Raw genomic sequence first — 72089 nt, 5'->3', positions numbered from 1 at the left:
GAAATTGACAAAATTGTAAAAGTGTAAACAATCATAATTGAGAAAGTCAAAATTATGTCATACTGAGATAGTCAAAATCAAAATAAAAAATGAAATTCACAAAAAAATGAGCTAAAAATCAAAATGTTGAGTTTAAACATATTATTGACATTGCGATAAAAAGTTCAAATAATGACAGTCATAAATATGAGAAAAAGTTGATATTATGAGATTTTTGATTTTATGTTTGTCAATTTAAAAGAAATTCCATTCAACTCAACTTCAATAATCATAATAAAACAATAATTTATAAATAAGGCATAATATACATAATTATTATGTATATACAGGTAGCATGGTACAGTAACGTTCATGTACCACAGCACAGTATTACCGTGGTACGTATCCAGACTGCCAGTGTTTATGTTGAGGTTGAGAGGAGCTCACCTCTGCTGATGCACTGCTCTCTGCTTTATCCGTCACGTAGTTGAGGTCGTAAAACTCCTCGTGACCCTCGGCCACGCTCTCAGTCACTGGACTCACCGGCTCGGCCGAATCGCCTTCCTCCACCTCACACCTGAGAGAAACACACTCATTCAGTGAGCCCCAGCTGATGTGAGGATGAGGAACCAATGTGTGCTCAGATCCTACCGTCTCACTTGTCCAACCATTGACACTTTAGCAGATTCAAGATTCCTGATCTGCCCACTTTTTACACTGTAACCAGAAAAGAAACATATGTTGGACTTCTTTTTTTTTTTTTTTTTTTTTGACAAAAATTTCTACTTTTATTTAGTGAGGAGGCATTAAATTGATCAAAAGTGACAGTAAAGACATTTATAATGTTACAGAAGATTTCTATTTAAAATAAATGTTGTTCTTTTAAACTTAAAAAAATAAAATGTATCAGTTTCCACAAAAATATTCAGCAGCACAACATAATCAGAAATGTTTCTTGAGCAGCAAATCAGCATATTAGAATGATTTCTGAAGATCATGTGACACTGAAGATTGGAGTAATGATGCTGAAAATTCAGCTTTGATCACAGAAATAAATTACATTGTAACACATATTAACACAGAAAACAGTTATTTTTAATTTAAATAATATTTGAACAATATTACCGTTTTACTGTATTTTTTTTTTAATCAAATAAATGCAGCCTTGGTAAGCAGAAGAGACATAAAAACATTTTCCTACTCCAAACTTTTGAATGATAAACTTTTCTTTGTTGATTATGGCAAAAATTTTAAACTATGACATATTAATAGAGATAACATCTAAATGGGCATACTAAGAATTGTTATATAAAAAGGTGTAATTATTATTTAAAATATCATAACTGATGACATATAATTGAAACCTAATTTACTCCGTCATATCTAGTCATAGCCATAACTATGACATAAGTTGTAGTTGTGAGATAAAAAGTAATTATAAGATAAAATGTGACATTATAATCTAACACATGAAGTTGAGATAAATCAAAACTGACAGAAGTCATAATTGAAACCTAGCACACTAAACCATAATAATGTGATAAAAAGTAAAGTTGACATTATGATATAGTTGTAATTGATAGAAAATTAAAAAATTAGGAGAAAATTGCAAATAAAAAGTTGAGATTTTAACATGAAGTTGAAATCATGAGATAAAAAGTCAAAATTGACAGACTCATAATTTTGAGATAAAAAGCCATAATTATGATATAAAATATATTTACAACATAAAATTGAAGCCTAGTCATAATTATGATATAAAATGTCATAATTATGACATAAAATCAAAAACTAGCATACTAAGTTGAAATTATGACATACTAAGTTGTAATTGTGAGATAAAAGTAATAAGACAAGAAGTTGTGATTATAAAACATGTAGTTGGAATTATGAGATAAAAAGTGAAAGCTAACTAAGTCATAATTATGAGATAAGTCATAAGATAAAAGTGATTATAATGCATGAAGTTGGAATTATGAGATAAAAAGTGAAAGTTAACTGCTAAGTCATAATTATTAAAAAATAACTTCAAACTAAGACATAATAATTCAAAATAATTAAAAAAATAAAAAGATAAAAAAACACAATAAGTACAAATTAAGATATAAAAATTAAAAAAAAAGAAAAACTAAACTGCTAAGTCATAATTATGAGATAAAAAGTTAAAATTATGACATACCAAGTCGTAGTTATGAGATAAGTCAACAGATAAAAATATTATAAACAAAAAATTTATCACAATTATGAGATAAAAAGTGAGCGTTAACTAAGTCATAATTATGAGATAAAAAAATTGAAATTATCATTCTTATAAACATGTAATTTCTCTCAGTTTTAGGGTTAGTGAAAGAGTTAGTTAGGTTTATGATTTAGGTGTTTACCCTGCAGGAATGTGTTCCAGACCAACAAAAGATGTTGACCCAAGGGCAAGTCTTACTCGGCACTTTAAACGAAAGGGAATATATTTTGTGATTATTTGATTTAAAGAATCTGTTTGTTTCTGAAAGGTGCTTTATTCCTGGATTGAACCTGGACTAAATTTCACTGTAAACTGTGTTGTTGTAGTCATCTGTGTGCTGTGTCATTTTTAGTTGATGAGAGATGAGACTATCTCTAATAGTAAGCATCATCTGGACGTTGACCTCCATTCAATGGCGTGATCGATGGATTTGAAGGATTTGGGTCGTCCTTTCAGGAAGTTTTGCATGCTGTGCAAGACCTCCATCGCACTGCCTGCGTAAAACAAACAACGCAAACCACACAATCATCAGTATTTCCACACTGATCTCTGACCTGAGTCACAGTTAAATCATATTTTAGAGCTGGGCTGAAGCCAAGTGACTGTGTGTTTATATTTCACATCTAAAAAAAATAATATAAAATAATTTATTAAAATAAAAAAAAGATTTCTAAGAAAACTTATGTTTATATGTTAAATGATTTTTATTTTATTATTATTGTGGAAAGTGACTATGTTTATATTTCACATTAAAAAAATAGTATAAAATTAATAATTTATTTTTAAAAAACTTGTTAAAAAGATTTCTAAGAAATCTTATGTTTTTATATTCTTTTTTTATGATTTTTATTTTATTATTATTATTATTAGTAGTAGTAGTAATATTTTGCAGTACTAACAGTTTTTGTATAATATAATGTACCATATAATATGGCATGTGTATTTTGGCATAAACTATGATTTCCATGGTAAAATATTGTAAGGTAAAGCTTAAGCTTGTACAAATGTTTTTTTTTTTTTTTTAAATATAGTAAGACCAATATTATTATTATTAGTAGAAGTGGTATATATATATGTACCTTATAATAAGCATTTTGGCAGAACCTAAGAGTACCATGGTAAAATATTGAATGGAAAAGTTAAAGCTTGAATGTTTTGTTAAAAAATTCCTTATTCATGTTTTATTTACATTTTTATATACATGTTTTTTATTTTATTATTAGTTGTAGTAGTAGTAGAAGTAGTGGTAGTTTTCTTTAAATAAAAAAGACAGAATTCTGTGAAATCAGTGCAGGCATTTTGAGATGATGCAGTGTTTCTCACCCTCCACCACGTCGATGGCCACCAGCCCGAGCACAGAGGGCAGCAGCGCTCCACCCGCCGCGTGCACCGCGATAGCTCCGCCCACATTGTGACCCACCAGGATGATGGGAGGCGGGATCTCGCCGTACGTCGCCCGCACCACATTGGCTACGTCTCTGTGAGCAGAGGAGGTGATCGGTCAGATCTGAATACTGCAGCCTGTTCATGATATCTGTGTGTGGTTTACCTGGACATGGTTTGTGTGGAAAGGTCATCGGCGTGCCGGACCTGAGTAGCACCTGTTTGTGATTGTACTAGTCATATTAGTGCACACGGGTAACTACTGCAGGTTAAACCTTAAACTATAGCTAGAGGTTTGATCTCACCGTGACCCCTGAGATCCATGGCCAACACCCACAAAACAGACATAAACATAATATTTGAATCCCTCGGTTTCAGAGTTATTATAGTTAAATCTATAAAAAATATTTGGTATCACTTCACTTGAAGCCTTTATATATAATGCAATATAGTTTATCACTTTTGTGTTAGACTTGTTGTTTGTTTTTTTTAGCCTTTATATACCTGTGTCACAATATACAGTTATTTCTAAAAATATATTGTTTGTTTTTTTTATATGACATTTATATACATTTTATGAATACCTTTTAATTTTTTTTATAGCATTAAGATAAAGGCTTTCAAGTAAATGGTTACCAAATTTATTATTTTTGTTTGGTTTTTTTTTTTTTAAATAAATGTTAACTGAAAATTTATTATACCGATATTTTTATTTATTTACGTTTATTAATTTATATAATAACACCTTTGTTTGGTATACTAAAAATAGCTTTTATTTATACTGCAAAATAAAATTTATTTGTTTTAAAAAATTGTTATAATTTTGTTTTTAGTTTTAAAATTATCTATTTTTTATAACTAGAAATAAATACAGTAACTAATAAAAAGTTCAAAATAAAATGACTAAATCTTTAAACTAAATTAGTCAAAATAAATAAAAATGGCACGAAACAAAACAACAAAACGTATTAATAGTTAACTTTAAAATTAAAATGAAATTGGCCAAATAAGTTTTATATTAAAATTATGCAAAATATATATATATAAAAGTAACCAAATAAAAAATTAATAAGCAACCTAAATTACTAAAAATTTAACTACAAATTAATATTAAACATGAATGCAAAAATAAAACGGAATTTCCAATTCTTGAAAAACCAATGTTTAATAAAAATGTCAAAAAACAACAAACTTGACTAAAACTAATTTTAAATAAAAATTGTAATATTAAAAAAAGCTAATAAAAAAAATAAAATAAAAGTGATCAAAAAAACATTACTAAATTTTGTTTTTTACTAAAATTAAAATGGAATGGTAAATCATTTTTATTATAATCTTCATTCAAATCATAGAACTAATAAATATGTCAAAAACACAACAAAAACACAAAAAAATTAACAAAACCTAAACTGGAAATGGAAAATACAAAGTAAAAACTCATATATAAAACTCATGTCAAAAAAAAAAAATTTTAATGAACAATGATAAAAACAACAAAATTAAAATGTTAATTTAAAAATTAATAAATGTAGGAAAAAAAATGTCCTAGCATAAAGATAAAAACAAAAACTAATTCAAAATACGACACACTTACAGTTATGGATTTTTTATAGGTATAGGTTGTTTACATTCATTCAAAGTCACTGATGCATTTTACTTTCTGTGTGACGACACACTTACAGTTATGGATTTTTTATAGGTATAGGTTGTTTACATTCATAATTAACTTTAAATAACATAAATAATAGCAAGAATTATTGATTATTTTTACATAAGCTATTGTTTGCTAAACCAGATATGTGTTTGTACCGTAAAAACGGCCCAGGACAGAGCCGAATGCCCTCCTCCGTGAAGCAGAACCAGCAGTGGTCCGTCCTGACCGCTTTATATACACAGAAACACGTGCACCACACCACCTCAGATCCAAGGAAATAAATATCATACACCACATCTTATTATACAGTTACACAAACTGTGATCTTGGATTCCACACAAAGAGCGTGAGGTGTGACGTGTGTGAAGGATATTTCCTTAGTCTCTCCTGATACCCGATGACCACGTTTGGTCCATCATTTCAAAAGTTAAATCTCTCTTAACACACAAAACTAAATCTCAAATACAGATACACACCGTGACTGAAAGACAGAGACAGAGAGCTGGGAGTGAAGGAGTCAGCTCTCGCTCAAAGGATGCTTTAAACTGATCAAAAGTGACAGTAGATTACAAAAGATGCAAATAAATGCTGTTCTTTTGAACTTTCTATTCACCTGTGAATCCTGAAAAATAAAATGTATCACAGTTTCCAAAAAAATATTGTGCAGCACAACAGATTACAACATTGATAATAATCAGAAATGTTTCTTGAGCAGCAAAATCTATTCATTTTAGAATGATTTTCTGAAGATCATGTGACCCTGGAAGACTGGAGTAAGCAGATTTTGCTGAAAATACAGCTGTGCATCACAGAAAATAAATTACATCGTTAACACCACATTCACATAGAAAAACAGGTTATTTTACACTATAATATATTTTATGTTTTTATTGTATTTTTGAATAATAAATGCCAGTTCTTGGAAACCTCACCATTGCATCTATTAATATAAATGTTCATATTAAACTAAACTAAGATTAAAGTTATTATTTAACAAACTAATAATAAATATATTTATATACCAATTAAAAAATATAAAGGAACAATAACTTTTAATTATATTAAAAAACTTTTAAATGTATTAATATATTGGTAATTAATTAATTAAACTACTGTTTTAGATTTTTTATAATTATTTTTATTTTTATTTAATGTTAGCTAATGTAATTAACTAATGGATCCTTATTGTAAAGTGTTACTCTATTGTTAAGTGTTTTGCATTAAAAATAAATTTTACACTGATATTTTGTCATTTAGTTCTGGTTCTGGGGAGCTTCTTTCCTGCAAATTCTAACTAAACACACTTAAAGTGACTAATTAAGGGTTTATTTGTTAATTATAGACAGGTGTGTTGGATCTAAAGTGTGTTTTATTGTCCAAAAGCTGTTCAGAGTTGTTGTGCGTTAAAGGAAAGCAGGTGAAGCGGGTGAGTCTTACTTCTCTGTGTCAAAGCTTTCCTCCCACATGCTGTTGGCCGAAGCGTCGGTGGCGATGATGGACGGGTCCGAGCTCAGGTGCGAGGAGCGACTCTCAGCGGACGAGCGCTCGGAGGCCATGAGAGAGAGAGACAGACGGAGGGATGGAGAGACGGACAGTGAACACGCAGCCAGACTCACAGAGTTAAAGAGCACCGGCGCTCAGCACTCGAGCCGAGAGCAGACAGATGGAGCGGACAGCAGCCACACAGCCTCTCTGTGATTGGACCAGCACGCTCAGAGTCAGGTGTTTTTGTGAGGAGACACAGACTGATGGAGTTAGCTTAAATGATCAAATGCATAGCAGATAGAAAATCCTGCTTCTCGGATGAGAAAAACAATCTCAAGCTGTGCTCAAGATGCCAAAGTCGGCATCAGAAGTCAGAGATCTCAATATGAGCTCAAACATTTCTCATCAAAGTCTCCAGAGATCAATGATTCGAGGTGCTTTACAATCATTTTAGAACTTTATACACTTACTTTATGACTGCAGTGATTTAAAGTGTGAACTACTGACTCATTTGTGTCTATTTTTAGGATTAATTTTAGGATAAATATTCATATATATAAATGTGACCCTGGACCACAAAACCAGTCATAAGGGTCAATTTTTTTAAATTGAGATTTATACATCATCTGAGAGATGAATAAATAATCTTTTCATTGATGTATGGTTTGTTAGGAGGACAATATTTGGCTGAGATACAACTATTTGAAAATCTGGAATCTGAGGGTGCAAAAAAATCAAAATATTGAGAAAATCACCTTAAAAGTTGTTCAAATGAATTCTTAGCAATGCATATTACTAATCAAAAATTAAGTTTTGATATATTTACGGTAGGAAATTTTACAAAATATCTTCATGGAACATGATCTTTACTTAATATCCTAATGATTTTTTGGCATAAAAGAAAAATCTATAATTTTGACCCATACAATGTATTTTTGGCTATTGCTACAAATACACCCCAAAGACTTAAGACTGCTTTTGTGCTGCAGGGTCACACACACACACACACACACACATACAAGTCTCTGGGGTATATTTGTAGGAATAGCCAAAAATACACTGTATGTGTCAAAATTATAGATTTTTCTTATAGCCAGAAATACATTGTATATGTTTATGTGTGTGTTTATATATATGTGTATATATAAATTGTATATATACATATTTAAAAGTATATTAACATATATTATAATCATAACATTATACAATAGTTTTATATTTTATTATATAATGTGCATCGTATGACAATTGTAAGATAAAAAAAAACAATTATAAAATGTGTCTGTGATGCACATATATATATACTGTAAAATTTAATTCATAAAATAATAAAATTGTTTTTTAATTTTAATATATAACACATGCAGTGTAGGCTACAACAATTATAAAATTAAATTTAAAAAACTGTAAAAAAGTGTGTGTGTGTATATATATAAAAAAAAGAATTCAATAGAAAACACTCTCCAAAAAAATCATCAAACAACTCATAATATTATAAAAAAAATGTAATTTTATAAAATTACACTATGCATTATTTTACTATATAATTTTAATATACTAATAATATAGAATAGAATATGTAGAACAATATATTTCATTATTCTGATCTTTAAGTATTATTTACATATATATATATCTATCTATATATATATCTAGTATGATCATATTAATATAATGCATTGAGAGCACTATGTGGAGTCAATGCATGAAATGCATGTTCATTATTCTTCATGAGAAATATAGAAACTATATTTGCTGTGGGCTCCAGTGTTTTGAGAGTAATCCGTCTCACTTTACTAACCATCAGCTCAGGTGCTGCTGACAGTCATTACTGGTTACTAGGCAACCAAAGCCCTGCCATTGTACCATCAACAACTTTAATATGACAAATAAAGTCGATTTAATGAGATCCAAACACATTGTGAAGCTGCATACAAGCTAAATGCCATGTATATGGATTCGTAAGATGATATTTAATTACTAAATTCAACATTTACTTTAAGCCAGACTTTAGAACATGAAATAATAATAATAATAATAAAATAACAATTATTGATCTTAAGTTGTAATTGTGAATGTGAATGGAAAATGTACTCCGATCAGGCATAACATCATGAGCACTGACAGGTGAAGTAAAAAAACTGATTATCTCTTCATCATGACACCTTTTAGTGGCTGGGGTATATTAGGCAGCAAGTGAACGTTTTGTCCTCAACATTTATGTAAAAAAAAAAAAAAAAATGCATTTGAGTTAGTTTGATATGTCCAAATTGTGATGGCATGATTGTAGTGGAGTCCATGCTGTTTTGGTAGAGGGACAAACACACTATTAGGAAGGCAGTCATGCCTTATCGGTGTATTTAGTTTATAAAAACTTATTTCACAATTTTTTGTTCACAAAATTAAACCCTTTTTTTGCGCTAAGTAGCTAATAAAGTGAAGTTGCATTGACGTTTAACTAGAGATGTAATTACTTTCTGGAGATTTCCCAGCTGAAAGCAAAGAAAACAATGAACGCTTACATCTCTAGAATGCATCTGATGTTTTGGAAAAATGAGATGCACATCAAAGTAAATCAATGCGTGACCTGTATTCCGCGCGCGCGCGTCATCCTCTCCTCGCGTATCTGACGCAGAACAGAGCGTCGTCATTTATTCAAGCATGAGAGGGAAAACAGTTCAGTTTCAGCAGCATTCAGAAGAGCGCATCGTCCTGCCATTTTCTGGATCGATTTGGGAGGCATTAAACAGTGAGTATGATTGTGCGTAGTATTTAAGAACTGTGGTGCGTTTGTGTAGTTCTTTAATAACGCATCGTGTTTACTTATGTTACGGTGATAAATGTGTAAATGTGTTAGAATCATTGTCCCTCCGGTAACTTGTTAAAACAAATTAGAATCGAATTAAATGTTACATTGTTAATGCAAACGAAAAAATAAAACCGAAATACTGCAATAAAATGTAGCTTAAGAGAAGAAGAATATATTTTTATCAACAGCTGCAGCTTAACATAGTCCGACTGGACAGTTTTGGGATTTTGGACACTTCTTAAAATAATTTTTATCCCCCCCATTTGTACCATGATTACCATTTGTAAAACCACAGTTTTACTACAAATACCAATGGTTAAACTATGGTTAGTGTAGCAAAACCAAGGGTAATTTGTGGTAACCATGGTTTAGCTATAGTAACCACGTTTTATTTTTTGGTTTTTTTTTTTTGGTTTTAATCGTAGTAAAAGGGTTGGTTTAAACATGTGCTGAATGTACAGTCTTTAAACCAGGAGTGCATGTACAGTACCTAACTGAACTGACATACATTTACATTACAATTAGTCATTTAGCAGACGCTTTTATCCAAATCAGAAAATCTATAAAATCCATATTTCCCCTAATCCTGTCCATCCAATGTCAATTAAAATGTTTGATCAGTGAACATGACAATGAAAATTTAACACAAGCAGGAAAAATGATCAGAAAAAGTTAAAAATATTTTCCATGAAAAATCATGATTTATAGTTGTATCTTGACGTATATACAGTAGGTAGATAATTTTATCTAAACATTTTTAAAAAGGTTTAACTAAATCTGCTGTTTTTCTCTCCACAGATGTGTCACACCCACAACTAAGACATCACTAAATCAGAGCTCCCATTGTCATCTCCATCAACTATAATCAGTTTTATGGAATCCCAACCTGCTTTCCTTCATCCCCCTGGAAATAATGAGCCCAAGGCATGCTGGGAGACCAATCCCTCAAGCCAACACAGAAAGGGAAACCTCTCTCCTGGAACCAGGACAAGACTTGGAGACAATCATGGCATTGAGGTAAAAGCTAAAGAACAGGAGGAGAGATCCACCTCTAGGGAATCCGCCGGCCATATAAAAACACTAAAACACACTGCATTAGCCACCGCTGCCATTCCAGCTGCAGAACACCAACACCTTCAATAAAAAACCCAATATAAAATAAACAACAACCAATCAAATACAACCAAGCAGAACAAATAAGCAATAACTAACACACTTGCTACAACTAAAACAGGATCAAAACCACCAACCAAAACAACTGCACCTGAAGTGGAGGTCTTAAGTTTATCCAGCCAAACTGGACCCATTGGGCCAAAACTGAGATCCCCAAATTCAAGCCATGAGAAAAAGCTGCAAGTGAGTGCGAAAACATTTCTCAAAAACATGCAAAAAACTGCCTCAGCATCTCATATCGTGGGCTCCACAGACTCCCCACAAAAGACGCTTCAAAAAACATCGTCTGCTTCCCAGATTTCCTCTACCGACTCTTCCAAGAGTCTCAACCGGACTTCTCTCTCGCACATTCCTAGAGCCACTTCCAGCCCCAAACTTAAACCGCCCCATCCTGCATCTCTCAAAGCGGACAAAACCGAGCGGAATAGAAGAGTTACAGGCAAAGTAACTCTGAAAGATAAAATGATTGACACATTGGTGGAGAACAAACTGCTACTGGGGACGGAAGCAGCAATGGGGGAGAGTCCTCGGGGACGAGAGATAAAGAGTGGGAATAACAGAGAAGGAGAGATGCTAGGAGAGGAAAGAGAGGATGCTGTCCCTCAGGAACACAGTCTTAGAGGAAGTGACGTCATCACGATTAACTCCAAAGGGTATGAAGGAACGTCTTCTCCGTCGTCACATCGAGCAACAAACCCCTCTATCAAACAGCTTAGAGAGCAAGAAGACAAGACTGACGCATATGTCACGACCCAAGAGAGACAGGCAGGAAAGAGTCAGAGACTGTGGGAAAAGAAGGGAAGGGAGGAAGCAGACAGTGAGGAGAGAAGGAACACGGGAGAGAGAAAGAGGGAAGCTGAGATTAAGAATGATACAATGGCGACTGAGGTCAGGAAGGATGCTATAATGAATGAAGAGAATAACATTCTGACACCCAAGAACTTGAAGGACGCAGTGACAATGACAGCTGAAGGTTTCCCAGTCACCGAAATGAAGGATGCAGCACTGCAGGCGGATCTGCAACCGGTGCAAGGTGGATTCGAAGTCCATCTGCATCAGAACCACAGAAACAAATCCACAGACATGAGTCCAGTCCGCGATTCTCAACCCCACCAGTTGAGCCCTGAGACTGACCTCAGTCCTAAAGTTGGCCTGCATAAAGACCTTAACCCCGACAGTAACTCGGACTCTGATTGGTTGCCAACTGTAGCTTTACTGGACCCCAAACCAACAGGAGCCAAGCCTAGATTTCTAGGTCCACCTCCTTACAAGTCCTCCAATAGCCAGAAATCTCTTCAACACATCTGTCAAATAGAGATTGAGCTTCGTAGCCAGTCCCCGCAACCTCTTGCTTCGGATCCTCCTCAAGTAACCATCAGTGAATTTGACGCAACTTGTCAAGTGTCGCCCGGGGTGGCAGAGGACTCCTTGAGAACGGCAGGGGTGGAAGGAGAAAAGGAGGAGAGCGGTGCACCTCAGGAGATCGTCTGGGATGAGCAGGGAATGACGTGGGAAGTCTATGGAGCGTCGCTGGATATGGAGTCCCTGGGATTTGCCATCCAGAACCATCTGCAGTGCAAGATCCGTGAACACGAGCGGCGTATCGGCACGCTCCGGAAGTCCATATGCCTCTCCGAACAATCGTTTGGAAAGGACAGGACAGGAGAGAGAAAGAGGAACGTCTTCAGATCGTTGTTTGCTGGATCAAAGTGCTGCTCGAAACCCAAAGAGGAAGTGGAAAAGTGACTCAATGTTATGTAAATGTGTTTTGTAGATAGTGCTACACTGGAGAATGTATAGCAGACATAAAAATGTCAAAAAATATTTAGAGTACTGTTGCTTCACGTAAGATTTACACCATGTTCAGAAGCTTAAGGTCTTGAAATTATTTCTTGCCTATGCCCTTGTCCCATATGACAAGCTTGATGTGAACTTATGGTCTCATGGCCTATGCTTGTTCTTGACTATGAAGTGCATGAGACTGTAGAGTGTCCACGGTAGAGGTGCCACTTATTGCTATACTGGTGCAGACTACTACCCAACTGTCAACCTTTCAGGTTTTGGAAGTCTAGAATGTTCTTAAATGTCTCTTCAAAGGGATAGCTCACTCAAAAATGAACATTCTATCCCTTTAAGACTAATTTCCTGCCCCATCAAACACCAACTTTTAGATGTTGTTTTGGATTAGTGTGTTCACACTGTTGGTATTTGTTGGAGCGGAGTGGAAATTGCAGTTGTTTCCCAACATTTTAAACCCAACATTCAACTTTAGAATATATAAATGTTGGTATTCGTTGAGGCAATGTGAACTAGCTTAGTTAATGTGTTTATTTAAATATTAAAATCTACGTGAATTGTTCATTATTATGCAACATTATTGAAAGTTCCATGACATTTTTGACACATCATTTTTGTACAGACAAAAGTTGTCTAGTGTCTTCACTCTTAGTATTAACTTGTGGAAAAACTGAATGTCACTATATTTAGGGTAACATTTCAACTTTTTAAAATCACTTTTCTTTTTTAGAAAAAAGAAACTTTTGTCTGAGAACTGGTCTGACAGCAGTTTCTGTATTACACTGTTTTTAGGAACCTTGCAGGTTTTCTCAGAACAGTTAATGACTGTCCAACTGAGAGCATTCATCATGTTCAGTCACTGTGGTCACTCACTTGCACACCTGAGCAACTTCAAGCACTGGTAGTTGTTGTTAATGCTGGTAGACGTTAATCCTATAAAAAATGAATGACTTCCAGTTGGTTTATCACTGCGAAAATGCCCTCATTGTGTGAGCGTCCTTTAGAGACATATGATCCTCGGCTGATAATCACTTAAAGCAATAAAATAACGTTTGTGATGTTCTACATGATGTGATTTTATTTCAAGTCGAATTGTTAAAAAACCTTATGCATGATCCTGTTTTTTCTTTTTTTTCCTGATGTGAGAGCCCTTTTAACTATGATTGAGTCCTTGCACGGTGTATGATTTTATGTTATTTTTACCATAGTATCAGGACTTGACTGAATAAGGTCTTTGTGTGTTTGTGAGAGCTCTAACTCTAAGTGATGTCTGCTGAATATTTCATCTCTTCTATGTGAGGGAACAAGACGCTGATATTGACTTTACAGAAGCGAGTGTGGACTAAATTTAGGTATCTTTGTTCTAAATGGTGTCTGAATTTGAGTCCAGCTTTAAATATTTCACTCCGGAGCAGTGGTGCAGCATACACCTACCGTGTCCTATGTTCAATCTACATCATGGACTCTACAGAGCATCTGCCCTACATAATTCAGTGAAATTAACTGTACAGCAAATTATGGTGTGATGGCTCTCTTTCATAAACCTTGGTTTTGCTCTCTTTACAGTTTTTGTGTGGCAGCACCGTTAAAGGGATAGTTCACCCAAAAATGAAAGTTTGTTATAAAAATTGACTCAGGCTACGTTTCTTCATCAGACATTAACATCACTTGCTCACCAATGAATCCTCTGCAGTGAATGGGTGCCGTCAGAATGAGAGTCCAAACAGCAGATAAAAACATCACAATAATCCACAAGTAATCCACACCACTCCAGTCCAACAATTAACAGCTTGTGAACCAATGAATCCACTGCAGTGAATGGGTTGCCGTCAGAATGAGAGTCCAAACAGCGGATAAAAATATCACAATAATCCACAGCACTCCAGTCCAACAATTAACAGCTTGTGAACCAATGAATCCACTGCTGTGAATGGGTGCCGTCAGGAATGAAGAGTCCAAACAGCAGATAAAAAAACATCACAATAATCCACAAGTACTCCACACCACTCCAGTCCAACAATTAAACAGCTTGTGAACCAATGACTCCACTGGCAGTGAATGGGTGCCGTCAGAATGAGAGTCCAAACAGCGGATAAAACATCACAATAATCCAACAAGTACATCCACACCACTCAAGTCCAACAATTAACAGCTTGTGAACCAATGAATCCACTGCAGTGAATGGGTGCCGTCAGAATGAAATTCCAAACAGCGGATAGAAACATCACAATAATCCAGAAGTAATCCACAGCACTCCAGTCCAACAATTAACAGCTTGTGAACCAATGAATCCACTGCTGTGAATGGGGTGCGGTCAGAATGAGAGTCCAAACAGCGGAATAAAAAACATCACAATAATCCACATCAATCCAGTCCAGCAATTAACAGCGTGTGAACCAATGAATCCACTGCAGTGAATGGGTGCTGTCAGAATGAGAGTCCAAACAGCGGATAAAAACATCACAATAATCCACATCACTCCAGTCCAGCAATTAACAGCTTGTGAACCAATGAATCCACTATAGTGAATGGGTGCCGTTAGAATGAGAGTCCAAACAACGCAGAATAAAAACATCACAATAATCGCACTCCAGTCCATCAGTGAACATCTGGAGAAAAAAAAAAAAAAAACAAAACAAATCCAACAAGATTAACTAAAAACAAACCCTTCTTTCTAAATAAAAAATCCATAATCCATAATATTGCTTCCTCCAGTGTTGTTGTTTTTTTTTTTTTTTTTTTTTTTTTTGCTTGTAATCTGTGCATATTTCTCTTCTGATTCAGACCAGATGGCTTTTTCACTGGAAAAATCAATATTATGGATAGACGTTTGAAGTTAAAAATGTTTTTGATGGATTTAATTTCATACAAATGATCATTTCTCAAAATGTTACTGGAGTGGTGTGGATTATTGTGATGTTTTGATCAGCTGTTTGGACTCTCTTTCTGACGGCACCCATTCACTGCAGAGCATCCACTGGACTGTTATACAAGTGTTGCCACAAGTCTCTGCTAGCATGCAAGTGCTGCTGTTTCCGTAGAAAAACGTGAATCTCATTGCAGTTCATGTTATGGTCTCCTCAGGAATGAGTTATTTATAGTGCATTAAAACGTCTGTGTTTTGAGTACTTGCTGATCTTTAATTCAGGACTTCTGCTGTGTTTACAGCGGAAACATGCTGTGATCCATCTGTGTGTGTGTGTGAGGGAGAAAGAGGCCAAACACACACTGGTAGTGCTAATGTCCCTAATGCATGTTTAAATCAACCATATTCGGGACTGGAACACATTTTAGTTTAGTTAAAATTGATCTTTAATTCTTTTTGATGTTCTACATTAATAGTTTTGTTTTATGTTGGAATCCTCTAAGATGAAACACCATAAAGATCCTTTGGTTTGAGGAATTTATTTATTTATTTGGTATGTTTCATCATGTAACCAAACCAAACGGATAGTTAATATCTTAGCAGTATTATAAGACAGTTTTTTCCTATTAATTATAATTAATTATCATTATATCCTCCTGGGACCCAGGCATATGCTTTAAATATGATAATATTTTGTAATTATCATTTAAATCTGACTAACTTTAAAAGTTGTTTGTCATAAATAAACATCTCAGAAAAACCATAAAGTACAGCAGCATCTTTAAAAAAATAATAAAATATCAATATCAAACAAAGTACATACAAAAAAAATATTCCATAAAAGTAGAGCAGTATATCAGATCATTCTGTTATATCCAAGTTCATAAATAGTTTTTTCATGTCTATTTATTTTTTTTAATAACTAGAAACCTAAAAACTATAAATAAACCTATACATGCCTTTTCATGTCTATTTATTTTTTTTAATAACTAAATAAACTAAGTCCTGGCGTCCTCTACAAAGGACACAGAATAAATATATTTTTCTGCTCCAACCAATGTAATATGCTCCAACCAATGTAATCCTATGTCAATGTACATAAATATTTATTAATTATATAAACGAACATAAATTAAACAAATCAAGAATAATCAACTCCACTTCATCAGCAAGAGACTGTTGGACAGTGGCGCCAAAAAAAACTAACTAAATAAATAAATTAAATTAAATTAAATAAAAAAAAAAATCACACACCCCTTCATCTGATTGGACGAGCGGAGGTCAAAGGCGGCCTGTGATTGGATGCCGCTGTGTAATGGAATGTGAATAACCTTTTGCGTACGTTACAGAAATCGCACAAGCGCAAAGAACATAGACAGTAAAAGAAATGGACACAGCGACCCCATTGGAACTCAATTGAGACAAGTGAAGCCCGTTTTTAGCGATTTTTAGAACTTTCCGTTTCTGACGCGCAAGACTAAAACTAAGCTTTGATGACTCAGCAACCTGTCTGAACAGATGTAAATCTTCTAGTAAGCTGTGCGTGCAAACTGCCATCGTTAATCTTGCAGAACGGCGAGCTGAGCAGGAGTTCTTTGGCGCGTGAGTGAGCATGAGTAAGTATTCTGATTGAATTATTTTTATTAAATTGTAAAATGTAACGCCAGTACGCCATATCTCTTGACGTCTCCCCGAGTGCCTGCGAGCTTCTCCTCCTGTCTGTAACGGTAATTTCTATACTGTGCGACAGGAGAGTCAGTGTTATGGACGCAAACTCGTTAGCCTATTTTTTTTTACAAAAACTGTGTTCTACGGGGCCATAATGTAACATAAAGGTACTGGAGCCCTTTATAAAATTGTCGTGTACTTTAGAAAATAATAATGGACAATGAGTAGTCTTTAAACGCCTCCTGAGGTAAAGTTATGTCGCTGTCAAAGGACGCAAAAAAATGATGGGAGTCAATGGATGCTAACGCAAGTGAAGGTCTGTACCTAAGATGGCGGCACGCGGCCGACTTCACCTTCCGGTCCGACTTTCCTTGCCCCCTGGCACAGAATGGTGTTTTGGAAGGGCGGGGCTTAGTAGCTCGGACGCTGTCTCTGATTGGTCAGGTAGGATGTGTTTAAATAGTGTTTTCCTCCCTGTTCATTCTCCACTCCCGAATTCCCATCCAGTGTCTCTCAAAGTTACTCTGTGCCATTATTCCGGGTTTAATTATTATCCAGACCTGCTTCTGAAGCGGCACTTGGCACCTGATACCTGTTACTTTTCTCAGCGCTGTTCAGGATCGACCAATCACAGCCGGTTTCGTTTTTCTGATTAGCGTTGCTCAAAAATAATTTTGTAAACATTGTCGCAGAGTATTTCTATCGTTGTCTTAGTTTCAAATTATTTGAATTAAACGATTTAATAGTTTATATATTTTAGTGTACACATGTCTCCACTGACATAAAATACCCTGAGGTTTAACTGCGGCTTAAACTCGGCTTTTGAGCCGCGAAGCGCCCCCTATGTTTTTATCAACTTAACTAGTAGCATCTCGGTGTTTAGACACGCCTACTGTCCCTCCAGCTGGACGGAGACCGAGTCGGACACTGGCTTTGACCACTTTGTCACTAAATGGTAAACCTGCTTATTTGCAGTAGGTAAGTTGCTGTAAGGTGTTTTTATGTTTATAATAAGCGGTGACATTCAGCTGTTTGGACGCATCAGGTGAAAACTGGAGCATTAATGGTCTGAAGAATTATTAATACTGGAAAAACTGACCTTAAATATAATTATTTATTAGACAGGCAATATGTTTGTGTAAAAAAACACTTGAAATATACATATATAAAATATTACATTTTTAACAATCCAACATACTTTCACAACATTTGGGGGGGGGGGCTTTTATTACAATTAATTAAATTCAATTATTTTGCTGTTTTCACATAATACAGGGATAAAGTTAAATTAAGGTTTAGAAAAGAACACAAGTGTAGCAGGAGTAAAAAATAAAAATAAATAAAAAAACAAATAAAAATAAATATTCATGAATCAAAACTACATTTCAAATTAGCAAAATAAAAATATTTTTTAGCATTAATATATGAAGAAGAAAATCTATTTATATAACTGCTGCGTGCAATTTAAATAATTCCTGTGCATTAAGCAACATTAACATTCATTGCAGAACGTGCTCTTGTTATGATGAAACACATCAGTGTCACGTGATCGAGTGATGTCACTTTTAAGGTCTTGTGCATGTCTCACAAAGGTCAGCAGTGATGCACGGCGGGCATGCATGTGAACTTGGGCTCAAGAGGTCACTAGGGGTCATTCAGGTCAACATGCACATACTGACTTCAATGCATAATTTAATATATATATATATAATATATATATATATATATAACATATATATATATATATATATAAATATATATATATATATATATATATATATATATATTTTATATATATATATATATATAGTATATATATATATATATATATATATATATATGCATTGACTATTTTTAGAAGATGTAGTAGACTTTTCTTCATCTGATGTCCCAGGTTGGGGTCAGGGATTTAGCAGACACCACTAACTATAACTTTATCCACAGGAGTCCCATCTGAGGAACAGAAGATCATCTCAATGTCCGTCTCATTGTCCCGTCTGCTCCGATGCAGGCTGTCCTCGATGGGCTGGAGCTCCAGGTGCGTGTGTATGTGTGACCCGACCGCGCCTGGCGTCCGGTGGAACAGCACTCGTCTGGACGTGGACGGAAGCGGACGTCCAGCCACGTGGGACTCCTTTGGGATCTGGGATAACCGGATAGAGGAGCCCATCCTGCTGCCGCCCAGCATCCGCTATGGGACCCCCATCCCGCAGATCAGCCTGTCCAAGGTGGGCTGTGCCTCCCACATCGGCCGCCGGCGCGACAACGAGGACCGCTTCCAAGTGAACAAACTCATGCATAACTTACTGTACTTTGCCCTGTTCGACGGACACGGAGGACCACAGGCCGCAGACTTCTGTCACAAACACATGGAGCAGCACATCAGGTAAAGGACACAGTGACCCCAATTCAGTTAACCCTTGTGCATCATGCTAAAATTCTATACCATAACTGACCATAACTGGATGAAAAAAAACAAATCTCACTATAAAATATATACATTAATTTATATTAATATATATCTCAGACATCAAAAAATAAATTAGATTTATTATTTTTTTTTTTAGATATATATATATATATATATATATATATATATATATATATATATATATAAATTTATTATTTTTTTTTTATTTTTTTTTTACATTTTTTACAAAATAAGTACATTAAAATTAAAACAAAATATTTACATTTTTTACAAAATAAGTACATTTAAATTAAAACTAAATTAAATAAAAAATCTGGTAAAAATATTAATACTTGTCACTCATTACAAACAATACATAAATAAATGTGAGTACATGTTTTTAAAAACTATAATCAAAACAATTAGTTTTTTTTTATTCAAAACGTGAACAATATAAATAAATTAAGAAAATATTAAATTTAAAAATCTGGTAAAAACAGTATACATTTAACATTAATATATGTAGGCCTATATTAATTGACATCCTTCTCAGACGTTAAAAAAACAATAGAACATGTTTTTTTTTTAAACCTGCATTTAAAAAATATTTAAAAAACATTTTTTAATTTTTTAAAAAGTTTAAAATGTGAATATTATAAACAATATTTTAAATATCTTTAAAAATATATATAAATTAAAATGGACACAAATTTAAATTAAAAATCTTTAACATTAATACTTCTCACACATTACAGCGAATATATAAATAAACGTGCACGTTTTTAAAAACTGTATTAAACAACTATTTAAAAATAAAAAAATGGAATATTATAAAGCATATTTTAAATATATCTATTTAAAAAAAGAAAACAATTAAATTAAAAAATCTGATAAAAACAGTAAACATGTAACATTATGTATATTAATTAACATTAGCACTATTAATTAAATAAAACTTATTTACCAACTATTTAAAAAATACAAAATGTGAATATTCTAAACAGTATTTTAAATATTTGGTAACAATTAAAATTACATTAAAAATCTGGTTTGATTGATTCTTCTTTGGTTTCATTGATTCTTCTCACACATTACAAAAAAAATTTTTTAACTCCTATTTAAAAAAAACTTTTTCATTTTAATTTTTAATGTAACATTTTTATTTATTTACATGAATTTTTGTGTTATTTCCTGAAGCTCACTGGAGCATAGTGCTAGCAAGATCATGGGTTTGATTTAATGTATGAACTGTTATAAATATATGCCTTCAAAATCGTGTACATTTCATTTTCATGTTCATGACCCTAAATAAGAAAAACATCCAACAACTCGAAGTCAAAACTGACACGGCATCTAATATAAGGGTTAAAATACATCATCATAAATGAAATGAGGATTTTGTGTTTTGTAGGGAGTGTTTGGAGATGGAAACAGATTTACAAGCAGTTTTGTCCAAAGCGTTCCTGCAAGTAGACGCAGCTTTGGCTGTGGAGCTGCAGATGTACGGCAACGGTATGAAAAATTAACATTTATATTTATGCATTTGGCACATGCATTTATCCGAAGCGACTTGCATTGCATTCAAAGTATCCATCTATCAGTTCATGCACCCATGCACACTTCAGTAAAGTGTGTTTATGCATGTGGTCCAGCCTCCCTCATGATGGTGGGCACGACGGCGACGGTGGCGCTGTTACGAGACGGGATCGAGCTGGTCGTCGCCAGCGTCGGAGACAGTCGAGCTCTGCTGTGCAGGAAGGGAAAAGCACGCAAACTCACCGACGACCACACGCCAGAGAGGAAAGATGAGAAACACAGGTACACACACACACCAGCGCTCCAAGAATAACCTCAGCTGGTGTGTGTAGTGATACGAGAGCGCTCTGCGTATGCGCTATTAATAAAAGCAAAGACCCGCAGCTCATATTACGGCTCGCGTCTGTAAGAAATGTGCATGCAATGCTATCGGTTAAATAAAATTACTCTTTTAAGTTATTGTTTAGACACAGTACTGTGCTAATAACATGCTTTTCGGGGAAATACCTTGGCGTAGCCTGTAAATGCCAATAATCAAACAGTAAAAATCATTTGGACACTGAAGGGACACTTAAATTAAATTTCCCGTACTAAATACAAAATATTAAAATCAAGTGTCATATTGTGTCTGTTTGTGGTTAGCTGTTATTTTAGTATTAGTTATATACTATTATAGTTTTTGTATTTTTTGAATTACATTTTATTTTTATTTAATATTTTTTATTTTAATATTATTATTTTTTTTATATTCTATTTTTACTTTGATTTTTGTCATTTTATTATGTGTTTTTTGACATTTTTATTAGTTTTTCTTTTTACTTTTTTATTTTACTAGTCTTTTTTGTTTTTTATCAGGTTATATCTATACTAAAAACATATCTATCTATCTATCTATCTATCTAACTATCTATCAAACCAAACAATCCAACAACCAAACCAACAAACAAACAAAATCTAAATCTATATATATATACACATATATATTCTATTTTCACTTTCATTTTAGTTTTAGTCTATTTGTTGTTATTATTAAATATGCCTATATTTTTTGTATTTATTTTTAGTTATAAATATAAACTTTTCAATTAGCTTTATATAATATATATATATATATACACATATAGATTTAGTATTAGTTAACTACAATAACCCTGTTGCTAAAGCAGCATTTTCATTTAGTGTTTTTCATCTAACTCTTATATTTTATTTTAATAGAAATGTTTCTTGAGCAGCAAATCAGTATATTAGAATTATTTCTGAAGATCATGTGACACTGAAGGCTGGAGTAATGATGCTGAAAATTCAGCTGCGCATCACAGAAATAAATTACATTTGAACACACATTCACATAGAAAACAATTTTTTGAAATAATAATAATATTTCACAATATTACTGTTTTTACTGTATTTTTGATCAAATAAATGCAGCCTTGGTGAGCAGAAGAGACTTCTTTCAAAAACATTTTACTGACCGTTGAGTGTATATCGATATCACCAGTTGTAAGTAATATCTGTGTGTGTGTGTGTGTGTGTGTGTGTGTGTGTGTATGTAGAATTCGTCAGAGTGGTGGGCTTGTGACCTGGAACAGCGTCGGTCAGGCTAATGTTAACGGCCGGTTAGCAATGACCCGCAGCATCGGAGACTTCGACCTGAAGAAGAGCGGCGTGATCGCAGAACCAGAGACCACTCGAACTCTAGTATGCTCTTTTCACTTTATTAATTTCAAAATAAAGGTCAGCCCTTGAAATTGTGCTCTTTTCATTTCAGTATTTCCATGCCTCTAATAAATCAGTGCGAATCTGCTCTCGTTAGTTGCAGCACGCTCACGACTCTTTCCTGGTTCTCACCACCGACGGCATCAACTTCATCATGACCAACCAGGAGATCTGTGACATCATCAACCAGTCCCACGACCCCACCGAGGCGGCCAACGTCATCGCTGAGCAGGTGAGGGGGAAACAGTGAGGCTGAAATAGTCAAATCTGACACAGCTGTCTAAGGTTCTTCAAGTGTGTGTGTGTGTGTGTGTGTGTGTGTCGTTCAGGCTCTGCAGTACGGCTCGGAGGACAACAGCACAGTCATCGTCGTCCCGTTTGGAGCCTGGGGAAAACATCAGAATGCCGAATACACGTACGACATGAGCCGAAACTTCGCCTCCATCGGCCGCTGGTCCTAACGGCGCTCAAAAGATCACATCAGCATGAGAAGAAACACTCCCAATCAACGAGCACACCACTAAACAAACCAGTCTGAAGATCAACTGCTCTTATGCAACTTTACCTCCAAAAAGAGAGTAAACGTGGTTTATTATTTATTGTTAGGAAACACTCGATGCGTTAAATAATTAATCATTCATTCGTGAAACATCAGAAGGATGAATTCTGTGTAAATCATGTCAACACTACATGAAGCCCATCACACAAAAATGAAAACAGGTGTTTTAAAATCTAACAAATGTGTCTTTATATTTTTATTTTTTATTTTCTTTATAACTTATTTATTGGCCGAAACCGTATATAATTGTATTTCAGTGTTGAAAACACCAACCCATACCTGTGCACACCTATTCAATAAATAGTTATTATTATATTAAATAGTGAATGATAGAGTTTTTCTTATTTAGTTTGTTGTATTTCGTATTTGGAACATTTGACTGGTTTTATCTGACCAAGGGTACATTTACATGACAATAATGTACCTAAAATGGAAAAGCTTTTGGTGGTTCACAGGTTGTCCTTTAACTCTGGAGAGTACGGTGAAATATAGCTGGATGTGTAGATGGTAAACACATCCTACTGTACTTACTATTGTCTGGCCGCCGTGCAATTTATTTATTTACTTTTTTATTTTTGTGGTTCATAATCAGTGTTGAGAAGGTAACTTTGGAAAGATAATGGGTTAGAGATTACAATTTACCCTATTTAAAATGTAAAAAGTAGTGTAACTATTTAAATTACTTTTATTAAAGTAATGCAACGGATTACTTTTGGATTACCTTTCTAAATTTCAAACAAATGTTTTAATTATTTTGAAATATTTAAAGCAGGTAAAGCACTTACAAAATCCTGCATCACTCGAAGATTATAATAATTTAATTGTAAATCACAGCCACCACAAAATCAGACTTTAGCAGCTCTTTTTACTTTGAGATCGTAAAATACTGATTTAAAATCTGTAGTTTATTAGCTATGATACGGTTTTAAATAAAACCTCATAACAGATAACACAAAAAACTCACATCCAACAAACAATCATTTAAAAAAAAGAACATCATCTAAAAAAAAAAAGCATATACACAAACCCAAATGGGAAATAAAACAAGTTATCAAATAAGCATGTGTCCTAAACTCTTGAAACATTAGTGTCTCATATTTAAGAAATCAATTAAATCTGTATGTGTGTATGAAACTATTCAGACGTGATCTCCTTTGTAATCGTTAATATTTTCATAAGCAACTAATTTAATTACACTTTTCTCTCTCTCTCACAAAAACAACATAACACATATACAAAACACACATATATTTTAAAAAAACTATATATTACCCAACAACAATAATAAAACAGCTGGTTGTCATGTCAGTGTAATCTGCTGCTTTTTTTATGATATTTTGCTCATTCTCATTCTGTCATGCAGCAAAATTATAATTGGCCTTCATGACTTGCTGTATGTGTCGGTGTGTGCTTCTATTTTTCAGTTTATTAATTTGTTTCCATTTCTCTTCTCTTGAGTATATCTTGATTCCGATGATCAGTCGTAACATTCTAAATAAAAAAATAAAAATAAAAAAAAGACCATACACGAAAATAAATGCAACAAGAACTCAGGCCAAAAGATGCATAAAAACAGCTTTTACAAACCCATTTTAAATGTTTTATTGAATGTATAATAAATTAAATGCAATTAACAAATCATCAAATAGGCCTACCAATAAAGGGATGCTCCACCCCAAAATGAACATGTTGTCATTAATCACTTACCCCCATGTCGTTCCTAACCCAATAAAAGCTCCGTACGTCTTCGGAACACAATTTAAGATATTTTTGGATGAAAACTAGGATGCCTGTGACTGTCCCATAGACTGCCAAGTAAATAATAGTGTCTCTTTATATCACCGTATGCTCTTCTGTATCATCCCGCACCACAAGGATGCACTGTTTATTTCAAATCAATGCTAAACAGCGCATCCTTGTGGCACGGATGATACAGAAGAGCATACACAGCATACGGTGATATGGAGAGACACAGAGGAGACCGCTGACAAAGGAATTATTGAATAAAGTAGTTATTTTTTTTTTTCTTCGTTTACAAAAAGTGTTCCCGTCGCTTCATATAACCCAGATTGCACATCTGATTGCAGATGGAGTATTCTGATGACGACTTTCATAACTTTTATGCACCTTGACACTACTATTTATTTGGCAGTCTATGGAACAGTCACAAGCCTCCTGGTTTTCATCCAAAATATCTTAAATTGTGTTCCGAAGACGAACAGAGCTTTAACGGGTTTGGAATGACATGGGGGTAAGTGATTAATGACAAATTTTAAATTTTGGGGTCTATTTAAGTGTCTGTTTAAGGTCCCTTTAAGTGTCTATTAAGGTGCTCTTATTAATTTACGTAAAATATGTCTGCAATACGTCTACAGGACGTTTCCTATCAGATGTCAAATAGATGTTTAGAAGATGTATTTAAGATGTTTATGATTTTGACCCAGATAGCACACGTTTGTCTGCAAGATGTCTGTCTAAGATCCCTTCATCTGGAAAGCATTGGCTGTGTACAAACATCTGATAGACGTCTTTAAGGTGTCAGTTTTACACTCACTCTAAATCATTAGCATCTTAAAAACATATTCTAAACGTCTATTTGACATCTGATAGGAAACGTCCTATAGTCGTATTGCAGATGGAGCAAACACTCTGAAAAAAAAAAACGTCTTGCAGATGTAACTGCAGACGATAAATAGACGTCTCCGTGATGTAGGTGTGCTAGTATCAGGGTTGCATGGATGGAGCCGTGCCTCTACGCACTCCGATGTAGTAGGTGGCGGTGTGAGCTTTTCACGAGTGTTTGTAAGCCGCCATTACACTAAAAGAAGGAGATTCCCAGTCTCCCGATCCATTAAACTCGCGCAGAGTCGAGTCGCGTCCGTACACTTCCAGCGATTATGTAAATGAACGAGCGGCCGTAAACAGACCCGAATATTGTACACATCCGCGATGACTGGAAGATTGTGGACTCCCGAAGCGGAGGAGACTCTGATCGAGCTCTGGCAGGAGTCTGCATGTCTGTACGACATCTCCTCCGCCGATTACCACAACCGAGAGGAGAAGGACCGACGGTGGAGGGAGGTCGCCGATGCGCTGCAGATGCCCGGTGAGTTCTGCCTCGAGTGAACGCGCGCTACTACAAACACTGATTGAGCGCGAGCGTCCACATGCAAGCTGTTGCTCTGTTGAATGAATCCCTGTCTGTGCATGGATTTATGTGCAAAATAAATGTTGACTTCAGGAAGGATCTTGCTCATTTAAACCCTCCTTTAACCTAGTGGCAGAAGTGAATGAGGCTAATAAAATATCAAAGATTTAACCAAGATGTGATTGATTGTATTGTGAGAGGAGCTAGTATAGGATAGTAGTATAGGATAGTAAAGGGGTAGGAGTACTGCAAACTCTACTACTGTATGTCAGATTGGCTCAAAATCGAATTAATTCGCTATATTATGGAACAACTTGTATGCAATTACGCATATTCACGAATGCAATGATGATTTGCCAGGGCTGCCATGAAACAAGAGTTTTATTTATTTTTAATAATGTTTTTAATTTTGCCTTAATGCAGATTGGCCAAATACTGCAGCCGAATGTTGTACTAGATGCTCTTTTTACAAACTGTCACTACCTACATAAACAACCTTGTATTATCAACCAGCAAAATTCCTAAAAAATTAATAAAACATTTTTTATACTCTCTATATTGTGACAAAAAAAAATTTAATGTATATAATATAATAAAAAAAAAACTTTGTGTGCACAGTTGTAAAGCAGACCGTTTATTAAAATCTTAAGATTGCATTACAGTTACTGTTATAAAAATAGTTTCTTGCATGCATTTTATGATGTATAAATGTTACGCTCCGGCTGTTTGCACGCACATGCATTTAGAAGTTGTAGCTGTTCAGTTTGGTTATGAAATAGAAATGCGTGCATTCAGAAAAAATCTCTTCGTTGCATTAAACTGTAAGCACGCTGTTGGATTTAGCACAAATAAAAACTTCCTTTTCCTTCCCTTTGAAATTCAAGACACATTTGTTGCTGCTGCCATTTTTAAGTGTATTTAAATGCATTTTTTTTCCCGCTCAGCTGAGGCGGTGGCGACCAGGGTGGCGTCTCTGAGGACTCAATATGCCAGACTGAGGAAGTCCAAATCAAACCGGAGCGAGAAGAAGCCCCTCACGATGAGGCAGCGCTGGCTCCTGAGGGCCCTCGACTTCCTGAAGCCACACATCGTTCATCGGCGAAGCGAGAACACTGTACGTCTACAAACACAACAGAACCTGATGTGCATAGAGCCCTATGAAAACGTGTTTTTTTCCATATTTTTTTCTAAATAAAATGAATACCCAAAAAGCATGTCTACATAATCACTAAACTTGTACAGTTTAAAACCACAAATTAACACTTTACAATAAGGTTCCATTTTGTTAACCGTTTAAAGCAATAACTAACAATTATCAAAATTTTTAATGTGTCACAAAATTTACAGTGTTTAAATATGTTAATGTTGCAATTTTTAATGTGTCAGTAAATGTTGGAATCAATGTAAAGATTAATAAATGCTTTAGAAGTAGTTTTCATTGTAAGTTTAACTAATGTTGTTAACATTGTAAAATGTTACCAACATTTATTATTTATTATTATTATTATTATTATTAATGATTTTATTAAATGTATTTTATTAAACGTTTAACAAATAAATTTTTTTTTTTCTTCCCTGGATTTCATATTTTTCCAAAATTTTTTCAGTTTAATTCTTTATTTTTTTTTATATATATATATTTTTTTAATTGTTTTGTAATAATCAAAGCATACATAATCAGTTTTCAAAACTTAAAGAATACATTTTTTACATGTTTTTTTTTCAGAATTTTTATTCTATATTATTTCTCCATTTATGATTTCATCTAAATGTATTATCAAAACTGGTGGCATTCAGATGAAGCCATAAATCATTAACGGTTTAATCTTTTAAACTGTCAACAAATGAAAATGAATATGTTTACTGTTAAAATGAAAACGCATTGAGAACAGTGACTAAAGTAGATTGTGTCTCGCGTGAGTCATTAAGACTGATTGTGATTGTTCTTGCTCTTCTTGTAGCTGGGTTTGCCGTCCTCTGATAAAGTGGAGGACACTGCAGACGAGTCGGATGAAATGATGCAGGAGACGGACAAAGAAGTGGACAGCTTCGACTCCATCAGCGTGTGTCTTTCCCCGATGCCTAGCACTCCAGACACCGGCATCCCCGAGGAAACCGCCTCGTACTCGCTGTCCCCCCGGAGCACATCCGGCAAGCGCACACGCTCCTCCGAATCCGACATCGAGCTGCAGAAGCTGGAGGTGTTGAAGCAGATGTCCGCTAAAGTCCTGGAGCACCCGTCTCCGGACGCCGCCGCGGTCTTCTCCAGCCAGGTGGCCCTGGAGTACCGTCTGCTGAGAGACCCCAGCGTCCAGATGCGCGTCCGCAGGCAGATCATGGCTCTTCTTTACGAAGCGCAGGATTCAGAGAGACGTTCCCGACAGTCCAAGAGACACGAACAGAGAGAACTCAAAACTGAGGAGGACATTACTTGGATTAACACTAATATATAAGTTGGGAAAAACGTTGTTGTTGATCTTGTGTTTTCTACATTGTACTGAACTATTTTTCCTAGTGGACGCTTTGAGATAATCTACATGTAAGATAATAAAACTCTCCAACTCTTCATGTGCGTGTTGTTTATTTTTTTATGTAGCTTTGAGATTATGAATAATCAAAACAAACCACTACTGAGACATTAAATGCCATCCAGTAGCTATTTGATTTGAAATATAGCATCTGTCCAGCAGGTGGCAGCATCATGTAAGTGTACAGTTGAACTGGATTCATTAAAGATGCTGAAGTGCACAAAAATCATTAAAATCATAATGTAACGTTCACTTTAAAACCCTATATATATATATATATATATATATATATATATATATATATATATATACACTTCGGTTTACTATATATATATTTTATTTTTTAATTTTATAATTCATATTTTTATTCATATTTTTATGTAGCTACAAAAAAAATTTAATGTAAAAATAATTTTAAGCAAAATAAAACCCTAGAAATATATACTTCAGTTTACTTATACATTTTATTTTATAATTTGTATTCTTTTTTTATATATATATTTTTATGTACCTACAAGAAAAAAAATTATTCATAATGCAAAAATAATTTTAAGCAAAATAAAACCATAGAAATATATATTTTGATTTACTTATTATATATAACATTTTATTTTATAATTTGTATTCATTTTTTATTTATATTTTTATAACTACCAAAAAAAAAAAAACGTATTAAATATAAAAAAAAAATTGATAGGAAATCTTTCCTTAAAATCTATCTATCTATCTATCTATCTATCTATCTATCTATCTATCTATCTATCTATCTATCTATCTATCTATCTATCTATATATATATATATATATATATATATATATATATATATATATATATATATAATAATACATTTCATTTTACTTTATGAAAATTTGAACATTGTATACGTGTAAAAACAAAAAATTGAAATACATATTTTAAATAAAATTACATTTGAATAAATTATGTATGCATATATATTATATTTATATGTTTGTTAAACTGAAATGTATAACTCACGTGAGGTCTGGCTGGCAAATATATTGAATGCATATTTAAATAATTGTTTCTGGCAAACATGTTTTGGATCCCTGGTTTAAACTATTATTATAAATAGTGTTTTTCATATGTAGACACATCTCACTTTCCTCTATGATTGCGACGTCACCAGTTTCAGTTTAAAGGCACAAAACGTTGTACAAGATTCCGTTAGCCTAAATTATGAATTTTATTAGCAGAGAATTAAAATGATATTTTTTTTGTGTACAGTAATGTACATGATATCTCTACTGCAGTTGAAATGCAGTTCATCTGTCTGTTGTTCTTTCTGTTATTATTACTCGGCCCTGTCTGAGCACCTGGAACGAGAGGAAAGGAAGCAGACCTCCCTCACATTCTCCATCTGACGATAAAACAACAGTCCTCTGTCTCGCTCTCTCTGTTTGTGAAGCTGCGTCCAGCAGGGCTTTGATTTGTTCAGAACAGTCTTTGTACCCGCAGCCAGTTTCCTGCTGCTTCACAGAGACTACAGTATATAACCCACCAACAGAGCCTTTTAGAAATGTTACCATCCTACCATATATCATTTCATTTTATATTTATTTATTTGATTTCAGGTGATATTTCTATGTGTTTCATTCACATTTGATTATATTTCAAAAGCCATTTGTGTGGGGTATGTTGTCACACTGGAAAACGCAGAACAAATAGACATTCAGTAAATCGTTAATCAAATTAATAGTAGTTGAAAATTATAAATTAGACGTATAATTAGCCTCTACAACTAACAATTAAAAGAAGTACTAAAGTTATTAAAACTAAAACTGAACTACAAATATATATTATTATATAAAATATATATTTAAAAAAAAAAAGGACCAAATAAAATTACTTAAATTTCAGGCAACGGTTATAGTTTTCGTTTGTTTGTCTTTAAGTGCACTTCATTTTTCTTCTTCTTCTTATGTTTGATTTTAATTTGAGTAATTTTAGTACTTCAATTAGTTCCTGAGGGAACATCTATAATTTTCATTAAAAAAGGTATTAAAATGACTCAAATCAGAACTGAAATAAAAATAAACCTAAATAAAAATGATCAAAAGCACATCGCAAAATTACTGAAAATATAAAAATAAAAAGCGAATTCAAAATATTAATAAATCTAAAACTATACATGCTATAATAATGTAATATATAATACTAAAATAACACTAAAGTGACAACTAGCCCCGGTGAAACGCAGCATTGATTTCTGGAAGAACAGTACAGTCTTCTGTTAGTGACGCTCTTTGAGAGTCCAGTTTAATATCACGGTGATTTGTGCGTCAGTGACAGGAAGTGGACGTTCTGAGAGGAAATGCTCTCTCTCTCTGTCATGATGATGGGGGGATGATGGGAAGGCGGGGTGCTTTGACCTAAATTCACACTCTGTCAGTGCTGCGAGCGCTGTGCATCATTACCGTCGCAGGGAAAGATGCCACTTCCTGTTTTCTCCTAATGGTTCATTCTGTTTTCTCACATCTGCTCATTACGGAGCATTCAGCGACACGCTTTCATTTGCTCTGCTTTTCACCTCTCTGACTGGAATCTTTTTTATCTTTCCTCTCAGAGCTCTTCTGCCTCTCATCCACTGTCTTTATCTCTCTCTCCCCGTCGTCTTCATGCTTTCTAGTTATTGTTTCTTCTGCTGTTTTTTCACAGTCGCAAATAGTAGATGAACAACGGGATAAAGGCTCTTCTGAAATCAAATAATCACTAGATTTATGTTTTCCTGTGAGAAGTACAAGCAATCGTTTATTTGGCCATTTTGAATGATCATTTCAGCCAATCAACAGCTGCAGTTCCTTTGTCTCATTTTCAAAACAGGCCATTAAATAAGCTGTTATGATTGACAGTTGTCTTATCAATGTAAGTCATTGGGAGATTTTAAAATTGTATATATTTACAAATTTCTTTCTTTTTCGTTATTTTTGTTTATAAATATATAATTTCATGTGTAGGTGTGCTATTTAATTAATTTATTTTTATTAATTAATAGCACACCTACAGCTGAGATTGTTTATAAATAAAATTCATATAAATCAGATTTTTTTTAAAAACGAAATAAATAAATAACAGCTGCAGCTGATTTTGTTTATAAATAAAATTATTATAAATCAGATAAACAAACACAAAACTAAAACTAAATAAATAACAACTGCAGCTGATTAAGTATATTATATGACAATAAATAAATAGCACACAGCTGAGATTGTTTATAAATAAAATTCATATAAATCAGATAAAAAACAAAAAGCTAAAATTAAATAAATAACAGCTGCAGCTGATATTGTTTATAAATAAAATGAATAAAAATATATTAGATGACAATAAATAAATAAATAGCACACCTACAGCTGAAATTGTTTATAAATAAAATTCATATAAATCAGATGATCAAACAAAAAACTAAAAGTAAAAAAAACACAATTGCAGCTGATATTGTTTATAAGTAAAATGAATACAAATGAATTAGATAACAATAAATCAATCAATAATTAGCACACCTATAGCTAAGATTATATCTTTATATTTTTTTTTAATAAATATAGCTTATGCTGTATATCATGTGGATTTATGTATTTATTTCCACATATAATAACCCCTGGATATATCCCCACATAAATGTTGTTTTTTGTGAAGGTTTCGCCGATAGTGACAGTAAGTGAAACAGCTCTCAAAACCAATTCTTTTCTAATTCTCCGCCAGTCCTGAGAGTGAAACAGAAGGTTGGAAAAAAGGACATATGCACGAGTGACTCAGCGGCTGGCGGGTCCATTAAGACACATTAAACATCCTCCTCCAGCAGATCCAGGCCTGCAGGCGTGACCCGCGGCTGCTCGCGGCAGATACAGAGACCTCCTGGGAGCAGAAACACCACCCTCTTCTGACGGAGCCGTCAATGAAAACTAATCCAGCATAAGCCTCGGGAAGCCAAACCTCAGCCGTGAGAGCCGCTGATGTCAACATCTTCATCAGCCTGCTACACTTGCACTTGTGATACGGCTGCTTTCAGCTACCGTAGTAAAAACTGTGCATTTATGGTAGTGGCCACTGTCAACAAAACCAGAAATGAAAGAAAACACAGAGAGCTGGTTCTTATCTGAATTCAGTATTATGGGAACTAAAGTTAATTATCAATGTGCAGTGAAAGGGATTTTAGCATTTTCTTGTGTTTCCAGCTGAAAACAATCAACTCAGCTTGAAAAGCAATGCTTTCTATGGTCTACAACCACAAAAATTACCATTAATATGTCAGTGTGTAACATGCATCGTGGTAATACCATGTTTTTCGACGTTGCTACAGTGCATATGCAAAAATCCATAGTATTACCATAGTAACATGTTAAAAAGCATGATATTAATATGATGCATGTACTGTATATAAAAAAGTGGTATTGTCATTGCACATGCCCAAAAACATATTACTATGATGCATGTGCAAAAAACATGGTATTACCATGACGTAGTACTGTGATGGATATAAAAAAAACATGGTTTATTACCATGTTTTTAAACATGTGCTTTGATGTTATGATTTAGGCAGGCATCTATAATACCATGCTTTTGGACATTACCATGGTAATATCATATTTTTGCATGTGTTACCATGATAATACCATGTTTTGGGACATGCACTATGACAATACCATGTTTTTTATACATGCATCATAGTAATCCCATGTTTTTGGACATGTTACCATGGTAATATGCATGCACATGCATGCACTACGGACCTACGCTATGATAATATGATAAAAATATATATATTTTTAAACATTTATCATAGTAATACCACATTGTTTTAAGACATTACCATGATGATAATGTGTGTTTTGCACATGCATCATGGTGATACAGTGTTTTTGGACATGTTACATGGTATGATCCTGGTCATGCGCTATGACAATACCATGTTTTTTTTTTATTGTTGGTTTTTTTTTTTTTTTTTTTTGCATATGCATCATGCCTTATCACCATGTTTTCATATGCACCATGGTAATACCATGTTTTGTGTACATGCATCTGAGTAACACCATGTTTTTGTACATGCACTATGATAATGCCATATGGGTTTTGGACAGATACCCTTTTTCAAATGTTTAATGGATCTTGAATCAGGGTAATACTATGGTATATTGCAAAATGCCATGCTTTTATCATCACTGTACCACAGTACACCTACAATATTTATTGTAAGGGAAATGCAATGAATAATAATGTATTATTATATATTAGGATGTTGCAGTTTGGATGCTATAGGCGGAGAGAGAGAGACTGTGTGTGTGTGTGTGTGTGAGAGAGAGAGAGAGAGAGAGAGATACAAAATGTGTGTGTTTGTATGTGTGTGTGTGTGTGTGTGTGTGTGTGTGTGTGTGTGAGACAGAGAGAGAGAGAGAGAGAGAGAGAGAGAGAGAATCACAGCGGCTCTACGGCCACAGACGAGCCTCACACCGACACATCCGTCGCGCTTTACGGTGAAACGCGCGACACAGGCCCGCGTCCGCCACCGTAAACCGACACACACAGCGGATTGTTCGCGTCTCATATGAGGCACAAGAGCAGCCAAACCCTTCCATAGGAAACCGACGAGTGCTTAATGACAGCGATCGAGCGACTGGCCGGGAGAAAACGAGGAAAATCCAGAAATAACGCAGGACTCCGGAACGTCATTGTATTCATTCCGAGGTACGTGTGATCGCCTTTCATTAACGTGCGCGTGATTGTCAATGATGGGTTTTAGAGATCGTTTTCTGCACTGGCACAGGACTGCATTGATTTCTTCCCTGTATAATGTTATACAGTGCTCTAATAGTACAGCATATAATGTCTATCCAATAACAGGGTGTCGCTGGATAGAGAGACAGACATGACACCCCACAGTAAACCCGTCGGGCGGCTGCACAGGTGCATCTCTCGTGGATTTAAAGGGATTCGCAAGCCACAGATCGTATTGAACCGCTTAAGTACATTATATAGTCTTATACTTAAACAATTAGACCGCATAGTAGGCTAAAAATAACGTGGATAAATGTTGCTTTGAAAGGTTTACGCGTCCCTGATTGATGCCTTGTTGAAATAACAGAAATTATGTTGGTCTTAAAGGGACAGATCACCCAAAAATGCAAATTTAGTCAGGGTTTACTGTATTTAATAACGCAAAAGCAGAAATTTAGCCGAATATCATTGGCAATCTGTTTCGTACAATGCAAGTAGATGGGGACTAAAGCCGATAAGAGTTAAAATGATATATATTATATAAATATATATATTTAGAAATTTATCCTTTCTTCCTTTTGCTATTTCGCCATAGTTTTGTGTGAGGAACTGCCATAATTCTCAAATATCTGTAAATTACATTTTTAATTTTGGGTGTACTGTTACTTTAACGTGTGTGCCTTAGGGATAGTGGGGTCAGATATGTTTCCAAATAGCTTATGGGTAACACAAGAGCTCCCTAGTGAGGGGTATTGGAATAATTAGTTGTAATGATGGTACAAACTCTTGATCTGGCAGTTTAAAATCATTTTGACATTTTGTGCAGCAGTGTTGAGGACATAGGCTACAGAAATGCTTTTTGACGTTAAACACTTTAAAAATTGTGTTTAGATGCGTTAGACATGATTGCAGAGAATTAAATCTCATTGTGTTTTTCCTCAATGTGAGAGAATCTTACAAACACATTTAGTAATTCTAATAAAAGTGCAATCAAATCAATAGCAGCACCGCGGAGTTACTGAACAGCATGAAAATGCTGAAACACCAATGCAAAGACACGGTTATAATGTTACAGATTCTAGTAATGCTGCACACGGGAGTGTAACAGCATTCTAGATGAGGCTGTGACATCATAATGGGGCTGGATGGTGTCCGTGGTAACTGTAGAATTGTTTATGTCCTTGGTAAGCATTCCGTCAATTGAGTTAATCAATGCTGCCTCACGGACTCATGTGCATTTCTAAAAGCATTAGGTCACGTTTGCAGGATTGAAAGCTTTGGGGGTCAAACTGAGGCTGGGTTTTCTTGACCTTTGCGTGCACACGTTCATGACGACCAACCGTCGTCAGTTCATTAAATTGGCCTGAAGAGCAGTCGTTAGCACATCAGTATTCACACATTAGCACCTGTGTCAACACCCACCCACTCTCCTCTAGTCAACCAATTAGCATGCAATAATATAAGAAAAGTGTACATCATAAAGACGATATATATGCATGATATGGGGCTATTTTTATTGCCTTTTTCCCCTCACATATTTTAGTAATCATCCTAAATTAGATATCATTCGAAAGCTTAAACATTCAAAATTCATCCTGTGAAAACTGCTTTGAAATCCGACATTGACCCTGTTGCATTTTGTAACTTGTAACACCTTTTATATGTCTGCAAAAATTTTATGAAAGAAACATGGGAGTAAAATTGGACATTGTTTTACCATGGAAATTATACCTCATCTGCTTTCAGCAGGCTCCTCCCCCTAGTGGGCGGGGTCAAGTGTCATATTACAAAAGTGTACTACAATATTTTATCATTGAAACCTTTTCTAATCTTGACAAATCACATATCACTGGAAAGGTCTGAGTCTCAAGGTTCCATATATGGTGACTGTTTTAGAAGTAATATTGTGACAGAAATATATATTTGTAAAAGGAATTGCATAAAGAAAAACAGTGGAGTTTGGTAGTCACCTAGTGGCTATTTTTGGTATAGCGCCTAAACAATATCTTACAGGTACCTCCATTTTTTATGATATCAACTTCAGATTTGGAACATAACTTTAGACACATGGCTTCGATTTGATAACTATTTTAGCAATTTTTTTAGCATGGCATGTTTTCTTTACAGTAAACATAAACTTCTGTAACTTTTTTTTTACACTGTCATATTTTTCCATTTTTTTTAGCAATAATCTGCTGATTGTTTTCTTTAAACATATTGCAATAAAATAAAATAAGATCTGAGAGGTTGCCAGGATTTTTGGGTGTGTGCAATAATATAATAAATTGTACATTATAAAGACATTATTTGTTAATATAACTACTAGGAGAATGTTTTTCAACATATTTATATATGCATACAGAATATTCACAATATATTCACAATCGTTTTACTGGCAACGTGAAATTAAGTGAAATTTAGTAATTTTTGTATTTTCAAAAAGAGCAATTTTTTAAAGCTGTACTTTCTTTGTGTTTCTTTTTGTAAAACCATAGCGTGCACTTCTAGAGAATGGTTTCTAGGTTCAGAAAATCTGTGTAATTCCCGAGTAGTTGCCTAATCTTATTTTAGGCCTTAAGCCACAGGCCAGTTAACTCAGGAATGTCCTGCATTGACGGCATCAGACTTGCTGTCCCCTCGTCTTTTGGGTTGTGCTTTTAAAATGCAGGAGGAGGTGGAGTGTCACGTGTGTGTGTGTGTGTGTGTGTGTGTGTGTGTGTGTGTGTGTGTGTGTGAAAGAATGTTGTTGCATTTGGGGGGTGAACAACCGCAGATGATGCACAGAGTCACGACCTAAGCGTTCAGATGAACAAGCGTCTATTTAACATTGCATTTCATGCAAAAACGGGCAATTTAACAACCTCTCCATATTCTCATTTTGTTGACCTTTTGTTGTTAGATTGTGCTTCCTGTCATGTGCTGCTGGACTTAGATCTGAATTCAGCATCACACTAACCAGATTCATAAAGGCACGCATGCACATTTTAGAGTAACGGGAACGGTGGTTGCTAGGGTGTTGCTATGTGCTTAAGGTGTTCCGAACATATTTCTGTGCAGTTATTAAGGTTCTCTAGCTGGTTGCTAGGGTATTCTGAGGGGTTGCTAGGGCATTACAGTTGCTAAGGTCTTTTGGGTGGTTGCCAGGGTGTGTGGGTGGTGACTAGAGCATTGCTATGTGGTTACCAAGGTGTTCAGAGTGTTTTAAGGATGTTGCTAAGATATATCAGGTGGTTGCTAGGGCATTATGCAGTTGCTGAGGTTTTTCAGGTGGTCGCTAGGTCATTGCTATGCAGTTGCTAGGGTGTTCAGAGCGTTTTTTTTTAATCTCTATGCAGTTACTAAGGTTTGTTGCTAGAGTGTTCTTGGTGGTTGCTAGGGCATTGCAGTTTCTTGGGTGGTTGCCAGGGTGTTTGGGTAGGGACAATAGCATTGCTATTGGTTGCTAAGGACTTGAAGCAAGTTTCACTGAAGTTACAACGATTATTGGATGGTTGCCTGTTTTTGGATGGTTGCTAGTACATTGCTACGCAGTTGCTAAGGTGTTCGTAGTAACTTCGTGGAAACATGCTTAAGACACTGTGAACACCTTAGCAATTGCATAGCAACCAACCAAACATACCGGCAACCACCCGATAATCTTAGTAACTTCATAGAAACATGCTTAAAAAAAAACTAAAGTGTTCTGGGTGGTTGCTAGGGTGTTCAGGGTGGTTGCTAGGGCATTGCTATTCTGTTGCTAAGGTGTTCTGGGTGGTTGCCAGGGTGTTTCAGGGTGGTTGCTAGGGCATTGCTATTCTGTTGCTAAGGTGTTCTGGGTGGTTGCCAGGGTGTTCAGGGTGGTTGCTAGGGCATTGCTATTCTGTTGCTAAGGTGTTCTGGGTGGTTGCCAGGGTGTTCAGGGTGGTTGCTATGGCATTGTTATTCTGTTGCTAAGGTGTTCTGGGTTGTTGCTAGGGTGTTCAGGGTGGTTGCTAGGGCATTGCTATTCTGTTGCTAAGGTGTTCTGGGTGGTTGCCAGGGTGTTCACATGGTGACTAGGGCATTGCTATGTTGTTGCTAAGGTGTTCAGAGTGTTTTAAAAACATTTCTACCATCTTCATGATTGTCATCATATTAATCACTGCTGCTACTAAGCAGTAGAATGTTGCAAAGATGTTACTAAGGTACTCTGGGTGTTTAATACGGTGTTCTGGGTGGTTGCTAGGGCATTGCTATACAGTGTTGCTATGGTGTTCAGAGTGTTTGTTGTTGCAAAGTTACTAATATCTGAGAAGTTGCTATATGCAGTTGCTAAGGTCATCTGGATGGTTTCTAAGGTCTTGCTATAGTGGGTGTTTTTTTTATACACTGTAAAACAAATTTTATGCATCTGTCAAACATACATCTCTCTAGTATGTAGTTGACTTCACTCTGAGATCCAGTGCATAACTTCCCAGGACATTTTTCATCTGGCGTCACCCAACACCTCGTTCCGGCAGGCGATGCTGTGCAGAAGTGTTTGATTGCACTGTACTCATTAGATTAGAATCTTCTGTCATGTCCGTTTCATGTTTTCTGTCGAGTAGGTGCTCATGAGATTGTCTCATTGTATAGACTCTGCAGTTGGCCCCTGACCCTGTTGTCGTAACAGCAGGCTTAAGTTACCGCGCATGAGAGCCGTTTAGCTGTTAATGATAACGAATGTATAGGATGAGCTGCTATCTGCTGTCTGCCCTGCACGGATCACGTTACCTCATATTTAATTAAAACGCCCCACCAGTGGAGCCTATTTATAGCATCTGCCACCACAGTCCACTGGCGGGGCGTCTCAGAGCTGTAAACCACTGCTCTCAGACCAGTTTGAGGTTTTTATGTGTTTAATGTGTGCTGAAGTGAGATCAGTAATTTGTAAAATGTAATTATACCTTTAAATGCCTAATAAAATGTGTTTATTACATCGTAGGAGGGGCGAGTCATATCTAGTGAGTGAAAAACGAACACCATAGAAACTACCCAGAAGACCTTAGCAACTGTGTGTGCATAGCAACGCTACAATGGCACCAAAAAACACCCGAAACACCCTTGCTGTCACATCGCAGTATATTAGAAAGACTCTGAACATTTTTGTATCCACATAGTAAAGCCCAACCCAGATGATGTGTTGAACCAACTTTAGCAAACCAGATAGCAATGTTACAACCACTAACAGCAGCCTAGCAATCCATGAGCAACATGCAAACTGCCCCTAGAAACCAATAGCAACACTATACAGCTGGAGTCAGCCCTAGCAATCAAATAGCACATAGCAACATGCTAAAAAACATCCGGAAAGTGTTATTCTCCATGAAGACCTAGCACCACTCAGTGCGTACCCTAAAAATAGTCTAGCAACTATCTCCATAACTATAGTCTCACAAAAACCCTAGCAACGCCCCTAACACTAAGTGTTTGGATCGTGATTAAAATGCAGTGGTTGCCTCTCATTTTAAGACTAAAAGATTAAAAACTGCTCGTGTTGCATGTACGCAGCATCTTTGTTTGGATCGTGATTAAAATGCAGTGGTTGCCTCTCATTTTAAATGGAAAGAGCACAGACAATTCCTTATTTTGTTTATATGAAGTGATTTATTTTATTTGTGTTATTTATTTGATTTGGGGCTTGTTTTGAAATGTCAATTTAGTTTTGTTATTTACATTATATTTAAATTTGGTCTTTTAGCAGATGGCTTTTTAAACAAAACGACTTACAAATGAGAACAATAGAAGCAATCAAAACCAACAAAAGATCAAGTGCTTATATTAGTTTATTATTATAGTGTTATTTCAATTTCACCAAGAAATGTGCAGGATTTTGTCAAAGCACTAATAAAAGGACACATTTAATTTATAATGTGTCTTAAATCTCATTCTGTAGGCCTGTGTGCATGTTTGTACCCCCCACACAGTCTGTAATCTTGCTCTCACATCTGGCTGTCTCAGGCTGTGCTGGGCCGTCCCGTGCGGACGCACTAATGCAGCATTCATGGCCTGATAAGACCCACGTGGACAGCTGTGCTCCAGGCCAGCGCTGACCTTGAAGCGGGCAGAACCAGCAGGTGTTGTGGGTCCAGTTATCACCCGAAAACCAGTGCTGAGCTTGAGACGGAATGAATGTTTGCAGTCAACAAAACGTCCTGCAGTGTCCGCTTCTAGATTCAATAAAAGACACTGGAGACTGTTTGCGTCCTGTTTGTTCTAAAACCTAGTGAGCTGCACTGCTGCCTATATAGATCACTATAAAGCTCATTCTGATTCTAAACTTACAATTAGCCAATAAACAAAGCAGGTGCCTTTTTAGACCAATCACAAAGTTGTTTAAAAATGAAAGGTGGACAAGAAAAACAAATGGTTAATCTTTAATTACTTATGAGTTCAGCAATATATTTAAAATAAAATATATTTGTGTATATATATAATATATATATATATATATATATATATATATATATATATTTTTCAATATTTATATATTGTAATTATATTCAATACGTATTTTTATAGGCATTTATGTATTTATGTAAATTTGGGTTTAATTCCATTTACAAACTGATACATGTTAAATCTGAGATAAATAATCAATGTAAAATTATATCAAACTATTTATAAATGATTATACACACACAAAATTAGATTTATTTTTATTTTTTTTTATATATATGTAACTTTAGATTCAATATTTTTCAGTTTATTTCTTATAAACAAAGTCATTTATAAATGCAACAGTACTAAAATCTACCGACAGACTTAGCCAGGATTTTAAAATAATTGTTATAATTTAATTTATATATATATAATATATATTACATACAAAAAGTAAAATAAAAAAAAGTATATATATATATTTCCACTAGGGCCATTTACAAGAAAAAAAAAAAAAAATCTTTTTACCTCCATATGGCCTATTGGCATACAGTTGTAAAACACTGATTGTGTTTCACTTGTAGATAATGTCAGCACAGGGGAAAAAGCTTTGTTGCTGTAATGCGTGCTCAGAATAGCTGACCTGGGGTCAGGTCCTTGTGTAAACACCATTTAATTAAATTCTGTGTTTGTGTGTGCTTTAAAGCATTACAGTTTCCATGTTGCCTAGCTATTTTCTGTCTCCCACTGTACCGAATATCTGCTTTGTACCTTGTTCGCACCTTGAACTGGTGCAGATTTCAAAAAGCATTTAAATTCAGGCCCATCCATGACTCTGAATCCTAGATACAGCTGTCAGGAGATTTTTACACCACTTCTATTGGCTTTAAATAAGAGGAGTTTTAGTATAGAGATGTCTGTCAGTGGGCATTAACAGAGCGCACTACAGACACACACACTGCTCTTTTAGACTGTCTTCTGTCTGTGTGTTTGTGTGTGTTGAGGGTGTTGGATGTACCACATGTGCTGTAGGTCTGCAATATAAGAGGCACCCAGAGGCAGTTTTGCCTGCATTCTTCATCTTCCCAGTCTGATTTCAGCCTCCCTGAACACTTCCCAAACCATAAATACCTTAGAAGTCTCCGTCCTCAGGCATGAGACGTACATGGATGCTATTTTATTACGGGAAGACACCACTGGAGATTCGACAAAGACAGTTAAGGGAGACCCTTTATGGATCTTTGTATCCACCAAAGAAAGGGTTTGGCTTACAAAGGGTTAATGTGATTGCTTATTATAATAGAGCGAGAGTGCTGCCTGCTTTTTCAGTGGCATTGGTTCAGGAAGGATTTTCCCATTCAGGATTTTTAAAGAAGCATTGATTTAACCAAAACGCACTGAAAAAAAAATGGTGTAAGATTTAGTTTAAAATTATTTTCACTCAGAAATTGGTTTTTGTTTCGTAGATCTGGCAACCCTGAGTAACACATTAACATTGACTTAAATGCAAAATTAAGTGAAGTAATATAGTAATTTCTATCTAAAATTATATGATAATTTACAAAAAAACAGTGCAACCAGCTGCGAGGCGAATCACAACATTACAAAATTAGATTTAAAGCAAATAAAAATTTTAAAATAGGACAAAAAGACAAAGATATTTAACTGCTTTAATGAGGGTAAGAACTACAATCCCATAAAGCATTGTGAATGACAATTAAATTAAAAACAAAAGATAAATATAAAACTAATTTCAAGATGTTAATATATTTACGTTTATTGCAAAATACAAATATTTAAGTATTTTGAGAGCATAGAAAGACTTAATTTCTTTAATGCCACCAATTTTCACTCTGATTGGTGGATTTTTTTTTATTTTTTTTATTATGGGTAATGTAGTTTTTCACCAGGAATTCTTCTTAAGTTAAAATAACGTGGGCTGATCGCTTCAACATAAGCATATACCATAAATGAACAACCTTGCAGCTCACAGTAGGTCTTTTTAAGGTTTATCAGTTGTTAAAAATCAATATCACTACGTAGAAAATTAATAGGATTTTAACTGTTGCACAGTATTGCTCATAGTTGGGGTTAGAGATTGAAATAAACCACTAACCGTTATTAAATTGTAGCTTAACTTCTATGATTTTTGTCTGTTGGACAATAAAATAACCGAAGAGTTGCATAAACGGTCACTTTTTTTTAAGATTGTGTCTTAAGAACTAGTTTGACTAACTAGCAGTTAACCAGGTGCTACTCATTCTTTTCAATACATTTTTATGTAACTGACTTCAAAAAGTCATGACTAAATTTTAAGACTGATCCAAGTTCAATCAGAACACTTGGGGAACACATAAAAATGCAAGAATGCAAGTCATATAAAATGCAAATCAATTTGATCAATCATATCTAATCTTTTTGTTAGACAACCAAACTGAAGTCAAACAAACTCTAGTCTACAACAAAAATCCATTGTGAAAACAATCACTGCACTGATAGAACCGGAGACTCATTTTGTGATGTTGTCAAGAGACTCGTTAAGCTAGTGGAAACCTAACTCTGCTAATATCATTACCAGAGCGGCCACACTGAGAAAAGACAACCGGGTTGTATGCGAGATCGGGGTGGAGGTGGATCGGTGGATTTCTGGACTCCTTTGTGGGGGGCAAAACGGCAGCTTCAGCACGCAGCACAGGAGATGGATTTATTAGCCCTACGGTTGGCATGACAACAGCGCCTGTGGATGGAATAGAAGATTGTTACTAAATTGTTCCATCTGTTCCATTTTCCAGTTGTAGAATGGAGCTTGCCCTGCACAGGATTTGTGCTGTTATCTGATAGACGAACGTAGATGAAGACAAATCCTGGATAGATTCTTCTAGATGAAGCCATGTTATCATATCAAGCCAGTAAGTGTATCGGATGGCAGGGACCAAATGCAATCACACATAAAATTACAGTTTATCACTAAAGTTGACAAAAATATATTTCGTCAGCAGTGAACCAAAGCACCAATTATTTGCATTTGTCTTATACCGTGTCCCATTTAAATCAATGGTGGCATCCGTAATGGATATTGAAGTATTTTATGTAATATTTAAATATTATAAATAAATTATTTATTTAACCACAACCTGATTTTGTGTCAGTCAGCAACAGTCAGAAATTATATATATTTATTGTTATGTCATTACAGATATTTTTCAATTCTCTGATTGGCGGAGATTTCTTTGCAGAATCTCGTGTAATGTATTTTTTTCCACCAGGAATTCTGCTGTTGAGACCTATTTTGTGCTAATGTCATGTAAATGCATGTACCGGTCATCAATAACCTTGTGGCTCACAGTAGGTCTGCTTTTAAAGATTTATACGTTCAAAATCAATTCCCCTATGGAGAACATTTTTGGGATTTGGGGAGGATTTTTGTTGCTGAAGTCTAACCTCAAGCTTGTAGCAGATCCATACGTGTTAGTGAACATTTGATGTTTCCCATCTAGACAGACATCAACACTCCAGATCATTCCAGCAATTCATTTTATCTGTATGAAACACTTCCGGTACAAACTATCATTGCGAATCGGAATTTTTACATCTGTTTCTATCCTTTTTGCTATTTTCGTTTGCCAGCCATGTGCTTTTGTAGTGACAGATAAAGTTGAGTCATATTCTAGAATATTTTTCTTAGGTGTGATCCAATTAGATATTCATGTGTAGGCTATATAAACTTAATATGCATTTTTATTTTGAGGTGAAGTTTGACCCAGACATTTCTTGATGGTTTTAACCTTTCAAAGCATCACAACAACATAATTTAGCTCTAATCAGTGGGCAAACTGAACCACATGAGAGCATTTTTTAGTGTTTTGTTGTTGCATAACCTTTGAGATGCGGCAGCGGCAGATGGTGTGTTTGGTGGCTCTGATTTAGTGTCGAGATCTAACCGATCTCACCTGCTGCTGTGAACGCACACGCTCGTGCTTCTGTAATGCTGTTTGCATTAACTGTCTCACACTGCAGGAATCCGTCAGCCCACAGAAAGCCCATCTGGAATGAAGTATCTCAGAAACAAATCATACAGAGGGTTTGGCGGCCCACCTTGTTGGCTTTCCAATGCTAGATTGTAATTTATCGACTTTTATCCCTGCTCAGGATTTATTTCCAAGTTTTTGGCTGTTCCTCTCATAGATTGTAATTGGGTAGCATTTGAAGCATGTGTTTGTTTTCCAAAGACTTCAACAAACGTGCCGTTTCTAGCCAAGTTACATCACTCAGAGTCTTTGGCATAGAGAATGCGGAGACTAAGACTAATTTTAAATTAAAGACATGTTTGTGCAAAGACTGATGGGGGAAAATGCACCTCACACAAGTGATGTTACCCAATGCAAGATTGCAGCAAGGACACTAAAGGTGATAGGACACTAAAGGTGATAAAGCACTACATTTTTAGGTGAGTTAATTTTGCATGTAAACGTTCAGAGGTTCATTTAGACACTGTGGATTAACACTCAAGTTTATTTAACCTTTTGGAATGTCAGAACATTTAGAAAATTCACAAAATGGGCACAAAACATGCTTCACAACATAATTTTAGACAAAAAAGTACTGCAAAGCGGTTTAGAAGTCACGTGTGACTATTTAGAGTGGTCTGATCTGGGACCGTTTTTTCTAAACCACATCACTCATCGATTGAGGGTTGATTTAGGATCGGTGAGAAACATTGTCACTGAGTAATCACAGAGGAGCAGATGTGTCAAGGTCGTCTTCCTTATCTGACTTTTTCCACTGTCCTTCCATCAGTTTGGCAATGAAAATTCAGTGCTTTAGAAGTGGTTCTGAAATTCACCCTGGGACACAACTGCTCCTAAATCAGTTGCCAGCTTTCTTTTGTTTTGCAGCTTGCCTGAAATATGCAGATAAGGAAGTTCTCACTGTGCTAGCGTGAGCCTGCCCCCAACCTTCATCAGCACTGAATTACTTTTTTTTGTATGATTAGCTGACGGAGGAAACTTATAAGTTATACTCTTGGAAAAGTTGCAGATAAAATCGTTGATGAAATGTTTGTGGAAGTGAAAACAGAAATGCAAAAGTTGGTTTTAGTGTCATTTGTGGTTAGTGCACGTGTTCAGGTCATTCTGTTAACATTCCAAAAAATGTTGCAATGCTTAATGGGTGCTTAACGCAGACCAAAAATTTGCCGCTTTGAAAGATTGCTCCCATTTCTGCATCCCCTGATCTTTTTTCCCCTCACTTTGTTTTGCTTTTTCCTCCCTCCCTCTTTCTATTTCTTCCCATTTCTCTCTTCTTCAAGGTACTCCCTCTTTCCTCCTTTCTGTCTCGTTGGTGTTCTTTCACTCTCTGTGTGTTTGCCAGAGGGAGGTTCACTTCATAGTCTTGGCAGCATTTTGTGTAATAAACTCCACACTAACGCTGGCTCATAAACAAATAAACCCAGGCACTCTGCGACTTAATTTCATCAAATCCACCCCCGTGCTCTCTTTGCTCCCCTCCCAAGCCAACGAAGCAGTCCGTCTGTGTGAAAGGCTCCCAGTCTTTGTAAACCCTCTTCTGGTGTCTCCCATAATTCTGTGTTTGTGTCTGTGATTCCACTCTCGTGTCATGACGTCATTCTGAAAGCTTACAGATCTCGGGAGGACAAAAACAGATGGTTGAACTTTGAGCAGTAAAGGAAATAATGCCTCCTTGGTGCCTTGTTAGATTTGGGTATTAAGTTATAGAGGACAGGTAAGGATATAACAGATTATAAAGGGTTACCAACAATTACTATGCTGACTACTGTGGTTTACATCGACACATTTCTTGCCAGCTACTAATTCATTCTCCCATTTGATTCTAGGGTTTGTGCTTCCATCTGATCTGAAGAAAACCATGAAATCCTCTACTTAGCACCTGAAACAGATTTCAAGACAATAATCAATACACAATGGAAGAGCCGTACAAAGATTCTGTAGCCGTAGACATGGCAAACCCTCAGGAAGAGGCCTGCAATGGTGGACCCGCTGCCACTGATGCAGTTGGGAAACTCGAAGGGGAGGCCACTCCAATTATTCCAACTGAAACGTGGAATGTCAGCTCTCCAACTATCACGAAGCGATCCCTGTCGCCCCTGCTAACAATACAAGCCACCCCGGTGGTGACCCCGGCTGCTGAGTCTCCCAACGGTGTTGCCCTGAAGGTTGGTACAACTGTGCTTCAGCCAATATGCTTGGGGGAGGGTCCAGTGGTGTTGCCAATCCTTGCTGGCCCAGCTGCCCCTCAAGTTGGACAATCTGGGGCTACTTCATATCTGATGACTAGTCAGGGTCCTGTGTCCCTACCTCTGGTCTTGGAACAACAAGTCCTCCAACATTTGAATCCTCAGTTGCTTCAACAAACAGCAACTTGTCCTGCCCTGCCGCTACAGAACAGCATCCTGTGCCAGAACCCTTCTCTTGCTCTTGGAGCACCTCCAATGCTGGACCAGAAAGGCACAAGTCCAGTGTTGGATACTAGTCTACTGACTCTTCTCCAGAACCCTAACTTTGCAGCCATCTTGCAGGACCTCTTCCCTGGCCAGGGGAACTCTTCCCCAACTTGTCACCCAGCATCTTCCCCGCAGGTCGACCTTGCCTCTGCGTTTTTTCCTCCTCCGCCTCTCTCGCACCCCTACAGCTCTCCACTAGCCTCTCTGGTGCCACCAGCCACCCTGCTAGTCCCTTATCCTGTTGTAATCCCACTTCCAATGCCTCTTCCAATCCCAGTGCCAATCCCTGTCCCGGTCTCTATGTGCAAGAACTCCAAGATAGATGTAGACTGCCCTAAACTGGCTTGTACTTCAAGCAAAAGCACCCAGACTTCACCTAGTGACATCTCCCCTCATTTGACATTTACCAGCAAGGAAATGCTAGTAGTCCAACAGCCTCTTCGCTCTTGCTCATCCCCAGTAGTGACAGACGGAGAAGTGCTAGATTTATCCATAAGGACACCTCAACCTTCAATGCATGTTGATGTGTCACAAGGGATCCAGCCGTTTCAGCAAGACAGTGTCCTTGATTTGTCTATACCTAGTACAAGAAAGACATGCATTAAGACTTGTAGCATGTATGGGCCAATGGCCCTGGAGCGGGAGAGAGTGTGCCACATGGGGGACGATGTTAGCAGTGGGAGTTTGGCTCTTGGGGTTCTACGGCCAGTAGAGTGCACGCCGAAGCTAGACACCAAGCTGCTAAGTGGTTTAGCATCTCTAGAGTTCAGCAGACAGCACAAGTGGGTGGTAGACAGCGGTCACGCCAGCGCAGTGGCTGGAGCGGTACATGACTCTGCACTCACCGGAAGCGGCAACATTGAGATCGTCAGCACATCGCAGACAGCCAAAGTCATTGTGTCGGTCAAAGATGCCATGCCTGCCATTTTCTGCAGCAAGCTAAAAGGATTGTCAGGCGTTTCTACAAAGAACTTTTCCATCAAACGTGATGCCAGTCAGGGGGGCTTTGCAACACTACCCAGGGTCCCGGGGGATCAGCGAGGAGAATCCAGTGACCCGCTTAAAAAGATGTCTAAAAACAGAGGCATCAAACTGAAGAAAGTAAGCTCCCAGGAGATTCATATACTGCCCATAAAGAAGCAGCGCCTGACGGCGTTTCTACCCAGAAAATAACACATGCTCCTGCTTTCAGAGGGAGAAGGGAAAACCAAGGACATAAGCAAAGAAACAGCTTCTGAGGTGTAGCTAGGTAAATAACTACAGTGAAAAAAGATGGTCTGAGAAATTTAACCAGGGTATGATGATGATGCTAAATGCATAAAAAGCCCTAAAGCTTTTTCTCCAAGCTGTCCAAATGATTTAGACTGATGCAGGCTGCCTCTGGTCTGACGGTTGGCATTTGATCCATTCATTATAAAGCAATCAGACGAAGTCAACAGGAAAATGCTCCAAGTAAAAGAACCAATCTGAACTGGCTAAACTGCACTACTACTGATATTCTTTAGCATTTTCAGCATTAATGCCAGAATCGACTCCCTTCCTATGCATTTAGATTTTTGGTCACACAACCAAATAAACAACACACCAAACCTACATTGTCATTAATATAAAATACATCAGATCTGAAACGAAACCTGGCCAGCTGTCAGTGAGACAGATTCTCCTCTAACTAATATGCTTTTGCCGAATTCTTGCTCTCCTCTTGCTGTTTACACTTGGAGTGCAAGACGTTTCCCATTTTTGGTCCTAATGAACTGTAGAAGGGAACCGTGACCTTCTGCTTCCCTAATCACTGTATTAATTGGAGCGGAGCATCCTCTTTTAAGAACAGGAGGGATAAGCAGTTAGCATGCTAGCCTGATAATGACTTGGCAAAGCCCAGACCTCGGTTTCATTAAGTCTGATGATTGGAGGAAATTGTTGTCAGTAGCAACAAAGCACAGTTTTCATCATCCTCCCTTTGGGGAGCAAAAAGCCTCCCTCCACCCACCTACCCCAAACTAAATTAAAACTAAATAATCATCAGGGGTTCGTCCCTAACGACAACAAATCTGAGTGGAATGGCTTATTAATGCTGTTTTTATGGCCGTGGGTTCAACTCAAGAGTCATTTTTTTAGATTATTGCCAGCCAGAGTTTCACTTGCAACAGTGTACAGATTTTAATGATCTTTATAATGATGATCTTAATTCACCTTCAGTGTTTTAGATGAGCAATCGCCGACAATGGACGTAAAGTGTTCAAAATGAAACATCTATCCCTCAGCAAGCATTAAGAACTTTTTTTTCCCTTCACGATTGAACCTGGTTTTCTTTATACATGTTACTGGTCATATTGTGCGATGTGCATTGGCGTATGTTATTCCCTGTTTTTTGCAATCTTTCATGGAAATAAAAAGCTCTGTGGGTGATGTCAGCAAGGTTGCACAAGCAATTGGTTAATATTAAGACTATCTAGTCACTGTTTTAAGCTACTGTTGTGGGTAATGCAGTCTTTCTAAAATCTTGCAATAGATAATGCAACAATTTAATGCCAAGTAACATTACAGGAAAAGAGGCTGCGGCAATAATAGCAAATAATGATAGGATTAAAAGTGTTACCATTTGAATATGTGGAGATGCTCTTGAGGATGTACTTGACCTTTAGTCCCAATCACAACGCCTCTTCATAAGTGTGTGCTGGTGATATTTACAATCCACTGCAAACTCCCCTTTAGCTTTGGATGAATTCCCCTGCTTTTCATGATCAAATACATTTCTGATGGATAAAATCAAGAGCCACCCTACTTTTTTTAAAACTTTAAACCTTTCATTAAGAATTTGAATGTGGATTATGAGTGCTGCTTTATGAATGCCGTAAATCTGTGTAAATCTTTGTTGCTTTCATGTGGCTGGTGGTTTGATTGAGAGCATGAGGGCGTGTTTCGAAACGCAGGTTTCCACCCTCTCATTAACCTTCTGATCATCCCAGCCAGTTCAGTAATAAACTTATTAAAACAGTGGTACAGCTGACAGACACCAGGTCACGAACTGAATACTGAATCAGCTACAAGACCTGTGAGTATGTTTCTATATCATAGGTCATCCCAATATCAAAAGAAAATACACACACACACACACTATATATATATATATATATATATACAGTACAGACCAAAAGTTTGGAAACATTACTATTTTTAATGTTTTTGAAAGAAGTCTCTTCTGCTCATCAAGCCTGCATTTATTTGATCAAATTATTACTATTATGTTTATTGTCTGTGAAATATTATTACAACTTAGAATAATAGTTTTCTATTTGAATATACTTTTAAAAAAAATAATTTATTCCTGTGATGCAAAGCTGAATTTTCAGCATCATTACTCCAGCCTTCAGTGTCACATGTAACATCCAGTCTATCACATGATCATTTAGAAATCATTCTAATACTCTGATTTATTATGAGTGTTGGAAACAGTTCTGCTGTCTAATATATTTGATGAATAAAAGTTTAAAAAGAACTGCATTTATTCAAAATAAAAAAATTTTTTTCTAATAATATATATTCTAATAATATATTTTCTTTACTATCACTTTTTATCAATTTAACACATCCTTGCTGAATAAAAGTATTGATTTTATTTAAAAAAAAGAAAGAAAAAAAAAAATTACTGACCCCAAATTACTGACCAGTAGTGTATATTGTTATTACAAAATATTTATATTTTAAAAACAAAGCTTTTTTTTTTTTTTTTTTACTTTTTATTCATCAAAGTATCCTAAAAAAGTATCACATGTTCTGAAAAAAATATAAAGCAGCAGAACTGTTTCCAACTTTGACAATGAATCATCATATTAGAATGATTTCTAAAGGATCATGTGATAATGATCCTAAAAATTCAGCTTTGCATCACAGAAATAAATGATAATTTAAAGTATAATAAATTTAAAAACAATTATTTTAAAAATTGTAATAATATATCACAATATTACTGTTTTTTTATGTATTTTTGATCAAATAAATGCAGGCTTGATGAGCAGAAGAAACTTCTTTCAAAAACATAAAAAAATAGCAATGTTTCCAAACTTTTCACCTGTACTGTGTGTATATATATATATATATATATATATATATATATATATATATATATATATATATATATATATATATAATAATTTTACAACAACCTTTTTTGCATTGTGTCATTTTCGTAACTGCATTTTCCCTCTTTATTGTAATGTGTTTGGAGGGTTATATAATATATAAAATATTCATATTAACATCAATATAAAGTCACAATGTATAAATACTGTACGATTGAAAATTGTCCCTTTTTTGCATTCACAATAATGAGAATTTGGGTGGAAAATGATTAAATATGATGATAATATCACAATGCAAAAAAAAAAAAAAAAAAAAAAAAGTTTAATTTTCTTTAAGCAAAATCAAATTTCTTTTAAATGCTTGGGTGCAGTATGACTTGCTGGCACCTTCCTTTAACTAAATTTAGCCAAAATATCTTGATATGAAAAACATGTAAAATCAGTAAATTAGATTTTATTCTATATAACGTGTTACATTTCATACTTCATGCACGTTCATCCAAACCTTAAGATCATCTCCACAATCAAACCAGCAGCTCTTAGCTTCGAACGTTTGACCTTGAGGCACGGCCAAACTGTTTAATATGTTGTTTTTATGAAGTCAGCTACCAATAAGACGGATTGGCTAAGATGAGGATCGACTCGTCCTTCTTGCCACTTACAGCAGAATCGAAATGAAATTCTAGACACACCATCAGAAGTGTCCGTAGATAGAAAAGTGAAAGTAAGGCAGGATTTATGTGACATGTCAGTGTATGAAGTGTGCCGTCTCGTGTTTGCGTGTTTGTTTATTGGAATTCCTGCAGAAGGAAAATCATCAGGAAGGCGTCTTTTATAATTCACATCCAGCCAGAAGAGGTTTTCATGTAGAACTCAACGAACTTTCTCCAAATATTATCTTGAGAGATTTCCTCCGTTTTCACAGTGCGCTCAAGTATCGGGTTTTACAGTCAACCCCAAATACGTTTGATGAACTGCTGTGCAAGTCTGCTTGTTTTTTCATGTCAGAACTGAAGTGTTTTTAAACTCTTAAAGCCTTGCAAAAAAAATCTTTCCTCTGTTTTTTTTTTTTTGTCTTGTTTTCCAGTAAATATCTAAACATGCTTTAAATCAAGATGTATTTATTTGAGGAGCAAAATGACACGTCTTATTTTCCAAAAAATGATATATATTAAAATAAATGCATCTTGATTTAAGAATGTCATATTTTGCTGCACAGATAATTTTTTCCGGCATGCAATACAGTATATTCTCAGCTCAATCAGCATGAAAACCAGATTAATAAACCATGACTGTTTCTATGATGGTGAATTAATTTAATTTAAGTGTCAGACGACCCTCTAACTCTTTTATAGGTATTGAAATTTCAAGTATTGATTTTTTTTTGTATCAATGAAGAGCTTTTGTAAACAACTGAATGAGTAAAAGAATGAAACGAAGAGTTTGGTGATGTTTTAAATTATTTATTTATTATTTGTATCGTTGAAAATGTGTATGTGACGAATGCATCAGCTTTAAAAATTTCATGATTAAAAACACGTCTCCGGTATCAAGATCGAAGCATGTGTGTGTGTGTGTGTGTGTGTGTGTGTGTGTGTGTGTGTGTGTTTTTTCATAACAAGTATTGATATTCAATAATTTGATGAATCTATATGGCACAACTTTACGAATACATGTGATCTTTTTTATTACAAAAAGGTCGACAAAGGAACTGAAAAGTCTAACGATCACATTCACGACTAACTTGAAATGCTACCTTACAAAAGATGGGAAAAATCCTGAGAAGTCTCTAAGTAAAGCAAGGCAGTTTGAACACAGCTATTCAGAAGGGAATAAAAAGCGCTGGAAGGCAGTACAAGGTGTATTAAACCACAAATCCCAAATAAACAGCCCACCTCCATATACAACATGTTTAGCTTAAAATATTTCTTCTCTACAAAATTGTACATTCCTGTTGCTGAGTTTTATGGTTAAACCCATAATACACCATTGATGTCTGCTCTATCAATGAAAATCATAAAATATCAACATAAACTTCGAGATAAAGCCGGAAGCTGGCGTTCACATCACATCAGATTCCCTCTATTTCAGTGACATTTCTAATGATACTTCATTGAAATGAACCAGTTCTGACGGCTTTCAAGCTTTGAGTGGCAGCTCAAGTCACATGCTGCGTTTCCGTCTCTTGAATACTGTTCTGAGGCCGCTGCACATGTCGGGCTGACTTCGTAACACAAGTCAAGTCAAACATTCCCCAGATAAGAGCTCGACGAGTTTCTGTAACAAAGACGAAGCCAACTCAAACAGCGTTATCTCGAAGGCATTATGTCCTCCGAACGCTCAGGAACATCGATACTCCTGACACTCGAGACTAAACTCGGAGTTGAAAGAGAAAACACGTACAAAAAATGCACACGGGAAACTATATTAGATATAAAACTCTGACTGATGTTTCTCAACGCAGGGATTAAACCTACAGTAATGCATTACTGTTTAGGCTTACATTTAAGATTGATGTATTTAAATTGCATTTAAATTTGATATTTCACAGTGAATGTGATTCTTATTTGTGACCTGACCACAAAACAAGTCAATATTTGAAGTCTTAAGTGTAAATTTTTTGAAATTGAGATTTATGCATCATCTGAAAGATGAATAAATAAGCTTTTCATTGATGTATGGTTTGTTAGGAGGACAATATTTGTCTGAGATACAACTATTTGAAAATCTGGAATCTGAGGGTGCAAAAAAAAAAATCTAAATATTGAGAAAATCATCTTTAAAGTTGTCTAAATGAATTCTTAGCAATGCATATTACTAATCAAAAATTAAGTTTTGATATATTTACAGTAGGAAATTAAAAAAAAATATCTTCATGGAAGATGATCTTTACTTAATATCCTAATGATTTTTGGCATAAAAGAGAAATCAATAATTTTGTCCCTTACAATGTATTTTTGGCTATTGCTACAAATATACCCCAGAGACTTAAGACTGCTTTTGTGCTCCAGGGTCACATTTGTCTGTCATACATAAATGAAACAGGTCAGATTTCTGTAATAGTATTAATAAACGGAATGTGTTTTAAAAACCCAATAACCAGGTTAATGTATTTTACATTTATATATAAATCCATATAGTTTTAATCTCAAATGAATTTCGCTTTTTCCACTGCTAGTCGTATTTAACCGCGTTTATACTACAAACAGATCACGCTGATTCTAAGTGATTTTAATAAATGCATTTTGAAAATATTTTGAAAATAGTCAGATATAACCATGCGATGATGTTGAGTGCAAAAATCAGACCTGTTTTTAATTTTGCATGCACGACTAAAATATATAAATATCCAAATTAACGAAGTTTAGTTTGTTGAAGATTGACTTTAAATTGAATCTCCAACCATACAAAAACAAGCAGTTTAAAGGGTTCAAAAATAATTTCGCCAATGCAGCAGAATGGCATGAAAACGAGCAGCATGAACATTCTTCAAAACGTCTCTTTTTGTGTTCGACGGAAGAAACAAAGTCGTACGGCTTCGGACTGTGAATGATGATTGGCCGAACCTTTCCCTTAAGATTGTGAAGCACGTATTTAGTTTGACGCCAAACGAAACGCAACTAGAAAGCAGATTTTCAGTGGAACAGAAACATCCGTGGAGTAGTATGACGTCACAGGGAGGTAGAGCGATACATAACCGACCTCAGACTCAAAAACGATCACCATGCGTGAGATAATCGTCCCGTAAAGCCGAGCGATCGCAGGAGGTAAGAACCGACCGGACGCTGCTGTTCGCCTGTCGATCTCGTTCAGCGGTCGTTCCCAGAGACAGCACTAATGTTCATCAAAGTGCGCTCTGGCTGCAGATGAGCGTCCAGGAGAGACGGCGTGTGTGTGTGTGTGTGTGTGTGTGTGTGTGTGTGTGTGTGTGTGTGTGTGTGTGTGTGTGTGTGTGTGTTCTGAGCCCGTCCCCCTCTGTAGCAGCGTGTCGGTGTGGAGGTGAGGTCCCGTCCGGTGCATCCGTGTGCTTCACTGCTTGCCCTGCTTGAGTCTCTCGATGTGGTGGCAGAGTTTGAGCGCCGGTCCGAGTTTCAGCCCCATGTACTTCATCACCATGTCGCTCCTCAGTAACATCAGAGCTTTACCGTCGATCTCCTGCAGACGGTAAGAACATGAGGTTTAACACAATTAAACTCGAAATGTGCGATGATGTCAACACCAGTGGCGGCCAATCAGAGGCTCCGATTTATGACCTACACCTGACCCTTCATAAACGTTAAAGGGATAGTACACCCAAAAATGATTATTCTGTCAAACTTTATTTCTTACTTTCTTTTGAAGAACGTTGAGGACTAAACGACATTGGATCCCATTTACTGTAATTGTATCGGGGGAAAAAATACTGAGATGTACAAGCTACTCATAATTTAAACTGCGAAAAGCACTCAAGCTAACCTTTTAAAAAGGTGAATATATATTTAAATAAATATTTTTTAAATGTAATTATTGTATTTACTTAATTTAAATTATCAAAAGGATATTAAATATATATTTTAAACAATTAAATATTTTTATTTTAAAAACTGTATAATATTATCCCAAATATATTGTATCATTTTTATATTATACAGTTTATTTAAACACATTTAAATGTATTCAGAATGCAGTAAATGCAGCAAAAATATGAAATTAAAACACTATTTAATGAATATTCAAAAGCAATATTAATCATTTATTGATATTAATTTTATTAATAAAGAATATTTCTAACTATTTTTGAAAAAAACATTGAGAAAAATCAGTTTTGAATGTCATTTTTTAAAAAAAAGGTGCCTTCAACAAGTCCGTGTGTTTATGCTTATGCATTTAATCGAAGGTATTTTTTTTATTTTTATTAATTCATGCATTTGCTTGGAATTGAACCCATGACCTAGGTGTTGCTAGCACAATGCTGAACTGTCTGAGCTAGAGGAATGGCAGAGATCTGAGTTTCTGCATGATAAAAACACTATTTTAATACTAGCACTAAAGAGCGGAGTTCATTTACGCTGCTGTGGGTGAGTTACTCCTGTGAGTCTGTCCAGACGGGGTGTGTGTGTGTGTGTGTGTGTGTGTTTGCAGATGAACGTGAATCTCGCCGGTCAAGTCTAAACACAGATGATACATGTTCCCGCTGGTGATTTACAGGCAGATATAAAAGCACAGAGAGCGTGTGAAGGTCACTGACGTGTTTTCTGAAGAGCTCTGCGTGCGGAGCCAGTGCTGTCGGGTCCGCGTCCCGCACAAACCGCATCACTTCCTCTATGGACCAGGAAGACGGACTCCTGCCGGGGGTTCTGGGACGCTCGCGGTCCGCCGCCGTCGCCGTCTCGGGGCCCGTGGTAGAGCTGGCGGCTGGAGAGAGAGAGATGCGCTTGATCTGCAGCTGATGTGATTATATTAATGCGGTTTCTTCATTCTGTCATCAGTCTTTGATGTTTTCTGTCTCCTGTCAGGTTTTCTGAGACTTCTGTGTGAGCGTTACGGAGATGTGAAGGTCTCGTCGTACCATGAAAACAGGATTTGTTCTTCTGAAACTGAGTTTGATGTACTCTGAAATCGTATGTTATTGTAACAGTATATATTTTAATATAGTTATTTTTGAAAAAATGTCATGACTAAAATGGTTTATATATTATATAACCATGTGTTAATGTCTATTTTATATGATCCAGTGATTTAAATGTTTAAAAAAATGAAAATATTTTGAATTTTTTTTTTTTTTTTACAAAAAAAAAAGAGACATTTGAAATGTCATGCAAATAAATATCAAATGGTGTAAGACGTTTGTTTTTGAAAATGTAAAAATTATTTTATAGTGAATAAAGATATTGATAAATATGTAATAATAAATGTATTCAATACCTTTCAGATTATTTTAAAACTAAAAAAATCTAAACAAAACATTAGCATGCACAAAAAAAATAATAAATATTTCTAATACTTAAATAATTTAAGTCAATACTTCAATAATTTTACACATGTTTGTGGTTTTCTGATGACAATTAATAGTTATATGGTATGCAGTTAAACAAATGACATATTTAATATTTTATTTAATTGTTGTTGTACTTTCATTATTTAAATGTTTGATAATTTGTTTTTTATTTAAAATTATTTTTATAAATAACTAAAATATAATTAATTTATTTAATTTATATTTACAATAAAACAAGTGAAAGATTCACAACGTTTAAAATAATAATAATAATAATACTAATAATAATAATAATAATAAAAAATGAATTCTAATGACAGCTGATTTGTAATTATAAGGATCTACAACTGGGTTATTATAGTTAACTAAAACTAAACCCATAAAAACCTTTTTTTGTTACTCAAAATTTTATTCCAGCTTTATTTCTCACTTGTTAATTTACTAAATTAAAAATAAAAATCACTAAAACTTTAACTGAAATTAAAACGGAAACAGAAAGTATAAAAAAACAACATTCAAATCATGAATAAAGCTCTAATAGTATCTCAGTGATGGTCTGCACGAGGCTCACCCTCCACTCGTCTGTGTGTCTGTGTGGGGGGGTTTGAGGCCCGGCGCCGTAGAGGCGGCCCGTTGCCATGGTAATACGGGTTACTGGGCGGTGATTGGTACTCTGAGGTGCTTCTCAAGGTCTGTGGGCGGGGCGTCATGGAATTGGAGGCGGAGTCCATGAAGCGCTGCTCTTTCAGTAATCCGTTCTCCTCTGGAGGAAGAGTCTCCGCTACACACACACACACACACACACACATAAATATATATATATTCCTCTTCATAAATGAGTTTAATAAATATAGCATGTAATTTATCTTGAAAGGTAACGCTGTGAAAGCCTCGCTGACCTTCTGACGGGTGTGTGTCTGTGTGCAGGAGCTTCGGGGAGAGAGGAGCGCAGTACGGCGGCGGAGAGTCTCTGGAGATCCGCTTCACGCCTCTGTTCAGAGACGGACCGTCTGACAACATCTCCTCTTTAACTACACAAAACACACACAAAAATATCATCAACATTAATTTACTCCAAATCTGTACGACTGACTGCTGTGGAACACAAATGAGTCTAGAAGATTGTTACCATTGTTATTTTAGTATTATTTATATACCAGTTTAGTATTTATAGTTTTATAATAGTATAGTATTAATAATTTGAATAAGGTTTTTTTTATATTTTACATTTTCATTTTAGTTTTATTCACAGCATATACTCTTATAGCATTTATTAATATTTTGAATCTTATCAGATTTCATTTTAATTTTAGTTTACATTTTGGTAATTTTTTAATGCGTTTTTGTCATTTCTGTTTTTAATATTCCTCTCATACTACCATAATATTAATACTTTGAATTAGTTTTTATTTTATTTTCAGTTTTCATTTTGACTGTATTTTACATTTTAGTAATTTTGTTGTTTTTGTCATTTTTATTAGTTTTTAGCACTATTTATTTACTATTACAGTATGTATTAATGTTTTGAATTAGCTTTTATTTTCATTTTGTCAGTTTAATTGTAGTTAAGTTTTAGTAATTTTGTTATTTGCTTTTTCATTTCCACTAGTTTTTTGTATTATTTATATACTGTTCTAGTATTTATGAATTTTTTAAATGAGCTTTTATTGTTATATTTTAATTTATTAATTTAGTTTTGTTTTATTTATTAATTTTATTTTATAAATGTTTTGAAATGGCTTTTATTTTTATATTTTCAGTTTTAATTTTAGTTTGCATTTTAGTAATTTTTTTTTATATTTTATTTCTAATATTATTTTTTTCATCTTATATTTATATTTTATTTAATTTTTATTTCAATGAACAAAAATGAGTTTTAATAGCTTTAGTCAACAGTACATTATGTCTAACAATACTGTTTTTTGCAACAGTTTTGAAGCAACGCAAGGGTGAGTAAATGAAGAAATTCTTTTTTTGGGTAAATTATTCCTTTAACATAAACATAAACATTTCTAAATGAATTTCAAGTGACGCATCACAGCATCAGAATACCAGGCACTCTTGTGGCCAGTCTGAGCCCATAAATGTACCTGATTTAGTGCGGTCGTAAGTGTTGTGTGGACTGAACGGTTGACTGCTGAACAGATTATCACACTGCAGGTGTCGACACACTCGCTCCAGGAAGCGCAACACAAACCCGGCGCTCGACGCTGACGGCAGCTTCACCAACCGCTTCCCACCATCTGTTCGGACTAGAGAGACAAACCACAATACTTCATCATTGTGAGTGTTCTTAAATCATATATGATCAGTTTTGTTGTTAAACCTGTGTCCGTACCTCTGACCACCTCTCCTCCGCCGCCTTTGCTCTGCAGGCATCCCAGAAGCACTTTGGGCTGGTACGCGCAGTCCAGGCAGGCCTGAACCGTCTGCTGCAGAACCAGATTCACCGCCTCCGGCCCAAAGTGATCCGGCAGTCTCTGAACCTGCTTACGGTCCAGATGTGGGCCGCAGTTCCCGTGTTTGTTCACGTATACGCACACTGATGGAAACGGGCAGGACAGCTATGTTGTAAACACTAATGTACAGAAACACCAAGACCTACAGCATTAAAACGGTTCCGAATGGATTATTGAGGTTATCTACTCTTACAGTGGTTTTAGTAGTCTTATTATTATGGTCATGTAGTCTGATAATTGTGGTTACATATTCTGATTACGGCAGTTACTGTATTTAGCCTACTTATGTTTACACAGTCTGATAATTGTGGTTATGTAGTCTGATTACTGTAGTTATAATGTTTGATTATTGTTGTTACATAGTCTGATAAAAATAGTTATACAGTCATTATAATGGTTATACGGTCTGATAATTGTGGTTACATAGTCTGATTACGGCAGTTACTGTATTTAGTCTACTTATGGTTACACAGTCTGATAATTGTGGCTATATAGTCTGATTACAGTTATAATGTCTGATTATTGTGGTTATGTAGTCTGATCAAAGTAGTTATATATTCATTACAAATGACTATACGGTATAATTATAATGTCTGATTATTGTGCTTATATTATTGTGCTTAGTGGTTATATAACTCTGATGATTGTGGTCTGATAATTGTGGTTACACAGTCTGATTACTGCAGTTACAGTATGTAGTCTACTTATGTTTATACAGTCTGATATTTGTGGCTATATAGTCTGATTACAGTAGTTATAATATCTGATTATTGTGGTTATGTAGTCTGATCAAAGTAGTTATATAGTCATTATAATGGCTATAGGGTCTGATAATTTTGGCTATATAGTCTGATCAAAGTAGTTATATAGTCATTATAATGGTTATACGGTCTGATAATTGTGGTTACATAGTCTGATTACGGCAGTTACTGTATTTAGTCTACTTATGGTTACACAGTCTGATAATTGTGGTTATGTAGTCTGATTACTGTAGTTATAATGTCTGATTATTGTGCTTATGTATTCCTTTCTTAGTGGTTATATAACTCTGATTATTGTGGTCTGATAATTGTGGTTACACAGTCTGATTACTGCGATTACAGTATGTAGTCTACTTATTATGGTTATACAGTCTGATAATTGTGGCTATATAGTCTGATTACAGTAGTTATAATGTCTGATTATTGTGGTTATGTAGTCTGATCAAAGTAGTTATATAGTCATTATAATGGCTATACGGTCTGATAATTGTGGCTATATAGTCTGATTACAATAGTTATAATGTCTGATTATTGTGCTTATGTATTCCGTTCTTAGTGGTTATATAACTCTGATTATTGTGGTCTGATAATTGTGGTTACATAGTCTGATTACTGCAGTTACTGTATATAGCATACTTATTATGGTTATACAGTCTGATAATTGTGGCTATATAGTCTGATTACAGTAGTTATAATGTCTGATTATTGTGGTTATGTAGTCTGATCAAAGTAGTTACATAGTCATTATAATGGCTATAGGGTCTGATAATTGTCATTATAATGTCTGATTACAGTAGTTATAATGTCTGATTATTGTGGTTACATAGTCTGATCAAAGTAGTTATATATTCATTATAATGGTTATACGGTCTGATAATTGTGGTTACATAGTCTGATTACAGTAGTTATAATGTCTGATTATTGTGGTTATGTAGTCTGATCAAAGTAGTTATATAGTCATTATAATGGCTTTAGGGTCTGATAATTGTCATTATAATGTCTGATTACAGTAGTTATAATGTCTGATTATTGTGGTTACATAGTCTGATCAAAGTAGTTATATAGTCATTATAATGGTTATACGGTCTGATAATTGTCATTATGTCTGATTACAGTAGTTATAATGTCTGATTATTGTGGTTACATAGTCTGATCAAAGTAGTTATATATTCATTATAATGGTTATACGGTCTGATAATTGTCATTATAATGTCTGATTACAGTAGTTATAATGTCTGATTATTGTGGTTACATAGTCTGATCAAAGTAGTTATATAGTCATTATAATGGTTATACGGTCTGATAATTGTCATTATAATGTCTGATTACAGTAGTTATAATGTCTGATTATTGTGGTTACATAGTCTGATCAAAGTAGTTATATATTCATTATAATGGTTATACGGTCTGATAATTGTCATTATAATGTCTGATTATTGTGGTTATGTAGTCTGATTATTGTCTAAAATATGTGGTAATGTAGTCATATTGTGATCAGGAAGTCAGATTTGTCTCTCTTTTGTGGCATACTAGCAATTATATTTGTAAACAAGCTCATTTTATTACCAGTAGACACCACAGATGAGGGGGATCCCAGAGGAGGGAGTCCGTCGCTGGGCATCTGAGTCATGGGCACCCTGGAGTCTGAGCTGGCTGCTATAGACATGGGACTCTGGAGGAGTCTGGGCTTCCTCTGAGAAACAAAAACACAATCTGCTGAAGTATTTCACCAAATGTCACCCTTCATATCCTTATCTAATGTGACAGTATTTCATAAATATACACAAAAGTCATTTAATGCTACCTTGCTGCCTGGTTTAGGGCCCCTCTTCTTGTACAGACGCAGGGGATGCTGGGAAATGGGCGTGGTTTGGGGTGCGGCCTCTCCTTGATCTTCTGTGTCTTGGGCCGTGGTGGAAACGGCCAGGGCTTTCAGCAGCGCGATGGTCTCGCTTTTTGGCCGTCGTCCCCTGATGCCCTTCCGCACGGGGAGTTGAGGAAGAGGAGTCGGCAGGCGGTAAGGAATCGGCATGGAGCGCCGGGGCGGTTTAGGGTTAGAGGAAGAGGAGGAGGAAGGTGTAGAACCCGGTTTTGGAACGGAGACTGCAAAATGGAAAAAATAAAGGAAAATTTAAATAATAATAATAAATGAATGCTTATGTAGTCTGATCATAACTGTTATATAGTTTGATAATTGTGGTTACATAATTTGATTACTGTAGTTACTATATATAGTCTACTTATGATTATATAGTCTGATTATTGTGGCTATGTAGTCTGATCATAGTAGTTATATAGTTTGAATATTATGGTTACATAATCTGATTACTGCAGTTACTATGTACAGTCTATTTATTATGATTATATAGTCTAATTATTGTGGTTATATAGTCTGATTATTGGAGTAACTTTATATTGTCTACTTATGGTTATATAGTCTGCTTATTATGATTATATAGTCTGATTATTGTGGTTATGCAGTCCGATCATAGCTGTTATATAGTTTGATTATTGTGGTTATATAATCTGATTACTGTAGTTACTATATATAGTGTACTTATGATTATATAGTCAGATTACTGTGGTTATGTGGTCTGATCACAGTAGTTATATAGTTTGAATATTACGATTATATAATCTGATTGCTGTAGTTACTATATATAGTCTACTTATGATTATATAGTCTTGATTATTGGAGTAACTTTATTTTGTCTAACTTATGTTTATATAGTCTGATTATTGTGGTTATGTAGTCTGATCATAGTAGTTATATAGTTTGATTATTGTGGTTATTGTAGTTATCTGATTACTACAGTTACTATATATAGTCTACATGTTATGGTTATATAGTCTGATTATTGTGGCTATATAGTCTGATTACTGCAGTTACTATACATAGTCTACATGTTATGGTTATATAGTCTGATTATTGTGGCAATATAGTCTGATTACTGCAGTTACTATATATAGACTACATGTTATGGTTATATAGTCTGATTATTGTTGCTATATAGTCTGATTACTGCAGTTACTATACACAGTCTACATGTTATGGTTATATAGTCTGATTATTGTGGCTATATAGTCTGATTACTGCAGTTACTATATATAGTCTACATGTTATGGTTACATAGTCTGATTATTGTGGTTATATAGCCTGATCATAGTGGCTATATAGTCTGATCATAGTGGCTATATAGTCTGATTACTGCAGTTACTATATATAGTCTACATGTTATGGTTATATAGTCTGATTATTGTGGCTATATAGTCTGATTACTGCAGTTACTATACACAGTCTACATGTTATGGTTATATAGTCTGATTATTGTGGTTATATAGCCTGATCATAGTGGCTATATAGTCTGATTACTGCAGTTACTATATATAGTGTACATGTTATGGTTATATAGTCTGATTATTATTAACAAGTATTGCAAAAACTGCAGATAAATGCCTGCATTTAGAATGAATATAACATATTCAGAACAGCTCATATAATATTTAGTATGGCCTCCGTTTATTAAACAAACATGAACCATATTTTGTAGCGTATCTGTGGAAAGTGCCTGACTAAACACATACTTTCATATGAACACATCCTGTCCTTTAACACACAGTGAGTGTGTCAGTGTGTGGCTCTGGCTATGAGTGTGTTTACCCTAAATAACTCCAGTATAACGAAATTAGAGGGTGTGTGGGAGGAAAAAGAGTTTGCCGGAGATCTGACACACTTGTATATAAGCATATGGCAGCGAACATGCAGATATTGAGTTTTGATATGACCCACTACCTTACATTAATGTGCAGTACAACAAAAAAGCATGGTAAAAAAAACATTACTAATATAATTTATTCCTGTGATCAAAGCTGAATTTTCAGCATCATTACATGTGTCACGTGATCCTCAAAAATCATTCTAATATGCTGATTTGCTGCATGCTCAAGAAACATTTCTCATTATTATCAATATTGAAAACAGTTGCGCTGCACAATATTTTTTGTGGAAACTGTGATACACTTTATTTTTCACGATTCTTTGATGAATAGAAAGCAAGAAACGAACCATTTATTTGAAACAGAAATCTTTCGCAACATTCTAAATGTCTTTAATCTGTTACTTTGGATCAGTTTAATGCATCCTTGATGATTAAAAGTATTATTATTACTTTTTAAATAAATTAGGCACTTCGTTATGTCCCACCTGAACGTCACAGAAACACAGAATATAAACCCACGCTTATTAAGACATTTCATGCAGCCTTCTAATCTCTAATTAGACTTCTAATTTAAGAGACTTCTTATTTAATGGACAATCTAGTTTAAGTATAAGCGTGGCTCTATGTGATGTGTGTGTTTTTCAGTTAAACGCTTTTCTCTAGTTAGTCTTTACTGTAAACACTCTCACCACTTTCCTCTCCGTCTGTTTAGTTTCTCTGGTTATTCTTCGTCTTTTTTCACAGATGTGTGTCTAAGTGTGCGTCTTGTTTAATTTCACACAAACTCTCGAATCCCTCCTGACCCGCGCGGCTCGCTCGCTAATTATCTCATTTACACATAATTACTTGGATGGGCTACAAAAAAACAAACAGCGCAGGTCATCCCATATCATCCAGATCCAAAACAAATCCTTTAAACAAATGTCTGTAATTCGCAACACAACATGTGGCGCGGAATTACAAACACTGCAACACGAGATCCGGAGGTTTGTATAATTTGGGGGAAATTTTCTGCAAACTCAAAATGAATTCCAGCTGCGGCCGAATGAACATTAATGGAAACGCGTACATCATCATCTATAGCTCAGACCGACTCCACTCAAAACAGCAGATCTGGATTAAATCCCAGCTAATTTATGACTTCAGTGTGTTTTAGTTTACTAAACATAAAATCGTCCTGTGTTCTGTTCGGTTAAAAAAAGACTGGAATTACTTTCGTGATCCATTCTTGTTAGTATGAGAGCGAAATGTTCACCTTCAATAGTTAAAATGATATTATATATTGCAGACAATATACTGTACATACTACCTAGATTGCTAGTATGATTCCCCCATCATAACCTATATTTTTGGAGGGTCCACATGTGAAATCTGAAAGATTAAATACAGATTGTAAGCCTAAAAACCCAGTCAAATGCACAAGTCTCGCTGTGAGAGCTTTACTCAGTACTGCAAACAGCAGCTGCAATTATCATAATTAATCATTCCTGGTTAGTCCTAATTAAATAATCAGAATTCAGTGCGAGATTGTTCACAACAGTGAAGGCGGGGCCATTGTGTGGGTTGTCATGACAACAGGAATGATTGACAGTTAAGCTGAACTGCTTTGTTATTGTTGACTAAAACTATTAAAAAAACACTTATTAAAAAAAATAAATCAAAAACAAAATAAAAATAAAAACACAATATAGAGATCAAAAACTAAAAAAAAAAATAAAAATTTCATTCAATCAATAACTAAAAGAAATACAGTATGTTTAAGTTGACGTTGAAACTGAAATAGAAATATAAAAACTGAAAATATAAAAATAAAAGCTAAATTAAAATCCTAATAAATACTATAATAATAAATAAGTAATACTTAAATAACAGTGAAGCTGACTGAATGTTCAGAAATAAAATGTTTAAGTACAAAAATGACTAAAACTGAAATATAAATATAAAAAATAAGCATACAAATGACAAAAGCGTAACAAAAAAATAAAAATGAAAACTGAAAATATAAAAACAAAACTAATTCAAATTCTTTATAACTATTATAACTATAAATATATAATACTAAAATAACACTGACACCAACACATTAACTGAATCTTTTTTTTTTATATATATATATATATTTATATTTTATTTCAATCCAGATGAGGTTTGACTCTAGGTCAGATGGAAGCAGACATAAGAGTAGATCAAATTATGATTGCATTAAGTTTTAAATGCTGAAACTGCAAAAGAAAGACTTTGAAAATAGCTCAGAGAAACAGACAGCCTTGATTCGGACTGCTTTCATCTCAGAAGATCTTCCTTCTGCAGCGGTCATGTGATTCTGGAGGGTGTTTGTTAGTGGACTGTGGTGTTTCAGAGAGCTGTAGCGCCCCCTGCTGCGCACACAAGCTGTTTACGAGTCTTTATTTTTTATAGGATAGGATTTTAGTATTATTACATGATAACATAGTACTTATAATATTTTGAGTTAGCTTTGTTTATATATATACAAACTATATAACTTTTAGTATTTTTTTAATGTGCATTTGTCTTTTTTTTATATTTCTATGTATCTTTGCTAATTTTAGTACTTCAGCTTAAACTTATTTTATTGCAGTTAGCTGTCAAGGCATTTAGTTTTAGATGCACTTTTGGTCCTCTAGCGATTAATAACTAAAACTGCATTTGTCTTGAGGAACAACATTGTTTTCACAACCAGTGAATTGCCAATTTTTGCTGTTTCATAGTTTTCATATTTTGAACTCGTTTTTATTTTTAGATTTTCTGTTTTCATTTTAATTTTAGTTAACATTCTAGTAATTTTGTCATTTTTATTAGGGTTTTTTTGTTTTTGTTTAATCTACATAGTTTTTTAATTTTATTTCAGTTTTAGTTTTAGTTATTTTGGTACATTAAGTTAAACTAAATGAAATTAGAAATTTTGCCTTGACAACTAGCTGAAACAAAGTAAGTTTACTTATCCAAAATAAAAATCCATTAAGTTTCATCCAAATTTACTTTTTAACAGGTTCAGTCCAGTGCATCATTGTGATAATTAATAAGTTTTTATTAATATTTTGAATGAGTTTATATTTCTTTTAATTTTAGTTACATTTTTAGTAATTTTCCTGCATGTTTTTGTCAGATTTATTATTTTTTATTTATTATATAAATTTTAGTTACATTTTTAGTAATTTTCCTGCATGTTTTTGTCAGATTTATTATTTTTTATTTATTATATATTTATTATTTATTTATATATATTTTATTAATTTTTGGCTTTAGTTATTTTAGTCAAGTTTAGGTTTTTCTATTTCATTTAATGTTTGTTATTTAATAATTTATTTAATATTTTAAAATTAATTTAATATTTTAGGTTTATTTTCATATTCAATTAATTTAATTTTAATTATTTAATTCATTTTATTTTTTAACAGTAACATTTTTTTTAATGGTTTTTTTTTTTAGTGAACTCTAATAGCCCTGGGTCTTGTCTTGATCGTAGCTCAAGGATCAACCCTTGTGTGGGATTCGAACCTACAACCTCTCCAGGTCTCTGAACTAAACTGCAGCATTCAGTGCTGTCTAAAGCGGTCACTCACTGCTGTTTCCGGGCGGCTGCAGGCTGTGTTTGGTGACGGAGCACCAGCCCACGGGGAAGATGTCCCTGGAGTCATAGCGGCACCAGTAATCGAACGCCCCCCTCCAGCCGTCAAACATCACGAACACCTCCTCCCCCTTCACCTCGCCGATGGTGGCCGGACAGATCAGGTACGGGTTCTTCTTGTCCACGGCCTCCAGCTTCAGGCCGGGCTTGAAGTCGTTCTGAGGCGGCCGCAGCGGCTCCTGAAGGAATTACAGAGCGTCAGTGTCACCAAAACCATTGAATGAAGTCACACTGTCATCCGTGTAAATGAATTCTCTCTCTCTGTGGAGGTTCAGCACCTTTTTAAACGCCGTGGCAGGTGCTATTTCAGCTCCATTAAGGGTCCTCAGGAGAAACATGGGCCACGACGAGGCGTTCATCCTGAATCCTGAAAAAATGAGGGAGAGAAACACAGTTATCATCCGTGATTCTGCTCACATGTGTTCACATTCATCTCTATCAACAGCCGAAGCTGAAGACGGGGAGCAAAACAGGAAGCAGTAGAGAAGACGATGTCATTTTCTGCGGAATTAATAAACAAAATTAATTATAATTAAATAACTGTAAAAAATAAAAATAAAAAAAAAAAAAAAAAAAAAAAATTCACAAATACAAAAAAACCCAAAATCACTCATTTTAATTTAACTCGGACTGGAACTAATTTAACAAAAAAACTTTTTTTTTTTTATTGTATTTGTTTTAATAACGCAAACAAATTTGTTTTCTTTTATATCACAAAAGCAAAATGTCTCCATTGTTCATGTAGTTAAGGTTACAAGTAATAATATTACTACCACTAAACAGAAAATAAAATTAATCAAACATCTAAAAGGCATATCCACAAAAATGTATAAAGATAAAGATCTATTGTAAATATTACTCAACTCAAGACAACAAAAAAATAATAAAAATTAATTACGCTCTTCATTACTCCTACGAAGGCCAGGGTGACATTAGGAATGTAACATTTTTTTTTGTCAGACCAGTCCTGTATTGTTAACTACAACTAACTACCGACAACAAACATTTTGCTTTATTGAAATACCCAAATGTAAACATTATCCATTTTTTTGCGAAAAAACGAAAACTTAAATTAAAATGAACATGAATTAACAGTGTACAAGTGACACAAGAAAATATTGTAATAATACGTAAATAAATAATGAAATATAAATAAATATTAATAGAATCAGGAAGCTGAAGACAGGCAACATTAGAAAAAGAGAATATAATTAACATTCACTGAAATAAAATATATAAATATTTCAGTATAAATTTATCTTTATCGTACTAAACTAAAACTGAAATAAATGTTAATAAAAACTAATTAAACAAACTTTAAAAAAAGAAATAGAAATGACTAAAACACACAATAAAATTACAAATACTTTATCTAAAATTAAATTGAAAAACGAGAAATTATAACACTACAGCCGGCCCGTGTTTCACAAGGACAGGACTTAGCCGCTATAGACAGGTTTAGGCCATAGTTCAAGTCAGTTAAGACATTTTAAAGTAATTTTTATAAACACGTCCTTAGCACTAAAAAGAATTACTAGTGATGCATCTTGAGACAAAACAAAGCAGAGAGTAACATGTTTTTTAGATCATTCAGTGCAATTTCTTTCAGTTGAGATTAACATTTTCGTCTAGGACTAGTGCTTAAGCATTGTCTGTGTGACACACCTGCATTCAGACAATGCGCAGCAGAATTAGTAAGATTTGGACGCGACGTGATCTGGATCTTTGATTCCTATTAAACATGAACTTCGTCTTTCAGCGTGGGGGGGAAGTTGACCATCACTCGTACCACAGCGGCCCGGCACTGCTGCCAGCGTCTTCCCTCTCTCTGCGCAGGATCCGATTGCTGGAGTGTGACGGCCGGAGGTAGACCACTCGCCAGACGCATATTGGTGCTGTCGCTGCCGTCCAGACGGAGGCGGAGCCTCACGCCCATCAAGCCCATCACCGTGGCGATGCAGGTGGAGGTGGAGTTACGAGGGTCCCGGGCCTCCAGCTTCATTCCCACCTTGAAGTCGTTGGAGGGAGGAATCCGAGACTGGAGAACAAACACAAACTGAGCTATGAATCACGGTTGCATTTGAAATAAAGCCTGAAACATCTTGAAAGGGAAACGTTTATTGATCCCTTAGACATAAAAATGTTTGCATATGTGATGCATGTGTATATGTGAGCCTGCAGCACAAAAGCAGTCTTAAGTCTCTGGGGTGTATTTGTAGCAATAGACAAAAATACATTGTATGGGTCAAAATTATTGATTTTTCTTTTATGACAAAAATCATTAGGATATTAAGTAAAGATGCATGTTCCATGAAGCTATTTTTTAAATTTCTTACACCATAAATATATCAAAACTTTCAGTTGCTGATTAGTAACTATGCATTGTGCTAAGAACTTCATTTGAACAACTTTAAAGATGATTTTTCTCAATATTAGATTTTTTTGCTCCCTGACACTTAAGACTGGTTTTGTGCTCCAGGGTCACATATGTCTGATAAAGTGAGAACATGAAAACTAAAACTGATCAAAAATATGCAACATAGCAAAATACTAATAATTATATAATCAAAAAATGAATAAATTAAGTGAGGAAATAGGAGACTCATGGAGGACAAATATGCAATTTGATGCTAATATTTAAATGTTAAAAAATATCAATGAGGATCTTGTAAGTTAATCCCACAAACAGTTCAGCAGATACTGACATCACTAATCTAAATTTAAATACAGAGGGGAGTCGGCTCTATATCTCCAGTAATGAGATGAGATGTAAAGGATCCAAAAAAACATATAATGCAGTGATTTGAGAGATGGAAGAAATAAAGGCTCCTCAGGAAGATGTGAGAGGTTTTGCTGGAGGCTTGTGAAGATTCATTCCTCCGCTGAGGGAAACAGTGAAAGTAAAGCTTCTCGAAACAAACGCTCCTCAAAAGATCCTGCGGATCACGATTTGAGACTCTAAAACATGATTGATGGAGAATCAAGTAAAGCTGAGCTGCTTCAGTCCAGTAAGAGTTCATCTGGAGATATTACTGCAGTTATTCTGACCTTTACTTGATCAAAGTTACACTAAAAGAGCTCTGACTGGATTAAAAACCTCTAAACTCTCAATCAGAGACAGAAGACGTGCAGCAAAGTTTGATCATTTAGAGCCTTAGAAATGTAATCAGATCTGATACAGTAGGCTTTAAAGGGTTAATGTGATTGTCGACTGCGGGTCTCTCACTTCATGGGATCGGACAGCAGCTGGGGAGGAGCGGTTGATGGCTTAGTGCAGGCCGAATGGGGGGACGGACCCGACGGTCTCTTTTAAATAGACCCCTCCCATGGATCCGGCCTCGGTCGCTGCAAGCGGAGAAAAGAAGAAGAAACACACGTGAGGCGCTCTCACGACAGACTCATTTACCATTCACTAAGTCGAAAAGTCACACAGTTCAAAAGTCAGTACCTCTGACACAGGTCCGGGACCCGTAGTGAGAGACATGCAGTCGGCCCGAATGTCCCTGTCACCTTCAACCTTAAACTTTCATTCGCACCATGACCATCATCAGCATCGTCTGTACGTCCACCACATGCAAAGCACATCCACAAACGCCAAAATAAAAAAAAATCAAACTCAAGCTTATTGAAGCCTTTCGCAGTGGCTTAGGTTCGGACCATGGTGAAGCCTGGGCGGTGTGCAATTCACAAAAATATCACAAGCCATTAACGCTTTAAAACATCCAAAAATAGTACAAAATCATTAATGCATTTCAAAAAGCAATGCAATTCACAAAAATATGCCTAGCTTTTAACGCTTGAATTGCTACAATATTAGGATGATTCTTTATTGTATTGCAAATGGTTCATGGGAAAATATATAAATAAATACAGAAAATAAGGAAAACGGTCATATAAAT

The 72089-nt window shown here is 35.2% G+C and overlaps 5 protein-coding genes and 1 pseudogene across 10 annotated transcripts in view; 4 read left to right on the top strand and 2 right to left on the bottom strand.

The window, feature by feature from the left end:
* Positions 1-3906, bottom strand: part of LOC109085971 (protein phosphatase methylesterase 1-like) — a 576397-nt gene extending 572491 nt beyond the window's left edge. Inside the window, exons 1-5 of the mRNA XM_042713926.1 lie at positions 3768-3906; positions 3542-3696; positions 2622-2712; positions 631-696; positions 427-556 (exon numbers count right to left, since the gene is read on the bottom strand). Of these exons, the coding sequence (XP_042569860.1) occupies positions 427-556; positions 631-696; positions 2622-2712; positions 3542-3696; positions 3768-3775 (450 nt within the window). The 5' untranslated portion in view covers positions 3776-3906. The remainder of the gene's footprint in view (positions 1-426; positions 557-630; positions 697-2621; positions 2713-3541; positions 3697-3767) is intronic.
* A 2569-nt stretch (positions 3907-6475) lies between these two features.
* Positions 6476-13584, top strand: LOC109085967 (annotated as a pseudogene).
* Positions 13585-17877: 4293 nt separating this feature from the next.
* Positions 17878-23594, top strand: ppm1ka (protein phosphatase, Mg2+/Mn2+ dependent 1Ka). 4 transcript variants are annotated; one of them, XM_042713903.1, is made up of 7 exons: positions 17878-18031; positions 18998-19439; positions 20875-20975; positions 21116-21281; positions 22553-22697; positions 22813-22947; positions 23045-23594. In XM_042713903.1, the coding sequence occupies exons 2-7, from the start codon at positions 19030-19032 to the stop codon at positions 23174-23176; spliced, it is 1089 nt and encodes a 362-aa protein (XP_042569837.1). In that variant the 5' UTR covers positions 17878-18031; positions 18998-19029; the 3' UTR covers positions 23177-23594. The 4 variants fall into 4 exon arrangements, with proteins under 4 accessions (XP_042569837.1, XP_042569834.1, XP_042569836.1 ...); XM_042713900.1 differs by having other exon boundaries at positions 21065-21281; XM_042713902.1 differs by having other exon boundaries at positions 17903-18031; positions 19065-19439; positions 21065-21281.
* A 2437-nt stretch (positions 23595-26031) lies between these two features.
* Positions 26032-28990, top strand: LOC109085954. Its single transcript, XM_019100437.2, has 3 exons — positions 26032-26380; positions 27367-27536; positions 28384-28990. Exons 1-3 carry the CDS (start codon positions 26224-26226, stop codon positions 28873-28875), a joined length of 819 nt encoding a protein of 272 aa, XP_018955982.2. The 5' UTR covers positions 26032-26223; the 3' UTR covers positions 28876-28990.
* Positions 28991-34358: 5368 nt separating this feature from the next.
* On the top strand, positions 34359-49114 carry LOC109085958 (retinoic acid-induced protein 2-like). Of its 3 annotated transcripts, none has more exons than XM_019100443.2 (3): positions 34359-34654; positions 46917-48644; positions 48736-49114. In XM_019100443.2, exons 2-3 carry the CDS (start codon positions 47004-47006, stop codon positions 48760-48762), a joined length of 1668 nt encoding a protein of 555 aa, XP_018955988.1. In that variant the 5' UTR covers positions 34359-34654; positions 46917-47003; the 3' UTR covers positions 48763-49114. The 3 variants fall into 3 exon arrangements, with proteins under 3 accessions (XP_018955988.1, XP_042569798.1, XP_018955986.1); XM_042713864.1 differs by adding an exon at positions 43855-43971 and having other exon boundaries at positions 46917-49114; XM_019100441.2 differs by having other exon boundaries at positions 34360-34654; positions 46917-49114.
* Positions 49115-54985: 5871 nt separating this feature from the next.
* On the bottom strand, positions 54986-68606 carry LOC109085975 (sex comb on midleg-like protein 2). The gene is made up of 10 exons (XM_042713862.1): positions 68469-68606; positions 68126-68369; positions 62627-62925; positions 62389-62515; positions 59941-60144; positions 59693-59854; positions 58502-58633; positions 58174-58383; positions 56853-57019; positions 54986-55780 (listed from the first exon to the last, which is right to left on the bottom strand). The coding sequence occupies exons 1-10, from the start codon at positions 68589-68591 to the stop codon at positions 55655-55657; spliced, it is 1794 nt and encodes a 597-aa protein (XP_042569796.1). The 5' UTR covers positions 68592-68606; the 3' UTR covers positions 54986-55654.
* Between the last annotated feature and the right edge of the window lie 3483 nt (positions 68607-72089).

Source organism: Cyprinus carpio, chromosome A23 (assembly GCF_018340385.1).
Source record: "Cyprinus carpio isolate SPL01 chromosome A23, ASM1834038v1, whole genome shotgun sequence".
NCBI lineage: Eukaryota > Metazoa > Chordata > Actinopteri > Cypriniformes > Cyprinidae > Cyprinus > Cyprinus carpio.
Note: the sequence above shows the minus strand (reverse complement) of the source record. Positions and strands in the feature narration are given on the sequence as shown.

Excerpts from the sequence above, each read along its gene's own strand:
- ppm1ka (XM_042713900.1), top strand. The coding sequence starts at position 19,030 with ATGTCCGTCTCATTGTCCCGTCTGCTCCGATGCAGGCTGTCCTCGATG. Across the intron at positions 19,440-20,874 it reads CACATGGAGCAGCACATCAG|GGAGTGTTTGGAGATGGAAA; the intron begins GTAAAGGACACA and ends TGTGTTTTGTAG. Across the intron at positions 22,698-22,812 it reads CAGAGACCACTCGAACTCTA|TTGCAGCACGCTCACGACTC; the intron begins GTATGCTCTTTT and ends TGCTCTCGTTAG.
- LOC109085954 (XM_019100437.2), top strand. The coding sequence starts at position 26,224 with ATGACTGGAAGATTGTGGACTCCCGAAGCGGAGGAGACTCTGATCGAG. Across the intron at positions 26,381-27,366 it reads CGATGCGCTGCAGATGCCCG|CTGAGGCGGTGGCGACCAGG; the intron begins GTGAGTTCTGCC and ends TTTCCCGCTCAG. Across the intron at positions 27,537-28,383 it reads ATCGGCGAAGCGAGAACACT|CTGGGTTTGCCGTCCTCTGA; the intron begins GTACGTCTACAA and ends CTCTTCTTGTAG.
- LOC109085958 (XM_042713864.1), top strand. The coding sequence starts at position 47,004 with ATGGAAGAGCCGTACAAAGATTCTGTAGCCGTAGACATGGCAAACCCT.
- LOC109085975 (XM_042713862.1), bottom strand. The coding sequence starts at position 68,591 with ATGATAACTGTGTTTCTCTCCCTCATTTTTTCAGGATTCAGGATGAAC. Across the intron at positions 62,516-62,626 it reads GCCCTAAACCAGGCAGCAAG|AGGAAGCCCAGACTCCTCCA; the intron begins GTAGCATTAAAT and ends TTTGTTTCTCAG. Across the intron at positions 60,145-62,388 it reads CTCATCTGTGGTGTCTACTG|TGTGCGTATACGTGAACAAA; the intron begins GTAATAAAATGA and ends CGTTTCCATCAG.